The 71426-nt window shown below is 47.6% G+C and overlaps 2 protein-coding genes across 8 annotated transcripts; both read right to left on the bottom strand.

The window, feature by feature from the left end:
* Positions 1 to 17073: 17073 nt before the first annotated feature.
* Positions 17074 to 36169, bottom strand: csrnp2 (cysteine-serine-rich nuclear protein 2). Of its 2 annotated transcripts, none has more exons than XM_015344161.2 (5): positions 35406 to 36169; positions 22000 to 22172; positions 20502 to 20761; positions 19532 to 19828; positions 17074 to 18080 (listed from the first exon to the last, which is right to left on the bottom strand). In XM_015344161.2, exons 1-5 carry the CDS (start codon positions 35495 to 35497, stop codon positions 17163 to 17165), a joined length of 1740 nt encoding a protein of 579 aa, XP_015199647.2. In that variant the 5' UTR covers positions 35498 to 36169; the 3' UTR covers positions 17074 to 17162. The 2 variants fall into 2 exon arrangements, with proteins under 2 accessions (XP_015199647.2, XP_069037047.1); XM_069180946.1 differs by lacking the exon at positions 35406 to 36169 and adding an exon at positions 22295 to 25357 and having other exon boundaries at positions 22000 to 22242.
* A 1864-nt stretch (positions 36170 to 38033) lies between these two features.
* tfcp2 (transcription factor CP2) lies at positions 38034 to 70805 on the bottom strand. 6 transcript variants are annotated; one of them, XM_069180727.1, is made up of 17 exons: positions 70458 to 70804; positions 69580 to 69789; positions 58588 to 58739; positions 57694 to 57770; positions 57327 to 57432; positions 55049 to 55155; positions 53936 to 54088; positions 53353 to 53463; positions 52311 to 52399; positions 51573 to 51621; positions 49724 to 49765; positions 48429 to 48522; positions 47734 to 47824; positions 46976 to 47085; positions 45728 to 45870; positions 43308 to 43359; positions 38034 to 43055 (listed from the first exon to the last, which is right to left on the bottom strand). In XM_069180727.1, the coding sequence occupies exons 1-17, from the start codon at positions 70793 to 70795 to the stop codon at positions 43018 to 43020; spliced, it is 1962 nt and encodes a 653-aa protein (XP_069036828.1). In that variant the 5' UTR covers positions 70796 to 70804; the 3' UTR covers positions 38034 to 43017. The 6 variants fall into 6 exon arrangements, with proteins under 6 accessions (XP_069036828.1, XP_069036906.1, XP_069036930.1 ...); XM_069180805.1 differs by having other exon boundaries at positions 70462 to 70801; XM_069180829.1 differs by having other exon boundaries at positions 70410 to 70458.
* Positions 70806 to 71426: the final 621 nt, after the last annotated feature.

The raw sequence follows: 71426 nt of genomic DNA, 5'->3' as shown, positions 1-71426 counted from the left end.
ACAGCCACTTCTGCAGTCATGTAAAGGATGAAAAATACTCTGTGGCCCTTCACCAATAATTCTGGGATCCACGAAAGGAACAGGTCTGTTAAAGCTCAGGGCAAACAGTGACATTATCAAAATCTGACATCCCTCTGCTTCCAGAGCAGGCCAACACTTGTAGTTCAGGTGGGTAGCTGCGTCAGCATGCGTAGGCTGCAAAGGAACAAGTAATAGGTTTATTCCATGCTGAAAAAAAGAAGAAAGAGAACACAACGTTTCGGCCGTGGAGCCTTCTTCAGGTGTAAGGTCACACCTGAAGAAGGCTCCACGGCCGAAACGTTGTGTTCTCTTTCTTCTTTTTTTCAGCATGGAATAAACCTATTACTTGTTCCTTTGCAGGCCAACACTTGGTCAACCTGCCCAGCTTGGTGATAAAGACATTTGTCACATGACAGCAACACAAACATCTGGTTCCTGTAGACTGGGGCTCCTCAAGCCTCCAGCAAGCTATACAGCTGTCCTCCAATTAACAGCAGGACAGTTAAATTAATAAAGCTGTAATTAGACTTGAGGTATCTGGCTGTAGAGACCCAGCGTCCCGCAGGCTTTACAGGTAATTTAAAAGTCTCCAAGGTTAAAGATCTGGGAAAACAGGTCATTCAGACCAGTTAAATCATTAAACCCTGAAAAACAGTGAAACTGAGAAGATCCCACAATTCACCAGGATCAATAATGAGCAGCACTGCCATAAAGCATTTTTACACAGATGAGAGATTTCATTATTTCAGCCCATTGTGGGTACAGTCTAAAGGGATAGTCTTTTCTGGTATCTTCTACCTGCATCTGATGGGATGAAGGCTCTAGAAGGTGAGGTGTTTTTGAGCTGGCTCACTTCAGGACCATGACTGATGCATATTGGGGTAGGATCAGGTAGTTAACCAGGTAATTATCCAAGCAATCATCCAAGACAAGATGATCCAGACTAGCACTGGGTAGCCCAGGATTTATGATAATTGTGATGGTGGAACACTGGAGTGTTTTGTTTTGCACTTGTCCAATGCTAGTTTCCAGGCATTGCATTCTGCTGGCACTACCAACAACACAGCCTACTGTATCCATCCTTTTTCTGCCACTTTTGAGCATGCATCTCACATTGCATACAGACAACAGTGGGCTTTGGGTGAAGAGACACAGAGTGAAGGAGGCACCTATGTGATGACCAATAGGAATCACAACAGGCTGATGTAATTAGTCAGGTGGGTGCCTGGGCACACAGATCTCGTTTCACGGTTTCCACATGAGAATTCTGTCGCCATCGCTCACCTAGCGCGTCATGGAAGAATGAGGTTGTAGCACTCTGTTTTTCCGAATGTCTGGAGTGTTCTATTGTTTGTCCCGGCTCCCAGTGGGGAGGATGTGAGGGTTCATCTTTTGTTAACCACATGCTTAAAACAAAAGGCAAAAGTGTGGGATCTCCACAGAGCAAAACCATAAAACAGTAACAGCTCTTTTCGGGCAGAAGGGGAAAGGCGCATCTGCTCATCTTTTAGACGAGGCGAAAACAAGAACTTGGGAATGAATCAGTAGTGTGACAGACTCTGTACCTAAATTAAACACTGTTCTAGTCTATGAAGAAGTTATGTTAGCAGAAATGGCATCCTTCACAAATGGTATTTTTTTCCCTAGTAAACTGCATGCGACGTTCATGCACACAAATATTCATTTTATTTATAAAAAACAGATTGACTTATGTTTCTACCTAAGCAGCTGGAATAATTTTTCACCTAAAAAGCCTGCTTGAGAGGAGATGGAGAAACAGTGCTGTTGATTTATCTTGGGAGAGCGGCATTAGTCATAAAAGCTGACAGAACAGGGAACTAACTGAATGTCACGAATTGCAAGGCGGTCTTTCCTATCATCTGCCCTCTGAAAAGGCACTACCAAGACCCTCGGGCTAGGAGTTTGTTTTGGACCGACTTACAGTACCCATTTCTGAGCCAGTGGCCCAGTGGGCACAAAGCCAACCCAACCAGGGTGAACCTGGGCAGTGTCTCCCTCCGTCAGGCTGGCAGACTGGGAGGCCCATTCCAGACCCGCGCAGCGAGAATCTGGCGCTGCTCAGCCTGGCATGCACGTCTTGAGGAAGTCTTCCCCCGGCAGAAGAAGATGCCAGAAGGCTCTGCGGCGTTGGCGATGGAGAAGCGGCTGGCAGCGAAAGTTCCTGAAGGCTGGCAGGCAGATGAGAGAGCGTCACTGGGAGGGCCAGAACAGAGACCGTGCCATCGCTGGGCTCCTGCTCGAAGTCTCAGGGGGAGACCAGGACGTGGGGTCTGAGTGCTGAGGACACCTGTCATCTCAGCCTGTTGCAATTTCTATTGGTCGTCATATACAGTAGGAGCAACCTTCCGAGAGGCTGGGATTTCTCTCTTTAGAAGCCTCAGTATTTAAACTGCTTGAAAGGGAGTCTATGGCTTCGTTAATGCCAGGACCAATCCAAATTGGGGTATTGCATTACTCACCCAATGTCCTTCTGATGCAGTAACATGGGGTTTAATTTTTCAATTATTTTCCCCATTTTCTTCCCCTTCCTCAACAGATACTTAAAATCAAGTTTATAGATCAGTTCAGTTCCCCACTATAACTCCCCTGTTTCCAAGTGTCCAGGACACCAGACTCTGGAACAGTACAGCTAAGCCCTCTGCTTCTTTCAACACTACCTGCAATCAGAGGCACCTCTCTGATCACCCCGCAAATGTGCAGGTGCCCACCCGACCCCACTGTGCTCGACAGATATTCAGAAAGTGCATCCGATTACTTCAACCTCAGAACTGAGCGCAGGTCACTTGAGTGCATTAAGAATGGAGAAGAGGAGGTCCATTACACAAAGAGTGGTGGATGTCTGAAACAAGCTGTCCAGGCATGACGTTGAAGCCAATACCCAGCAATCTATTTCCATGTTCCATAACATGAACCTACATAATATCAAATGTCATTGCTTCCCCCCCAAGTACTCAGTCTGCCTGTAAATCAATTGTGTTTCAGCACAACTCCACGTTATTAATAACCTGCACATCGAACTGCAGGATGACAGACACCAGTCAGGCTCAAAACCAAGACCTTCCTTACCCTGGCCCCAGCCACACCACGCTCTGCTGTGTTGGCTACAGCCGAGCTCTCAGTTACAGAATTCAACCCTAAATTCAAAAGCATTAGACATTTTTTTTAACGGTCAGTTCAGTTAAAAGAACAGCAGCAAGGTTAGCAGTTGAGAGCAGTTACTAGTTTCCAGCTGTGAAATCTTCGCCAGTTTCACAAACGTGCCCTCCTCTTCGGAAACACCAGGTGCCGAAAGAGGGGCGCGCAGTTTACGGGCGCTCAATCGTGCGATCGGTTTCACGGGCAAGAGCTCAGCGGGAATTGCTGCCAGCCGGCAGCGAGAGAGCCAGAGCCGGGGCTTGGGAAGACCTCCAGCTGCTCCCTCTTAAAACTGACGACGAAGGTCAGGGCCGAGGCAGGGCGAGCGCGGCGTGCGCAAGAGAGCGCTTTCCAAAATTAGAGCCAGGCTCGGCGTTTATCTAAACAGAGCTGAATGTGTTTCGCCCTTCGGGGGCTTCTCGAGTTTATAAAGAAAACAGTCGCACATTCCTCTCAAAAACAAGCAACCGGGCTCTGCGGAAAGCGACTCAAGGTCTAACAAGTAACCATTCGGTTATCAGTGACTGGGAAACGCTCATTCGACAGATGCGTTAAAAAAACAGTGCCTAAATGTTTTTAGGCTCGCTGAGCCGCTGAAACTGTCATGCGTCTTTCATTAAACAGATCTAAGCCTGTGAAGGGCCTCCCACGTGTCATCCTCTGAGGAGATTAATGTGCGCCACTGGGGATCCAGCCCATCACAGTCTGGAACAAAACAACACTCTCCCAGTCCTTAACCCCCAAGACCTCCAGTCATTTTTGTTTGAAACCAAGATTCACAATCTGCTCTGAGGCTCAACAAATCACAACAGGGAAGAAGATCACCCCTGCCATGTATGTAGAAAAAAGCAAAAACAAACAAACCAGACAGGTACCAAGGACAAGATGACACACAGAGCAGGAAGGGAAACGTGTAGACAGAAGCACACAATCTTCTGCTTCCAGAAGATGCACAATACATACTGTATGTACACAAATCGCTCACACGACACTCATTCCACACATCTCCTGCCTGCTCACGCAGCTCCAACACCCAGACAACCACAATCCACACAACTAACCACCCTTTCAAACCCAGAGCTCTGCCCCTTCAATTACACACAGACCAGCGGCATCAGACAGGACCATATGAAGACCCTGAGTGGCAGAGACTCTGTAACAACATGGAAGCAGAGTTAAATCAAACACTGGAGTGAGAGAGAGTCAACATCTTACCATTATACCAGCCATCAGGACACAACAAACCATCACACAGTGTTTAGTACAGCTCTTCTAGGGGTAATAATAATTGCTTACACTTATATGGAAGTTTCCTGGACACCACTTAAAGCGCTTTACAGGTAATGGGGACTCCCCTCCACCACCAGTGTGCAGCCCCACCTGGATGATGCTCCAGAACGCTCACCACACATCAGCTATCAGTGGGGAGGAGAGCAGAGTAATGAAGCCAATTCATAGAGGGGGATTATTAGGAGGCCATGATTGGTAAGGCCCAATGGGAAATTTGGACAGGATGCCGGGATTACACCCCTACTCTTTTCGAGAAATACCCTGGGATTTTTAATGACCACAGAGAGTCAGGACCTCGGTTTTACGTCTCATCCGAAGGACGGTGCCTGTTTACAGTATAGTGTCCCCATCACTATACTGGGGCATTAGGACCCACACAGACTGCAGGGTGAGCACCTGCTGGCCCCTCTAACACCTCTTCCAGCAGCAACCTTAGTTTTTCCCAGGAGGTCTCCCATCCAGGTACTTACCAGGCTCACAGCTGCTTGCCTTCAGTGGGCTGCCAGTTCTGAGTTGAAGAGTGATATGGCTGCTGGCCATTAATGAAATTGGGGGTGTGTCCGTCAATTAAATGTGTTCAGTTGGCATCCAAAATGCTTGCTCCAAATGTCTGGGGTGCCAGCAACGTGTTCAGGGGAAATTCCAAACCAGGTGAGTAAAGATGTTGTGCTCGTGCTGTATGGATGTGTTGCATCTGACTTCACTGTTGCACGTGGATTGGGGTTGACCGGTGACCTGCTTTGTCCCCCAGTCCTTCGAACTGATGATGAACCCTGCTGACCTCCACCACTTGTATGCACCCATCAGCCTAGGTGGACAGCCTCAGAACCCGTGACATCACCAGCCATCTAGGAAACTCCTGGCAGGGCAATGGGTCAGTTTTTAAGTTCTGCATTGCTTAAAGTTTTTATATAACCACTTGAGATACCATCCCAACTGGAGTGAATCTGTGGGTACAACCGATTCACTCCATATTCATGGGTACAACAGCAGCTATCCAACCTGGGATTTGAACCCAAGGCTTTAGCTCCTGTATCCAGTTGTTGCCTGTACCTAGCAGTTGTACACTATCACCGAATTGCTATGCCCCTGCAGGAAGACTGTGCAGGACTGCTGGAATGCGGACATTCCAGGCCTGATGATGTGCTAATTATGCCTTCCCAGCCCTGTTTACAGCCCAGTGTTGAAAATAGTGCACTTTCACAAGCGGGGGCGCAGAGTCTGGGAGGTGGTGTTGGTAGGGGCAGAGGAGATTGAGTGTGTGTGTGTGTGGGGGGGTGTTCCTTTGATCTGAATGTAATCTCATTCCCGCGGCTCCTAATTTTCCGATGTGCAGGGGCGATTGTTTCGGGGCGATATGATTCAGTGGTTTCCCTCAGTTCCATTCCCTCGTCTGTCTGGCTTATCAAGCACTTAACGAGTTCCGGGCATTGGAATCACAGCACAATACACAGAAACAGGAAAGGAAAGGGGAGAGGGCAGGGCAGCCTGCTGACAGGGTCTGAGCCACAGCCTAAGAGCGAGCATTAGAAAGCTGTACCCATGCCAGTATCAATTCTACGAAAGGTCCTAGTACCGCTAACCTGTTGTATTTCAAGCAGGTGGCTTGGTTGACCTGCACCGTATGTACCTCGATCTGGGACACCAGACAGCTTTTGTTACTGATGACACACTGGCTCCACACCGCTTGCTAAATAAGTGCATTCTCATGTCATTCATTATCAAAGACAGCAACCTTGCAGAATCAATGAGAAATCGCAATGCACCTATTGAATAAGGTGTTACTCTTTCTAGGCACAATCTGGAAGGTCATAAAAGCTTACAGAGCTGTGCTTGTCTGCTTAGAGATTTAATGTCCTACTTTTTGATTTTGTCCTTGCAGCCAGCCTCCAAGAGAGTTATGACTGTTGGGCGGTGCAATCTGATTCAGTTCCACAGCGACGGGAGTCTGAAGAGATCATGGTATGATCATACCATACAGCTGCAGCGACTCAACCCCACAGCTGCTCCACGACCAAACAGCTGGATTGAGCTGTGTCTGAGCAACAAATAAACAGAGCAGAATATGCATTAATGAAAAAGAATGTCCGTTTGCGTATTTATTTTTGCTTAAAAAAATTAAAGGACACAGAACTGCAATTAACTCATACAGTAGTTCAGTTACTCTGCTGAAATGCTGTCCGCCTCCAGAATGGCTCATATTCTGTAAGCCACGCTGTGGGCAGTAAACCTGCAAGGGAGAGGAGTGAGAACATAGCTAACCTAATGAAAATGCAGCTCAGGGTGGAGAAGCCCTCTGTTTAATGAATAACTGCAGTGTTCTTGGGAAGCCGTGTTGTGAGCAAGCAGAGTTTTCACCACACAGGATGAGCACAAACATTACAGAGCAAGCGGTTAAAAACTGTGTGTGTGTGTGAGGAGCTGCAGATCTGTCTGCTGATGTGTGGAGCCGCTCAGGGAACAGGAAACACAGGAGAACACAGCTGCTGCTGCATCACTGAAATCCCACTGAGTCAAGAAGGATGCGCTCACACACACCGACCTGCATCTGTTTTCCCAAGGAGAGCGCCGGGCGCTGTGGGATTGTGGGTCCAACAAGCTGAGGCTAATGAGGAAGAGGGAGCTCTTAACTGAGTTTTGTTCACAGAGGCCAGGATGGGGGGATCTATGAAAAATCAGAGCAAACCAATGATGTCTGGCCTGAGAACAGGGGGCCCTCATTGTGGATGAGCACAGGTGCTGAGTCACTGGCGGGGGCATTCAAGTACGGTATCAAGTATCGCAGCTCTATTTATATTGAGCTATGGAGTATATTTTATTCAATTTCTGTTCCACGATTATGTATTATTATGTAACCTTATTTTGTAACTTTAATTTTGTGATTTTTACCCCCCTGGTGAGCTCACAGAAAAGACATTTCATTGCCAGCAATTACTGCTGCATGCTGTATTGTTGTGCATTTGACCAATAAAGTTTGTTTGTTTGATTGATTGATTGATTGATACAGCATGTTGATGGGGCTCAATGGTCACTTAGGTATTGACCTTCATGACAGCACCTGAGTGGCCTCCTTCCACATTCAGGTTTCTCTTGTTTCAGCACGGTGTACAGTACATTCACACTGGGCATGCGCCGCAGGACTAAAGACAAAGGAAGCGATACAGCTGTGAAACTTTCTGCTGACTCTGAACAAGAGAGCGACTGGCAGGGAACTGCAGAATAGCTGTGTGTCACTTGAACTGGCAAGTGGCTTTGCTACTTCCAGCTATTCAACATCAGCGCAAATATTATGTTGCCAGGAGATAGCAAGGAAAGACACAGCTGCCATGGAGCATTTTTTTAAAGAAAAATAAAAGAAGGAACGATATATATATAACATTAGACCAAACGTGTAATCGTGCACTCTACAGGAGGGGTGTTAGATCCCGAGACCAGATAGTTAAGCCCAGTTTTTACCGAAGTCGGGGGACACCCCACAGACCTAACGATCAGCGGGGTTGTTGCACGCCTAGGACGAGCTCCCTGGTGTACACAGGAGAAGCCAAGAGAGCCAGCGCTCAGTCTTTTACTGCATTCAAGTGGATTTCACTGCACGGATACTGATACAGGACTGCAGCCTTTATATCTAGAGATGCTCTGCGAAAGCAGTTCAAAACCCATCATCGAACAAACAGCAAAAAAGTTTTCCGTATATTTAGCATCTGGAACAAGTCCGACCCAAGCGCTTTAAAATCTCTCACCTTAGAAGTATAGGGAGACGCAGGTGTTTTAAACCTGATGCCGCCGTCCTACTCCACCAGGCTCCGGCCCAGCTGGGGTGGAAATCAGAGGAGTGAGAGGAGACAAGGCCCAGGGCAGTGGAGGCTGGGAGGGCAGGGTGCCCTGGGGCAGCAGGACAGAGGTGTCGGGCCTCTTTACTGCCAGTGCAGTAGAGTGTGAGAGCCAACTACAACCAGGCTGGGGACACCTGTGCACACACAGCTCTGGCATCGACAGCTACAAAGAAGCTGTACGTAGCTCCGTTCATTAGCTTTTGCCAACATTACTGGCATTTCAAGCATCATTCCACGATTTATCTCAACTGGGAAGAGTAGGAAGCCTGCTGGATTTTCAGCTGGATCTGAAAGTGCTCCACTAAAAATCAAAGCCAAGGCCGTTTGACAGGGTTGACAGTGTTGAGATGAGAATTGTGGACTAGCTTATGCATTTTGTTTTTGGTATTTCACTATAGCTCCAGGCCTACAGATGGGGCTTCTTAACAGAGCCAATAAGAGTTTGTTAAATATATCTGTATATTTATACTTGTTCCGCAGCCCTGTCTGTGAGCCAGCAGCAGCACAGAGAACAAGACAACTGTTTGCGAGTTGCGTCCTCCTTCCGTCATACTCTCCCTCATATTCAGGTGCCCTTGTAGCACTTGCAGATTCAGGATTAGCAGCCAAAGTAACAAAGGAAAGAGGTTTCATGTCTGTACCAAAAAAAGCATAAACCATGTTTCAGTCCGCTGAGGTGCTCAGAATCAGACCCTCTCTTTGACAGCATTCCTGACAGCCCGTTTTCAGAAATTGTGGCGCCTACATTTGAAAAGATCAGTGCACTAAGGCAAAGGAATTCTGCTCTTTAATCTTTAAATATCTTGCAGGTTTCCACATCAGACCCAATGTTCCAGAGGAAGACTGCTCTTGTCGGTACTGTCTCCTCTTGTCCCCTGCTGTCGTAAGCACCTTAATTCCTGTGTAAATATCGCTTGTCTGTTAGGGTTAGTCTTGGTAGAGCGCCCCTCCAAGCAATAACTCACAGCTCCTTTAAAAGCTGCACTGAAAGCCCAGATTCTTGTCCCTTGAGTGCCAGGGTTAATGGAAACTGCTGGCTTCAGGTCAGCAGAGCATAGCCGAAATAAGGCTCCCTCCTTCCCTTAAACTCTGCTAGCTTTTTTTCCATATTTCACAGTTGTGCAACCAAATTAAAACAGGATCTTTGAAAACTGCTGTTTTTATTCAGGCCAGAGTCAAGAATGAAAGGATGGGACACACTGCATGAAGGGTTGTAAGTGTGTTTAACCACTCTTACTACTTCCAAGTTACTAGACTTTCATCACACTTCCCAGGCCTGAAAGCAGCATGTATTCACATAGTGCCCTAAACAGGTATTACTTACCTTGTAAGTCAGGGACACTGAGCAACAGTACTGGAAGGAATGCAGACCAGGTTTAGTTTAGATCAGCATTAGGATATTGGGGAAATTAAACTGTAAATAAATTAAACTGCTCCAATTAAGCCCGTAAGTAGTTCCAATGTGTTGTTAAGAGCTGAGCCGGAATAAAACCCAGCAGAACCAGTGACCCTACAGGACTGGAGGAGGCACCCCTGCTTCCAGTCAAACAGCTGGAAAGACCTTCTTTTTAAATAAGTTTTGAGTGCCCTCTAGTGTTAATGCAACATACTGCAAGACTTTGCCGAGTATTTTATTGTCTGCATCTAAATAACGTACTAACCATCAGTAAGTCCAATAAAAAGGTTTCAAAGGCTAATGTGTCCACATGTGTGAATTTTACACATAATATCTGACCAGAAAATTGAAATTCACTGTATTGCCCTAACCTGATGTTTGACATAATCTAGATCCATCTCCTAAGCGATGTATTAATTACCTGTAAGAATTATTACCAGAACTAATCAAGCCTGCTTGTGTAATGATACAAACAACAATAATAACCTTCACCAGCACTTATTCATTAGTTCTTATTTATCTACTGTATAGTATCATTTACCGTTCTTTATCATATTCCAGACTTTTACTTGTCTAATTAGTCGTCTAACTATTTAATTAAAACCATAATAGTTCATACTTATATGCAGAAATGAAGGTGTTTTATAGGTATTGGCACTCTTATTGAAGTGCATTTTTTCAGTAATCATCTGCAAGTGTCCTTTAGAAAATAAGTTGGTGAACTGTTTAATTGACTACTCAAGTTGGACAGAAACCCAGAAGACATCATTCCTTACAGGACTAGTACATCTCGAACCCTGTCACAGGGTCTCCACCACACAGGTTTCTGATTGTTATACATCTTCTAGTTTGTTAGACACCAGTCTCCCTGGTATGTTGTGGATACGATTTTCTGATGCATTAACTAATATTACATATAGTGAGCCTCTTTTTGAAGTCTGAAATAAACACACACGCACGCTTTGCTTCTGCACAAAATGGCACAATAAATTTCAGAAACCGGCATTTATCTACAAGCTAGGGCATTTGTAGTACCGTATCGAAGCATTAATAGACGAAATGTGAAATAATGAGACAAGTAATCATCGTGTCTTTTTTTTTTTGCTTTGCATTTTTTAATATAAAAAATGTTTTTTTTTCTGTTTTTCATTTCTTCTCAACAGGTGCCAGTGAAGTAAAAGACATTCTCACAGTTTACATAAGAACTGGGCTGTCATCCCAGGTGACCTCATCACAGCCCTGATCTCTGAGCTTCAGTTCAGGAATGCCAGCCTTCTAGGAAATACACCATGCCAAGACAATCACATCTGGGAATATGTAAAACAGGACTCCACAGAGCTCCATTCTGCTGTGCTGCTCTGCACATGGATTTCCATAGCAAAGGAGGACTAAGCTACATTCAGCGCTTAAGATGGGACAAACAATTGTTACCAAGTCTTTGGCCCAGAGATGTTATTTGTGGCAAATATAGGCCCAAAAGTGACCAGTAGGGTGGTGCTGCATTAGGTTTGCACATGAAATATCAAGAATGCTGCATACAAACACAAGAACTCTGCACAGGCGTTCTGAATCTCGTCTGGTGATCAGATCCTGCAAACAGACAGATGATGCAGAACACTGAAGCCAACAGATCCTTGCAGAAGACCCAAGAGGAACCATCAGACTCACCAAGCACCAGGCCAGCCATTCTACCTGCTGACCTGCTTTGGGCTTGTGCACTGCGCTGGCCCAGAGCATTGGGGCCAAAAGCGCTGGCCTGGTGAAAACACTCATGGAAGAAAGCAACTGGAGAGCAGTCAACTACAAATCGTCTTGGGTTTGGCTACAGCTCTCCGACCCCAACGACATCTGAACAAGCCGACTTGCTACGGTCGCCGACCCAGTGCTTGCTCAGTATCTGGGAAGGGATCAGGATTATGTAAGACTCCAATAATTCTCATTCTTGGTAATCATGTTCAGAAATTTGGCATTTTTTAAGACAAACAGGCAATAAAGGGCCCTAAGACCTCTATCATGGAGCCTGCAGCCCAGCTCTTCGGACCCTGGCGTTCATCTCATTCCAAGCCACCACCAGAAATCAGCTCAGAGACCCCCAGTTCAGTCACCAATCAGCCAGCTGAAGGCTTAGACTACAGGTCCCAAAGCAGCAATAAGCAATTTCCTCTGTCCTGCACCCAAAGTAAAAAAAAAGGCAGCACGTATAAACTTCTCAGTGAAACATTAAGACAACTGACAAAATGTTCCGCACAGCCTGATGCTTAGGAAGGCGTGCAATGCAGATTTTGAATGAAAAACTCCCAGTAGTTTCGATACACGAATCCCCCCTTATTCTCAGGTCTGGAAGGGTCCGATTACAGCAGAACCCTGGGGAGCGAGGAGTTCTGTCGCTGCTCTTGACACAACCACCCCCTGCTCTCTCTCGCTCTCACTCTGGAGACCACTCACCGCACCCGAGCAGATTCGAACCCGGGGCACTTGCTCAGACAGCAAGTCAGTTTCGGTGCACAAATTAAAATAGAGCTAAAAAAAACAAGGTGATTGTACTGCATTGAAAAGCAGAGCTGGGCCATACTCCCCCAGGATCTGGCAAGGAGAAAAGGATGTAAAAGAGAGGCTGTGAAGCAGCAAAGCAGCATTTGTTCTTCATTAAACGAAAAACGTATCGCCTTTACCCAGTTCCAATCACTGCACCAGCAGCCCTGGCGGATTTCGTGCAAAAAAAAAAGACATTCATGGTCAATGCATGGGCAATCTCATTGCATCTCCAAAAACAAACAAACAGGCTGCCTCCCACTCACCATCCTTTCACAAGAGAGATCCCTTGCTGCAGAGCCAGGCGGTACCAGCAGGATGCCACCTGCACACATCATCAGGTGTCACTACAATACCTGCACCAGTCCCATCTCTCTGCACTCTTCCTGCAAGTTAGGATTCACAAGGATTCGTACATGAAACTCCAGGCATTACGAGGCTGAGTGGGACACCCTGTAGGGGTGCAAATTGAAAATAAGGAGCAAACAGAGCAATGGGATTTTTGCTTGGCAGCTGTAAAGCCAGTTCACAGGGTTGGGGCACTTCAGAACTCGCCTTGACAAACCGATATGCAGCTGTAGTCTGCATAATCAGATGCCAATTCAATCTTCTCTTTCATTGCCAATTGAATCTTCTCTTTCATATGTTGAGAGGACAGTGCAGTTGAGGAGGCGGAACGTTTGTGATGTGGACAATGGCGCAGGAGGAACAGCTCAAGTCCAGGCAGAACTGGCTCCTTCGCGTTTCCTGAAGGCTGGCACAAGGCAGAGCAGGGCTGCAATGTGGTCACACGCGGCAGCTCAGTGTCCTTCATATGAATCCACTGGGAGTCAGGATTTATAACAGCTTCTGACCTTTTCATCTCAGCACACTTTCCCCTCGATTCTCCTCCCCGCATGCGCTGATCTATAAAGTGAGCCGCGTTTTTCCTTTGCTCATAAATAAGATTGAAAAAAAACAAAACAACATGGGGTGTAAACTCAGACACAGCACCTTTTCGAACAACAATGAAGTCTGTCAGCCCAAACAGGTGTCACTGCCATAACATACACACTAGAGAACACAATGCAGTTCATGTTTTTTCCCATAAATTATTGATACAGTATTAAAAATCATACAATACTTAAAGCAAATATAGTCAACATTGTCATATAGATTTATATATATATATTTTAGCTCTATCAGGATTTTCAGCTGTGTGATCAATGCCTACCAACTTCCCAGGAGTGCGCAGGAGTATCTCAGAGTCCGAGAGCTGCACACTCGGGGGAACAAGCAGATGGAAATTTGAACCAGGCTTGCACATGTTTGTCCTGTCTCCGCCGCCCAGAGAAACAGCTGTGTTTAACCCTTTCCTCTCCCTTAAGGCAGCCTCTTTTTTCACATTTGTCTGGTACGGTTATCAACACTAAGTGTTGTTTTCTAAGACTTTTTTTTTCCCCATCTCCGGGACACCCAAAAGGAATAAATTGCACGGATACTCTGCACAAGCTGAATTTGCTGGTTTAGGACTTTAGAGAGTCCAAGTGTTGAACACCGTCACAGAGGCAGACTCTGGTTTGTTAAACCCCTTCTTGTCCCAAAGAGATAAAACCGGCTTTTGCAAAATTAGGAACAAGCAATGGGAGTGAGAAGTTTTGAAAAATGCAGAAGTACAGAGATATTCTGATCTATATCAGCAATAATTGTGGATTCGGGTTTTCTTCACAAAAGAAACCCCAAGAGGACAAAAAAAATGCTTTGACGTTTAAGAACAGAACCCAGAGGTCAAGGCTTGAGCTAATGAGTGGCTCCTTTAAGGATGCTGAGCTACCCTGAATAGTTTGAAACAGTGTGCCCACAGCACTGGTCTAGCGCCATGCAAAATCAAGGTGTGAAATGGACAACAGCTCCCCCTAGCTGTAACCTCACAAAGGCAGTTTTGCCTCACATCACACAAGCAATAACTGTTAGTCTAGAGCAGGGAGCTGCTTCTGCATGCATAGGCTGCAAAGGAACAAGTAAAGGTTTATTCCATGCTGAAAGGAAAAGAAAAGAGACAACCTACGGCTGGGGAGCCTTCTTAGGCGTTTTCTTAGCCGAAACGTCGTTTCTCTCGTCTCATGGAATAAACGTTCAACTGTTAGTCTAGACCCCGCGATATGGTACATTTGAGTCACAAAGAAAAAAAAAAGAGTATAAACTTGTAACCTCTATAGTCACAAATAAAAGGTTGTAAAACAACCCATTCTGCTGTTTAAAAGTGCTTTCTTAGTGAGGAACCGTCTGTAAGGCAGTGAGGGGAAATTTTAGAAGATCCCCTCCTGCCTATGGCTCTATTTTAGATTAGTGCTGAATTACCGAACCTGTAGTTCGTCACAGGCAATGCCACAGTTCTCCAAACTTCTACACCTACAGACTTCACAATGAATAACGCGCTTCACAGTAAGAGTTTTTAAAAGCTGTCAACACAACAAAGCTACACAAGACCTTTTGATAGGTACATTATTCTGAATATAATGCTGGTCTTGAAATTCAAAACTGGGCATGTCTCCCAGTGGCCATCAACGTATGTCATAAGTAGCATCATTATTCCAGAGTAGTGTGCTCCGCCATAGTTAAACTGGAAACTAGGGATTTTAAGTCATGGCTCGTTCAAGTACGGTAACAGCCGTTTTGCTGTGCTGCAAACTGGGGACATTAACCATGTGACATTAACTTCCTGTTTGCTCCAAAGAGACTCATTATCCCAAAAAGAACTTGCTTAACCTACCCATACCATCAGAGAATGAAGTACAAGTATTGAAGATGAAACGTGTAATGCATCTAATTTTCAATGGGAAATGTTTTCAGTGTCAAGGAGAGGTTTCCTATGAATGTTATAGCTTAGTGTGTAACATCTTTACTATTCTCCTCTAGCTGACAGAAGACCTCCTGGAGAAGTCAGTCCTGCAGTCTTTGTAACGTCAGAAACTCCATCCATTGATCTAGAACAAGAAAGATCTAGACAGTGGCTTGTTTGAGAATCTGTTTTTTTTTCTTCTGAAATTACAACTGAACGGGCATGAGTCATCCCCCTAAGTCAGACACAACTGCTCTAAACCGGTCACATGCTGCACAAACGCGAAGCCGCTGTGCTCAAAAAAAGCTTTCTGGAAGTGATACTGTCTTCTACTGTCGAAATGAACTATCCTGTCGAAGTGGTACTTGATACTGTTGAAATGAACTGTCTTCTAATCACATGTTTATTGGCAAGCCGGTTTTAATTATTTCGTGCTAATTTCAACGGCTTGGTCAAAAAGCTGTTGCGTTGAAGCAAATGGCCTGGGAGGTTTGTACTTCCTCCAATGTGCACTTCAAAGAAGCCAGGGCTCCATCTAGTGATGTAAAATAGAAGAACAAGACCCCTGATTTATTTACGTACCAGGATCATAGGTCCTTCATCCATCCATTTAATTACACTTCTTCCAAGTCAAGCTTGTGGGGGAGCCAGAGCCTATCCCAGCAAGCAATGGGCGCAAGGCAGGGTACACCCTGGACAGGACGCCAGTCCATCACAGGGCGGACATACGCACACACACACTCAAGAAGCCAATGAGCCTACCAGCATGTCTTTGGACTTCGGGAGGAAACTGGAGTACCCAGAGGTAACCCACGCAAACACGGGAAGAACATACAAACTGCACACAGAGAGCACCCTTGGAGTTGAATCCAGGGCCCCAGCGCTGGGAGACAGCAATGCTGACCACCTTGCTGCCCTCGTGCTTCTTGAAAAAAATACTAAATAAAGGAAAGATATATAGTTCTGGAGCAAAAACAAAACAGATTGAAAAACCACTCTAAAACAATGGCTCTTGAGAGGAGTAGGGATGAAAGTTTGCTTGGGGCTTCATCGTGAGTAGGTATTGGGAGGAAGAAACGCTAAAATAAGAACAGGCCGGCGGAATGAGTGGATTCCCGAGCCAGCATGGAATATCAGAAACCTAGCAACGCACACTCAGCCTCTCTGCCGACGACAGGCGCGGAGGCCGCACAAGGCACTGCCTTCTGACGAACTGGCTCTCTCTCCCTGTTTATATTGGGTAGGTCTCTGTATTTCCAGGTCTCCTGGGGGGGAAGGGACAGGCAGTCAACCAGCAAAAACAGCAGCGAAAGGGAGTTTCATCACCCCCCTCTCTGCCCCCAGGGAGACAGTGCAATCAGGAAGACCAGTCAGACAGCTTGCCGGCAGACTTGAAAAAGGCTCACCTACACTATCTAGTTTGCTTTCTCAAGCACATCCAATCACGGCCAAAGACGCTCCAACCGGCAAAGCAGAACAGAAAAAAACAACTCCCGGGGAAACACCTGACCTCCTTTCTGATTTCCATCTTTCTCGATTTTAAGGTGACAAAGCAGGAAGAAGGAGATGCGTGTGTGAGCGAGTGAATGCGTTTCAGGTGGTGGGGTACCGCTTTTTACCGGTCGTAATTTTGGGAAAGAAAAAGGGATGGATCCCACACTCAGTGGCTAGGTCTTGGTCATCGCAGGCCTCCCTGGGAGCCAGGCAGACGCGAAATGGAAAAGAAACAGGGGGAAAGAAAAGTTAATTGCTTTATCAGCGCAAACCCCTGCTGTAGTTCCACTGCCACAATGAGAGAGAAAGAATCCCATTCAGATTCACCTTATGCAGACCACTTCAATAACTCCGCTAATGAGCAGAGATTGCCACTTCCAGCATCCGTTCTCCAATGCCGGAATGAAACGCAGAACCACAAAAACCTGGAATTTGCTTGGTCTATGGAAATGTAACACAAAGTAGAACTTCTCCTCTTCCTCTTTTTTTTTTTTAAATATGCGTCTATCTCCAGATAAAATCCACTCAAATTCATTATATTACTATTATTATTCCATTAAGTATAGGCAACAAGCTTTGTTGTAGGCTATTGTGCAAAATATCCGCAAAAAGTGAGAAACTAAGCGTCCGACTCAAGTGGGGCGCTCTCTCCTTCAAAGGCAAGGTGGGGACCTTCCGAGGGGGACCCCTCGGGGCTCCGCGGGGATCCTTCGAGGTGCCCGCTGGTGTTGGCAGGGCGGTTTTCGGGGACGGGCAGCCCCGGGATCACCGCGGCGGTCTCGTCCGAATCCTGCCCGCGGGCTGCCGCCAGCTCGGCGTCCCCCCCAGTTCCGTCCCCGTCGGTGGTGCGACACTCCTTGTACCCCGTCGTCGTCTCCACCTCTTCCTCCCCGGCGGGGAGGCCCAGAGACTCCGGCTCCACATGGTCTATCTGGTAGTACACCACGGGGGAGTCCTTGAGGAACGCCTGGTGATGCGGATCCACCAGGTTCTCCGTGAAGCACAGAACCGAGGTGCCGGGGGGGAACTCCCCTTGGATGATCACAGGCTCGGTCCCGTCGGCCACCTCCCCCATCCCGGCCTGGGCCGGCATCAGGGGCTCGGGGAGCAGGCACAGGCCCAGGGCACCGCCGTCGGGGTCCGTGACCAGCGCCCCCTGCCCTTCCTCCTGCTCCCGGCGGCGCTCCTGCTCCTCGGCGCTCTGCAGGTGGAGCACAGCGGTCTCGTTCTCCAGGGCCAGGCTGTCCCTCTGGGCTTGGTAGTCCGCGTCGCCCTCCTCGGCCCCAGGCTGCGCCGCCGGCCTGGCGTCCGGGTCGAGGGGCGCGGGGAGGGAGGGCTCCGTCGGGGCTGGGTGGCCGGGGGCGGTGCCCAATCCCGTGCCCTCGTGGGCCCCCACCTGCCTCTTCTTCTCCAGGTCCAGCTTCATGATGGTGTGCAGGTAGTGGGTGCGCACCCGTAGGGGGTTGAACTCGATACGCCCCGCCACGTTCCCGCAGCCGTCCCGCGAGCAGCCGCACGGGAAGGACATCCGGTCCACCTGTCCCGAGGAAAGACAGGGACACGTCACTGATGCGCTGAGGCCGCGGCTTGTCCCTGTACCATGTGTCACGTGTCCCGTGTGTTTATTGTCCTGCACTGCCTGTTGGATGTTGTTGAACTGTGTAGTGTGTGATGGCCGGCTGCGGCTCTCATTATTGACTGTTTTGTAATGCTCTGCGCACAATGGGTGGTGTTGTCTATTGGACTGTGCACGCCTCGAGAAAACAGCGAGAGTGAGAATCCCAGTGCACACGTAGATACGGCAAATAAACTCCTCTCTCTTTCTCCACAGCTCCCAGAAACCCAGGAACCCCCTAAACCACAGCCACGAAACAAATCACCAGGAACTGGGAAAAGCCGGACAGACCGAGTGTTAAAATGTGGTAGGTCTCTATGAATGAAATATCACCAAAGAATCAGATGTCACAACATTGTATTTGTAAAAAGACGGTCAAAATCGGAAGGATATGCAGAGACTCTCTACTGTTACCTGTGTGATCTCTCTTGGTAGCGTGATAGTAACAAAAGATGCAGTAGACAATTAGAAATTGTATAAAAGTAATTTAACACTAATTTCGATTTTGTATACGTCCCTCTCTTTTTGTATTTTGTGTTTCTGTATTTCTTTTTTTAAGTATGTGAAGGAATATTGACAGAACCACAATAAAGTATAAAAAAATAAACACACCCTAAAGGTCAGCAAAGAAAGTCTTGCTTCCAGCCCTATCATTGTTATTGTGTTGTATTGTCATGCTAGAAAATAAATCCTGAGGACAAGGCCAATCAAGTTCTCCCAGCAACCAGCACCCCCATCCCGCCTCCCACTTATCCCCAATTTCCAGACATCGGTCAGGGGTTTGACCACTGGGAACCAGGGTGGTGCCGCAGCTCTGCCAGGCCGGGCGAAGTGAGCTGGAGACCTCATACCATCCCCTTGCGGTACCTCAGGCCTGTTCCTGCGAGCCTGAACTGAGACTCTGCCCACTCAGTCAGCTGCTGAGGGAGCAGGAAACTGGCTGCCCTTTTCAATCCCTGCAGTTATTATAAACTCATAAGCAGTGTTTCCCCCCCTAACAGGGCTGTGGAGGGCCGTGTGAGCCTCTCTGTGGACTTTGGCAGGCAATGCACAAATTATTGCATGTTATTGCATCCAACATTTATCACATAATGCGCAATTATTAGTTAATTATATTATCCAAACATATGATTTTATTGCTGGGATTTTATTGAGAGGCGCAAGGGTCCCGAATTCAGATTAGTGGCCGAGTCACTAAAACTGAGACGGAGAAAAACTAGATGAAAGCGTAGGCGGGTACCCACACAGAGAAACGGGACACAGCACACGGAGGCAGCCAGTGAGACAATCAGGGCGTCTCCAAGACACGTCGCCGAGGCGAAACAGCACCTATCGGTGAGGAGCCCCTTGCTCTCAGTGGGTGCCCCCATTACCTGGCACTTGATGCCTGCCTGGCTGCAGCCGCAGTTCTGGGGGTCACAGTAGAAGCGGCAGTCGCAGCCGCACTCCTCGCGGGAGAGCCGGATGGCACGAAGCTCCGTCTTCTCCTCAGCGTCGATGCGGGCGATGCCCGAGGCCCGCAGCAGGGCGCGGCGGCGCTTGGTGGGCAGCGGCTGCAGGAAGAAGTAGTCGTCCACCTCCACGCCGTCCACGTCGATGTCCTCGTCCGACACGTCATCCAGGGTCAGCGACTCGGCCTCCGCGCACTCCACCGTGCCGTTGCGCGTCAGCTGGGAGGGGGACAGAAAGGGAGGGCATGGTGCTCAGTTCGGCTGGGGATTTTTTATTACCTTTTACTTACCCAGCTTTCTCCTCTACAGCCTCGCTTTCTTTTAGACTTTGAACATGCAGGATAAAAAACTAACTGGATAGAAGAAAAAGTTGAATTGGGCTTCAGCAGCTGGTTACAAGATGAAACCACGGGCACAAACAGTGGAATTTGATGGGACTGCAAGCATCCCATCTGAGATCCAAAATAGCTGAAGGGCAGAGAGGAGGCAGATAGAGACCACAGTGCCCTGGCTGCAGTACGGCTTGAGGAACAAGTCAGGGTTAATCCATGCTGAGCAACAGAAAAAAGAAATGCAATCTTTCGGCTGTTGTGCCTTCTTCAGGTGAAAGGACGATACAATAAAGCTCTTTCTTAAATCCAGATGATCTTCAGCTAACTGACCAGCCAGAGGCCTACAGTAGCTCCCCTGTTCAGTGACTGAAGCTGAAGATCAAAGACCACACTTGGGACAATGTGGTCTGAAAAGCGTTATAAAGAAGCGGACTGTTACGAGTGTCAGAAAGCCAAAGGAAAACGAATGGGAAGAGGCGACAGCTGAGTGTGGGGCTGGGCAGGGAGCTGCGTGTCAAGACTAGAGGGGTCACAGGGAGGGGCCAAGGGCCCCCGCTGACCTTCAGCTTGCGGGCGTTGAGCTTCTCCTGGCGCAGGTGCTGCCGCAGGGCCTGGCGGTGGCTGGTCTCCTGCTCGTGGGCGAACTCCCCCAGCGTGTAGCGGCGGATGGCGCTGTGGTGGCGCGCCATGCCCAGCGAGCTGCCCCCCTGGCTGGGCACGCTGGTGAAGCCCTGTCGCCGGGAGAAGTAGTACACCGTCACGGCGTCGAAGCGCACGCTCTTGCGTCCAGAGGCCTTCTGCCGGCGGAGGATTGATGTGGCTGTGCGGGGGGGGTGAGAGACACAGGTTAGTTTGGGGTTACAAAATGCCAAACACTACCTCTACCACTCCCAGGCGCCCCCCACAAAAAAGAATCATTACTTATATTGTAGTTTCTTTGTTTTTTGACTTCCCGTGGCAGTATTTTGTTCACAGGCATGCACCTTTAGCATTTTTTGCCTCTGCAGTTGAATGTCGGTTTAGAGAACTGATACTGAAGAGCATCGTTTCCATCCCACGGCCATGCAGGTCTGGGCATGACCGCCGTGCCTCTCATCACAGCGGCGCTGCTGGATAATCAGGTCTCGAGACGCAGCCATTCATGAGAGCCTCTCTTGAACCCCAAACACTTCCCAGGCATTACAGGGAATCCAAAAACATACAGAAACTGGGACTCGGGTAAGGACACTGCAATTGTCTCATTGCAAATACCGTTCTGGATGTCAAACGGCAGCCTTGTCTCAAAGAGTTCAAAGTTACAGACATGACTATTTCACAGCGGCGAGCGCTGAAATAAGACAGGAACATAATTTAACTGGATCATCTCTGTAATTTAGTGACACACGTACAGAAGATGTGACTACTCCATCCTTTTTTGTGCCTCTATTCCTTAAGATAAGATTAAACAAAGGCCATAGATAATGTATCTAGATAGTAAGTAAGGTAATTAACCTTTCTAGAGGTATAGAGGAAATTAACTGCATGTGTCGATTCAGAAGAGGAAGCATTTTCCATTGCACAAAGGGTGGCAGGTGTCTGGAGCAAGCTCCCCAGGCATTCTGTTGAAGCTGATTTCCTGGGATCTTTCCCCGGACAATCCCCAGACCATGCAAACAAGCAGATTTTCCTTTCCTTGTTTGAAAAATGTATTTTCGTATCAGGCCAGAGCCGAAGAAGATCACTGATCCAAGACTGACTGTAAAAAAAAAGCACTAAAACATATTCAACAGCCTGGCTTCAGTTTCTCTCCTGAAAGGCCCCGTGCTATCAATCTGTCACTTCACCTTGGGCAGCATGGGGAGCTCTGATCACACAGAGCTTCATTTATACAGTAGATCAATGACCGGTGATCTGGAAAGCATGTTAATTAATTAATGGATTGATCCAGTTAAATCATTCCTGGCTCAGCTGGGGCTAGAAACTGCAGAGGTTTCAGTTTCAGTTTCCCAGGCTGAGGGTGTCAGGGCGAACGAAGGAATATGGGAGGTGGGGTGGTGCTGGAGGTCAGGCACGACTCACGCGTCAGAGTGGAACTGGAGGGAGGGTTGAGGCTGTCGCAGCTGTCGGCGCTGTCGCTGCTCGAGATCTCATCGTCCGAGTCCTTCGGGGTGGAGTAGGGCGAGCCGCTGTCCACCTCCTCGAACCGCCGCTTCAGTCCGAGCCCCGACACAGCCTCCATCAGACCCCGACACCTGCGTACACACAGACACACACACACAGACACACACAGGCTTGACAACAGCCTCCATCAGACCCTGACACCTGTGCACACAAACACACAGGCTTGACAACTGCCTCCATCAGACCCTGATACCTGTGCACACAGACACACACAGGCTTGACAACAGCCTCCATCAGACCCCAACACCTGCGCACACACAGACACACACACACAGACACACACAGGCTTACAACAGCCTCCATCAGACCTTGACACCTGTGCACACAGAAACACACACAGGCTTGACAACAGCCTACATCAGACCCTGATACCTGCGCACACACAGACTTGACAACAGCCTCCATCAGACCCTGATACCTGTGCACACAGACACACACAGGCTTGACAACAGCCTCCATCAGACCCTGATACCTGTGCACACAGACACACACAGGCTTTACAACAGCCTCCATCAGACCCCAACACCTGCGCACACACAGACACACACACACAGACACACACAGGCTTACAACAGCCTCCATCAGACCCTGACACCTGTGCACACAGAAACACACAGGCTTGACAACAGCCTACATCAGACCCTGATACATCTGCACACACAGTCACAGACACGCTCGATAACAACCTCCATCAGACTCTGATACCTGCACGCACACACAAGCTTGACAACAACCTCCATCAGACCCTGAGACCTGTGCACACACACAGACATAAGCTTGATAACGACACCAACCAGCTGCAACTGAAGGTCAATAAACAGTTTCCAATGGGCAGGACATCAAACAGAATAATATCCATCCATTCATTTACTATCAGCTTCTTCCAATTCAGGGTCCTGGGGGAGCCAGAGCCTATCCCAGCAAGCAATGGGTGCAAGGCAGGATACAACATGGATGATACGCCAATCCATCACAGGGCACTAGCATAATGTATTATACTATAAAATTACTCCTAGTAATTCACCTTAAATATTACACCACTGAAATCACTGACTAGTACACTCCAAAGTTCTCTAAAATGCATAATTACCATATTTCAAATGCTCTATGCATTGCTGTGTCACTGTTTTTGGTGGGTTGTATCAGATGACACATTCACACACACTCATATACATGGATGTGTGCTTGCATGACACTCCCAGGACAAACTGGTAGCACGCAGATACACACGGGCTTGATAACAGCCATCAGACCCTGACACCTGTGGGCACACAAACACACACAGCACCCATAAGTAGACAATTACTCCATTAAAAAAGTGGGGCATGTGAATTAATTCTGATATTAGACACAGCATTAGCAACAAGAAGGATCTGACACTTTGTGATTATTGTATGAGCAAAGTTTCAAATGGTTCCATTGGCTGTGCCACCAGACTGGCCACACAGTACACATCACCCCCTTCAAAAACCAGGACCACTCCACTGGACCTCCAGTAGAACCAGTCTCACTCTACACAGTTATCAGGAATTTTCATTCTGGGGGAGGACTCAGGGAAGATCACAGTACTGTACTGTATTTGTGTAAAGCACAATGAACTTTGAGCCCAGCACTCACGGAATATTGGCTAACACATTTTGAATTAAACTGTCCTGAAAAAAAATACGTAAGAATATAACATCCAAACATTTTCCCCAGTGTCGGAAATCCACCTCTTCCTGTCTAAATAAAAAAAAATCCCTCCCCTTAATTTTGGACTGTTGAAATGGAAAATATATACACATATTAATTTGATTTCAATACCCACAGTGTCTTATACTGGAGTTCCTCCATGACTTGCAGATAATGGAGACAAAAAGGCAGTAAAGGGAGTTAATTTCATATAATTTCATAAAAGAAAGAAAAGAAACTGGCCAGGCTGTCTAGGAGGTGGCTCACACTTGACCACTGGCCAGACAGACTATGTTAACAGTGACGCAAAAACGGGACAAATAGCATTAAAGGAAAGGCAGAAAGCTGGCAGGAGATGAAGGCAGAAAAACATTTTCCATGAGATGGAGGGATTTAAGCCTCTTTAATTAAGCAGCAAGCGGCCTTGTGCATAGCTGTTAACAGCTCTCAGGTGTGACTAATATAACACATGGGGTGATTGTTCCAGCCAGCCTGACGAACAGAAGGATCTGGGAAACTATAAGTGATTCCAACACCCCCTTTCTGTCACGCTGAAACACTTTTTCTCTTCTGCTTGCACTTGTGATGCACTGGTTAGCTTTTTTGTGACCCGCACCCACCCGCCCCGATCTCAAATATTTTTTTTTAACCCGAGCCTGCCTGCGGGTGCGAGTCAACCCCTGCATCACTAGCTTGCAGCCTTCCTGAGATCCAGATCTGGGGTCCCCAACCCTGTTCTCAGACACCCCCAGTTCAGTAAGTCTAATAGGTCACCCTAAATCATCAAAAGACTTGTAAGTCATTCATCAGATATGAAATGTATTCATCTTAAAGGAAGTCTGCTATGTGAGACCTGAATTGTGTGAATTGTGTTTCCCATGCTATCTCTGTTACTTAATTTAATAAGTTGCCATTAGAATTGTTTGTAATTAAATAGTTGCACGTCTTTAGCGGATGGTGATTCAATAGTTACCTACATAATTGCTGAATTGAGTCTTTACAGCAGTAGTTCCCAGCCTTGGTCCTGGAGGAAAAGTGCCTTCTGATTTGTATTTTCCTGCTGATCTCTACACCTCCAGTGTTAATTGATGGCTTAATTGATCTGACTGCTTTTTACTTGTTTATTAGATCCGTCCCAAGTGTCAAGAAATACCCAGGACTGTTTCATTGGGTATTCGAGGACACAATTTCCAACAAGTTCAGCGCACAGAGCTGTACACAGTTGGACCAGACAACAGTGTTCCCCCAGAACCAGAGCTGGGACTTCTATTCTACATTAATATTTCCCCATCTGCACACTCTCCACTCCTCAGGTATCAAAGGTACAACTACACAGGGCACCAAGGAATTTCAGGGGCTCACCTCAAAGGGTGTTGGAGGTTTTATGAAACACTCTGCAAAATCTAGTGCTTATAAAATGTGTAATATGCTACGCTCACCAATACAGACCAGGAACCCCTGACTCTTATCCTGAAGGACAAGTTACCTTAAATAACCTGTTACCCAAGAGACTGAACACCTGGAGATTATTGGCACGGAGGGAAAGACTATACATTGTTTCTATGAAGGAACTGTGGAGGCCTGAGGCCCGGAGATTTTCCTCCCGAGGAAAATCTCCGGGCCTCAGGCCTCCACAGTTCCTTCATAGAAACAATCTAACGAACGGGCTGGACAGGGGACAAGGTTTCCAAATGAGAGACTGTTCTGAGTTATCAGCTTTAGCAACCTGGCTGGGCAGCTTGTTCCAGACCCCCACCACCCTCCTCCTGGTCATGTACAGGAAAATGGAGATGACCTCCATGGAAGAAGTGCGAGCTGCGTGTTTATCAGGGTAAACTGCCTCGTGCCATCAGAGTGTCTGAGCTCAGCACACGTATTCATTTGTCTTGTGTGTGTGAGAGAGAGACAGTCTCTTTTGCAGGTCTTCAGCCCCTTAAGGTGACCCACTCAGTTTCATTCTCATTCTCCCACCATCTCTCGCCCTCCGTCTACCGTGAAATTTCTATTAAGATTGTGAAGCTTGCAGGCGTTTCCTTGGAAACCCGGAGGCACAGTTTACATAACCGGCCTTGGAGCGGGGGACTCTTCCCCGACCGAGGCAGCGTGAAAAGCCCAGGCTCTGGGCCGGCGCTCAGCAGCCCCGTTCGCAAACAAGAGCAAGTTTAAAGGGGAGCTGCAACGCTATTTTCAGATTTCAGGGTTAGAGAGAATCGGCACTGCTGAGTGCATTTCAAACTGCGATAAAGGTAAAATGTGCACAGTTATATGTTAAACCTCCAGTTTACATCAAAACGTCCAACAGATCCAACAGATACATTTAATCCAACAGATACATTTCAAGATGCTTTTTGCTGACAGATACTATTTTCTTGCTCACTCTGTATGCAGATTGCGTCGGAACATTTCTGCAGTGAAATACCTGCTGCACAACCTGTGTTTGTTCACTCATGCAGCATGACATTCAGTCATTACAGTGACTCGTGAGCAGGAAGGGCCACTTGCCGTCACAATTCTGAGCTCTCGCTCTCGCCCGTGGTGAGACCAGGGGTTTGCAGCAGCATGGCAACCTACAGCACTTTCACAAAGTGTGCTTAATTTGGAATTCATAAAATATCAACAATTCATTTATTTTGTTAGCAAGATTTAATAACCGGTCTGAGAAATTGGGACTGCAGTTAATAATAATAATAATAATAATAATTGCTTACACTTACATAGCTCTTTTCTGGACACTCCACTCAAAGCGCTTTACAGGTAATGGGGACTCCCCTCCACCACCACCAATGTTCAGCATCCACCTGGATGATGCGACGGCAGCCATAGTGCGCCAGAACACTCACCACACACCAGCTCTCAGTGGGGAGGAGAGCAGAGTAATGTAGCCAATTCATAGATGGGGATTATTAGGAGGCCATGATTGGTAAGGGCCAATGGGAAATTTGGCCAGGACACCGGGGTTACACCCCTACTCTTTTCGAGAAGCGCCCTGGGATTTTTAATGACCACAGGGAGTCAGGACCTCGGTTTTACGCCTCATCCGAAGGACGGCGCCTCCGCGTTAAAAGTTCCCCTTTAAACGCCGAGACACTGGTAATACTGTTCAAGGCTCAGACAGTGCATTAGGAAAAGACTCTTAGTGAATGCTCTGTGTGAGCAGACCCTGCTTTTTTGCAGGTAAGAGAGACATATCTGCTGTTCTACAAACAGACATATAAAGTGGAGCCCACATTACCACAATCATGATGGGTCAGTTTTGTCTCATGAATTCAGTTTAACATAGTCTGTCATATGAATGCCTTCTGCTACACAAAGCCGTATGCTGCTTTTCAAGACTCGGTCACATTTGACAGTGGTCACATTTCCCTGCCCCTCGCACCCAGATCTTTTTTAGCTCGATCCCTTAATGTTTATACGGGATGCCAGAGGGCCTCCGGCGGTGGGGCCACACAAGAGCTTGAAGATCAGACCTGATTAACAGCAGAACTGAAGGTGCAACAATGAATCAAAGACCGTTCCCTTCCCTGTCTGCTCACGATGTGGAATCCAGCCCACAGCCTCGCCCGTGATTTAAGCTGCTGACCAAACTATGACCATGGGAAAGACACGTGCCACACGGTAGCCAGGAAGGCAAATGAACCACACACCAGCTGGAATACATGTGAGAGTGCCAGGGCAGATAGAATTTTGTCACTGGGATAAACTGGAGGGAGGCACAGTGGTGAGCATTGCTGGGTCCAATTCCAGACCTGGGGTGCTGTCTGTGAGGAGTCTGTATGTTCTCCCCGTGTTTGCATGGGTTTCCTCCCGGTGCTCCGATTTCCTCCCACAGTCCAAAGACATGCTGGTAGGCTCATTGGCTTCTGGGAAATCTGGCCCTAGATGACAGTGTGTCTGTCTGCCTTGCAATGGACTGGCGTCCCACCGGGAGAGTATCCTGCCTTGCACTTGCTGCTTGCCAGGAAAGGGTCCGACTCACAGACCCACAGCTCTGCATTGGAGGAAGTGGTTAGAAAATGGATAGATGGATAACCTTGATGTTGCACTGCAATGCTGTGGCACTGGTTCTGCAACTCCAACAGCAGCCGTTTCCCGTGCTTAAGTAGGAGGCTGCCTTGCCTGCCCTCCTTTGACAGCTCCCTCTCAGTTTTCTTTTCTAGCACAGTATATGAGAGCTCATGAAGTCCGCTGGCACATTGTAAAGAACAGTGCATTTGCCTGTATCTGCTCGGACTCTGTCTTCCAAGCTCCTAGCTGGACAAAGACCCTCCAGTAACTTCCTAGAGGCTTTGAGCAGTATGAGTGAGCGGCTGTGCTTCTCCAATAGGCCCTGAACTGAAAAGCAGCAAAGCCATTGGCAATTCCCAGACTGGCCAGTACGCGATACAAAAAACTAAACCGGCAACTTGAACTTTCACCAAAACGATACAGAGAACATAGGGTCCCCCTGTGCTGTTTCCCTTCACTGCTAGGTCTTACTGTCTCCACATACAGGCAGCACCCCAACAAGAGTTCCAGGCAAACAGTGCTCACTTAAAGGTGTCATTGCACTGGGCACTGGCACTGCCCCATCAGAAACCAACCTGCAAAGACTAATTAACCAGGCAGCCAGATGGAACGCTGTAATTATAAAGGAGGGCGAGATATGCAAATGGGGGCTTGGATGAATGTTTAATCAATGCATGCATAATGCAGAGCCATCAGTCAGCCAGGAAGCATCGCTGCAACTCCGGGCAGGCAGAGGAGCTGAGCTCTTCCATTACCACCAACAACACAAACAAAACGTTGGGGTGCGAGCTGGTGTTTCCAGTGTTCTGATGAGCCCTGGTGACCAGTGACTCCTGCCCTCGGCCCCCTGCTGACCCCCAGCCGCCAAGCCGGGGAATCTGTCCCATCAGCCTGACTTTGCCTCCCGACAGCTCCGGATGGCTCTCGCCCAGACACTTCCAGGCCCCATCAAGCACTGGGAAAACCGCTAATGAAGATAATCATGGCAGAGCGGTGGCTCTGTGGCTAAGGACCAGTTCCTGTGTCTGGAAGGTTGCCAGTTTGTATCCCGTGGCTGGCAGAGGAATCCCACTCCATTGGGCCCCTGAGCAAGGCCCTTAACCCCAACTGCTCCAGGGGCGCTGTACGATGGCTGACCCTGCGCTCTGACCCCAAGCTTCTCTCTCCCTGTCTGTGTGTCTCGTGGAGAGCAAGTTGGGGTCTGTGAAAAGACGAATTCCTAATACAAGAAATTGCATATGGCCAATAAAGTGATCTTATCTTATCCTGCAGTAATGACCGGGGGCCCTGCAGACAAAGACGCTGGCCAGTCCATCACTCCATCAGCGGGGGAGCACGACCCCCGCTGTCGCCAGGTGGTCTCACACGAGCGCACCCCGAAGGGAGAGCCTTGGGAACAGTACTCACCTCAGAAGGTCGTACTGTACCTTCCAGGTTTTATGATGAAAGTGCAGGGCCCTGCCCTTTTGAGATTTCTGCTCTCGACTGCAGGTGAAACATAATTTGTTTTCACTCCGGAGCTGGAATGAGCCTCCCCAGTGCTGATCAGAAAAAAAAAATGTGCCCAGCTCGGGTGCTAATAAGGTGACTGTCCCCATTTTAAACACCATGTGCGATTGCCTAACAGTGACCAGAATCCCCACGTATTCGCTTCATTTTCAACTGGCTGAACAGCAGCAGATCTTCAGATTGCTTCATTTTTTGCATTTGACCAAAGAGGTGCAACAGATCCAGTAAACACGCGGTGTTTTAGGTCCCGTTACAGGAATACTTCAAAGACTTCCGATATTAATAGACGCCGCTGCGCTAAGACTGGGATGTAGATGCAATAGTTTAAAGGCAGGAATCAAGAAAGGAGCAGACCTTGCTATGCAGTGCTAAGGGGGTGTGAGCTTTACGGGCTTGTGGAAAGGGGGCAGGACAGGGAGCCCAGGGGTTGAGCAAGGTGGTCTTTTGGCAGCTGAGGGAGGGAGGAAGGAAGTGGGGGCCAGTGGTTATTGCTGAGGAACCACGAAACACCAAATATGGGCAAGGACGTGCGACAGAACTTGCAGGAGGGAATTCGGTGGAACGAAAAGGTAAGCAGCCTTCTAGAGGACATTCAACTATAAGGGAACAAGTAATAGGTTTATTCCATGCTGAAAAAAAGAAGAAAGAAAACACAACGTTTCATCCGCGGAGCCTTCTTCAGGTGTCAAGAAGGCCTGAACACACCTGAAGAAGGCTCCACGGCCAAAACGTTGTGTTTTCTTTCTTCTTTTTTTCAGCATGGAATAAACCTATTACTTCTTCCTCTGCAGCCTACGCATGCTGACGCAGCTACAGTACCTACATGAACTTCATTCAACTATAAGGCTCGGCATGGCCTGGCACCTCAGTAGCTGTCTGAGCTATTATCGCCATACTCCCCACCTCGCAACCTTGGCTCTTCTAATTCTGTTCTCCTAACTGTCCCCCAAGCCCGTCTACACTCTGTGGGTGACAGGACCTTCTCCTGCTGCGCCCCAAAGCTCTGGAACTCTCTCCCCAAGGATAAGGTTAAACTCCTTCAAATCCAGACTCCAAAGCTTCTTCTTTAGAAGAGCCTTTACCTAACTGGTTCTGTTCTTCACCCCTCTGCTCCTGTTTTATTCAGTACCACCATCTACTGTCTCCTCTAACTGTGCATTCTCATCCTGCTTATCTTGTGGGGGTTTTTTTGTTTTTGGTGTTGGTGGAGTCATTCCCTAAAGCCACCTTTAAAGGCGCTATATAAAATTAAAATTCATGATTATTTTAGAGAGGGGAGAGGTGAGAGACCATGAGGGAGGAGGGGGGTGGAGGGGCTGGGGCAGCAGCGTCAGGAGACCGGGCTGGAGGGGTCCCGAGACGAGAGCTGAGAGACGGGTGAGCAGGGCGCAGGGCACAGCGCACAACAAGGTGCGGAGGCAGCGCATTGTGACCTGTTAAAGGGGGAACGGTCACCGAGATCGAGACAAATTATTGATCTGTGCACGCAATCCATAACTCTTGACCCGTTTATAGCTGTGTTTAGCAACGGTCTGTTTGCTTGATGAGCTCTGTGAAACATTCCTACAGTGCTGAACACATTCACTCCAGTCCTGACTGCTCTTCTTCAGCTACAGTGCCTTGCGAAAGTATTCGGCCCCCTTGAACTTTTCAACCTTTTGCCACATTTCAGGCTTCAAACATAAAGATATAAATTTTTTATTTTATGTGAAGAATCACCAACAAGTGGGACACAATTGTGAAGTGGAACGAAATCTATTGGATTTTTGAAACTTTTTTAACTAATAAAAAAATGAAAAGTGGGGCGTGCAAAATTATTCGGCCCCTTTACTTTCAGTGCAGCAAACTCACTCCAGAAGTTCAGCAAGGATCTCTGAATGATCCAATGTTGTCCTAAATGACTGATGGTGATAAATAGAATCCACCTGTGTGTAATCAAGTCTCTGTATAAATGCACCTGCTCTGTGATAGTCTCAAGGTTCTGTTGAAAGCGCAGAGAGCATCATGAAGACCAAGGAACACACCAGGCAGGTCCATAATACTGTGGTGGAGAAGTTTAAAGCCGGATTTGGATACAAAAAGATTTCCCAAGCTTCAAACATCCCAAGGAGCACTGTGCAAGCGATCATCTTGAAATGGAAGGAGTATCAGACCACTGCAAATCTACCAAGTTCTGGCCGTCCCTCTAAACTTTCAGCTCAGACAAGGAGAAGACTGATCAGAGATGCAGCCAAGAGGCCCATGATCACTCTGGATGAACTGCAGAGAACTACAGCTGAGGTGGGAGAGTCTGTCCATAGGACAACAATCAGTCTTACACTGCACAAATCTGGCCTTTATGGAAGAGTGGCAAGAAGAAAGCCATTTCTCAAAGATATCCATAAAAAGTCTCGTCTAAAGTTTGCCACAAGCCACCTGGGAGACACCCCAAACATGTGGAAGAAGGTGCTCTGGTCAGATGAAACCAAAATCGAACTTTTTGGCCACAATGCAAAACGATATGTTTGGCGTAAAAGCAACACAGCTCATCACCCTCAACACACCATCCCCACTGTCAAACATGGTGGTGGCAGCATCATGGTTTGGGCCTGCTTTTCTTCAGCAGGGACAGGGAAGATGGTTAAAATTGAGGGGAAGATGGATGCAGCCAAATACAGGACCATTCTGGATGAAAACCTGTTGGAGTCTGCAAAAGACCTGAAACTGGGACGGAGATTTATCTTCCAACAAGACAATGATCCCAAACATACAGCAAAATCTACAAAGGAATGGTTCACAAATAAACGTATCCAGGTGTTTGAATGGCCAAGTCAAAGTCCAGACCTGAATCCAATCGAGAATCTGTGGAAAGAGCTGAAAACTGCTGTTCACAAACGCTCTCCATCCAACCTCACTGAGCTCGAGCTGTTTTGCAAGAAAGAATGGGCAAGAATTTCAGTCTCTCGATGTGCAAAACTGATAGAGACATACCCCAAGCGACTTACAGCTGTAATGCAGCTGTAATAAAATAACTAATTTTTTATTAGTTAAAAAAGTTTCAAAAATCCAATAGATTTCGTTCCACTTCACAATTGTGTCCCACTTGTTGGTGATTCTTCACATAAAATAAAAAATTTATATCTTTATGTTTGAAGCCTGAAATGTGGCAAAAGGTTGAAAAGTTCAAGGGGGCCGAATACTTTCGCAAGGCACTGTATAGGCTCAACAGGCCTCTTCTTCCTCCTCTGACCTCTTTTTCCAAAAGTAATCACTCCGCTACGGGAGCAGCGATCCTACAAGATGGAAACCAGTCAGAACAACTGCCTTGATGTTTATAGTCGTACATTGTTACTGGTTAAAACACATCTCAAAGGTTGTTATTCAGCAATAGTCTAACCAAAGCGGCCACTACACAACCCTACAGACGACAAGAAGTGGAGTGGGAGGCTGGAGAAAACATTCAGCACCTGGATATCGGAATTCCCCACCGAAGCCTGAATGAAGACTTCACCTGGGAAGTTACAGCCCTGGTGTGGAATTTGTGTGCAATTTGTTTATTGGTTTTTCAGGGAAAAGAAAGAATATCACATGGTACCATATTCAATAATGAACAAATGTGAACGATCACCCTGGCATGAAAGGCTTGGCACCTAAACAAACTGTGTGAATCCAACAATAATGTAAAAGCAGGAATAAATCAGTAGAAAAGGGAAACTAGAGATTTGGACCTAGTGTGGTATTTGAGCACTGCTCCTCTGGAGCCACTGTCCTGCTCGTTGCAGGAGACAGCCTGAAATGGTCGTTGCACGGAGAGCATGAGGTCTGTTATCTTGTACCAATTAATCGAGTCACTGATCCACTGAGGCATCCGGGTCTCAGCAGGAAAGAGAGCCACAGCATACAGCAGCTCTACAGGACCGGAGAAGCTAGCCAGGTTTCCCCAAGAAGAAGCACAGCTGAAGAGACACAAGCTGGCTCACTCAGAATAATAAAAATAATAATAATTCCTGAAATTTATATAGCACTTTTCTGGACACTCCACTCAAAGTGCTTTACAGCTAATATGGGACTCCTCTCCACCACCACCAGTGTGTAGCCCCACCTGGATGATGCTCCAGTACGCTCCCCACACATCAGCTAGCAGTGGGGAGTAGAACAGAGTGATGAAGCCAGTTCAGAGATGGGGATTATTAGGAGGCCACGACTGGTAAAGGCCAATGGGGAATTTGGCCAGGACACCGGGGTTTCACCCCTACTCTTTGGGAAACACCCTGGGATTTTTAATGACCACAGAGAGTCAGGACCTCAGTTTTACATCTCATCCGAAGGAAAACGCCTGTTTGTAGTATAGTGTCCCCGTCACTATACTGGGGCATTAGGACCCACACAGACCACAGGGTGAGCGCTTCCTGCTGGCCCCACTAACACCTCTTCCAGCAGCAACCTTAGTTTTTCCCAGGAGGTCTCCCATCCAGGTACTGACCAGGCTCACAGCTGCTGGGCTCCAGTGGGCTGCCAGCTGTGAGCTGTGAGCTGCAGGGTGATATGGCTGCTGGTTCATCTGGTTCATTGAGGCAAATTCACTTGAGGACAGGATGTGCCAAACCGCTGGAGGGATTCACTGGCAGGACCCCTGCTGTGCTCTTTCCCTGCTGAGGCTGAGGGCCACCCCGACGCAGAGCCCAGTGACACAGTGGCACAGGGAGGACCCTGAGCCTGTCACAGAGGAACATGCGCCTGTCTGGCTTCTGCGAGACAGTCGCTTCCTTGTCTTCTGCGGGCATGCTCCAGCGAGAGGCTCCAGCGCCTGACCCGAGCGGGCACGACCCTGGCCACGAGACGCTGGGCGTCGGACAGCACCTCGGGGAACGGCAGAGCCAGCGATCCACTCCCCTTGGGAATGGTGGGAGAGGAGGGCGGGCATTCTAGACATGGCACACAGGGCGGATCCCAGCACAAGGGGGTAAGAACACGAACCCGACTCCCAGCGCACAGCCGTTGTGAGCCGTTTTACAGGGTACCGAACTCATGTCCAAGCAGACAACAGGCTGTAGCGCGTCACCTGCTCCTGAGCACAAACAGATAGCCCGAGTCTACTCAATATCCCCCTCCTACTGTCTCTGTGCCGCCTGTAGGCCTTGAATAGGCCCAGCCTTCTATGCAGTAGGCATCTCCTTCATGAACGTCATGAACCTGAATGGATCTGAGGAGCTGAAGCCATTTTCACAGACACTTGCGTATGGGCCGCCTCCTTCCATTGGGAAGGTGTGCAGTGAGAGATTAGTGGGAATACCTGTCAGACACAGACACAGAGTGTGTGTGTGTGGGGGGGGGAGCTGGCTTGACTTGGCATTTCCTGTTGCCAGACTGGCACGGACGGTCCTTCCAGGTTCTGGCTTTCCGGCCTGCAGAAGGGCATGGGGCAGGAAAGTCACCCTCCGGGGTGTCCGACCAAGCACAGCACCCCGACCCGCGGGCGCCTGCGCTGTACAACAGACACGGCACCGCTGTTTGGCACTACCTTGTGAGCGGCCTCTCTCTCACACACACACACTTGCTCTTCATGTCTGGAAATGACACCCCGTGGCTCAATATGTCAGAAGCAAACTGCGTGACGTACCGCTGCGACGCATTCGAGCCTAATGGGAGAGTACAGTGACCAACTGCAGCGCGGTCCAGGAGGAGACGGGGACACACACACAGGGCACACACCTGCAGGTCTCGGCAGGTACATCAAGACACTGCAGGCTGGGCCACAGCTCAGGAGCAAACCCAGCACGCTCCTCCTTGAATGCATAACGAAAACCCCATTCAAGTCAGGCTTTACCACCCCCACAGGAAAGGGGGATCACGGTTTTCTCTGCCAGATTTGCAGGACCACGGACAGACTGGAGATCAACAGAGGCGCAGAGATGCACAAAGACTACAAAACGACACGCACCGCACAGAGGTAGGTAGACTGAGATGAGATGCACACAGAGGAATCCAATTGGATGGAGCAGCTGAGCTGCCCGTCTCGGCACCCTAGCTTAGTGCCGCGTTAGGCTGGGAGAGCACAGCCCGTCACAGTACGCCCCGCTCTGCCAGAAAATGTCAGCTTACCCCGCAGCGATCCCCCAGTCCAGCCCGGCGTTTCTTACCGAGTGAGAAACGCCGATCCTCTTCGTGTCTTGCAGGGCGTGGTCTCGTCTTTATTATTATTATAATTATTATTATTGTAGATTATGTACATAGAATTCTTTGCTGCGTTGCTCGTTTTCCCTTCTCCTCCGGCTGATCTGGGAGACGACGGGCTGTCGGCACCCTGGGCGAAGGGCTCAGCCGAAAGACGCTTAGCTTGAGGTACAACGAAAGGAAGAAAAAAAATAGAAATATACAGATAACCGCCTCTTCTGCTGGTGGACTACGGCAACATACGGCAGCGTAAAAATATAAATTCAGTAAAAAAAAGCACGGATTGTTCCGATCCCTATACAAAAGCTCTGTAGTGTATGGTTGAGAATAACATTAATACGAAATGTTTAAAGCGATCAACCAGGGACAGTCGGGATAGAGGAGGACTGTTTTTATTACTTATTTTGGTTCTTTCTGTTTTTTTTTTTAATTTTCATGCAGAGAATGGGGGAGATTGCTTGAAAAAAATATATTTTCCCGATTCCTGTAATATGCGTGTATACACTGGACAATCCTCTTCGCCCGTTGTGTTCGTAGCTGGCTGAGAGACCCGGGGCGGTTTTAGCTCTTTCGTTATTATTTATACGTGTATATATTCTCGGTGAGAAGTCTGTATTCCTCCTTCAAATCCGGTTTTCCTTGTGCGTTACAAAAAATATGTTCCAGATCTAGGCGGACTGCAGCCCCGGTCTCCCTCCAGCTGCCCCGGTTTGTTACAATGTAACAATAGGGTTTGGAATGCTACAGTGTGGCCATATATACCCATTGTGACATCACGAGTACAGTGAACACACACGCGAAGCTGGGGCAGGCGGGAATTGTAGTTTTTGGTGCTCGACGAGAGACAAAAGACCTTTTGTATTTCAGTTTTACTGGATTACCCCCCGTTCTGTGCTTTTCGTTTGAAACCGGAAGGAAACGAGAAATTATTTCAGCACCAGTTAGAGCTGTTAGAGTTTTTGCAGCTCGTTTTGGAGACAGATAAGGCATGCAGGAAAGAAGACGGTTTTCCTTTAGAAAACTGATGGAATACGAAGAATGAACTCAAAGTGTGCTTTTCGCCAAAACGCGTTATCTCAATGCCTTGACATTGCGTTAACTAACGCTGATGTGATTGACTGGACTTTAACCCGTCAATAACCCACTCTTTCCACGGGAAGTGAATCGTTTTATTAAGGAGAGTAACAATGAACGGGTAACGAAAGGAAAGTTAGAAAAGGACTGGCAGATTTCAGAAGGGCATGTAATTCGGGGAAGGAGAAGGGGAAACTACACTACCCAGAATACCCAGCGTGGCCCATGATTCTGCTAGTCTCCTATGAGTCAAATGACTTCCAGCAAAACGTTCGCATTGATCGCTGATAACAGTACGTTGTGAACCTGGGGTACACTCAAGCGAGTTACGTTTCAGGGCCTTTCAAATTCTTGAGCCGAGCAAAGGGGAAGGAAAATTCTTCGGGAAAGGGCTCTTTTATTGTGTGGTGCTCGACGTTGAAACCTCTCATCTTTTAAGAGGGAGGGAGGTAGGGAGGTGGGGTCGCTGTTTAGAACAAAATAAATCCACATCTGGTTTTAAAATCCTCCCTTTCCTCCCTAATGATACAGAAAGGAGAACAGAAGTCTGCATTTATCCAAGCGAGCGCGCCCACAGCCGCTCAGCTGTGGCGGAGGCAGCAGCGTAAACTAGCTTGGTTTGGTTGTCATAGCAACCCCGACTGTTCGTAATTTCCGCACTGGCCCGTGTTGTTTACCTAGTGCGCCGGCCTGGCGAGGTCTCTGTCCAATTACAAGACAAAATTAACTTTAAAATAGATTTTTTTCCCCTCACCAAGCTAACAGCGAACAGCAGCAGCCTAATACCATAAATAACATTAAGGGTTTGCATGGCTTCCGCAGAGAAAAGTCCAGGAACGATTTCCAGGTAAAGACGGCCAGGTTTATTTAGGGATCTGTTTCAGGAAGAATTGAAGGCCAAGCATTCTCCACAAAACGTTTCAGTACTCTTAAAGTCTGATAAAAAAAACACACCCCTTCGTTAAAGTTTTAAGGAGATGAAAACGTGGCAGTGAGACCCAAATACAGTTTTTTCTTCATGAGCAGAATATGACCAGAGGGGTTATTCAACACCATCCAGCATTTCCGCTAAGGCTTGACATATCCAGGACGTCTTCTGGGTGAAGTCTGGAGATCCCCGGGCGACTGAAAACGAAAATGATCCGGTTTCCTGGATAGGTCTTTCACTGCTTCCGGGCCACACCACTTCGATCTCCTCTGAGCCTTGCGGCGTTCACCTACCGGAAGAGAAGGCGGGGGGGCTTTTCTGCTCTTAATTGTATGTATTCTACATAGAAGCAGCTATCTGGGACAGTGCTAAACCACCTGTAAAATCTGTGCCGTTAAAATACTGCACTGCTCGCTGACAAGTCCACCTGGAGAGGAGACTGGGAGTACAGAATTAGACTGAAAGATAAAATAAACTTTAAAATCAAGGGCAGTCGTTTCGTTCCGTCGAGCAAAAGGAACCTTCAGATAATCACACGCTTCAGAAAAGCTGCCACCCTGTAAGTGACATGCAGAAAAACGAGGCTTGCGTCTCAGGATATGGGTTTTATTTCATTCCGTCTCGGGAAGCAATTACACTCCTATATTTCAAAGACGGACATTCTGTATCAAACTGAGCAAAATTGTTAACGGAATTACTGGACACAAAAACAAAAAGTTGCAGCACCCTCTCACCTCTCTTAAAAAACAAACAAAACAAAAGACATTAACCGATACAGAAAATATGAACATTTAATTAAATGCACAAAAACTAAAAAAAAAAGGACCAGAATGCAAACAATGAGAGCCAGTTCATTATCTCAAATGTTAAAAGTTTCTAGCATTAACATCAGTTGTATTTTTATTACATGAAATAACACGCTTATCGTGACAAAACAATACAGCACTGGAGGCCGCCCTCATCTTACACATGGGGCTAAAATCTTTCTTGTTTGCTTAATACTCCCGTTTAAAGAACGGAAAAGATCCAAACATCATATTTTAATGTGTTCGCGGCTCTTGTGTCTTGACGACCAGAGTCATGATCTCAAAGACATTGAAACCTGTCCCCGTTTTCCATTCTATCTGTAGAGAGTGCCAATGAATTGAGCGGCTTGCTGTAAAAAAACGTCAGCACTCCGGTTTGGTATGGATTTCCACAAGCACATGAGAATCTAGACCTCGAGTCGCAGAGGTCCAGTGCCTTCCCTGGATTTCAGTCCTCATTACCTCATTATTTCTCCGTTTCTATCAGTCAGTTCTAGCACAAAGCTAAAATAGCTCCTTACGGTTGTGTTTCTGCATAGGAAAAATATTTTTTTTTAATGGATGCTGAGTAATTAAACATTATAAGACACACATTCAGCAAATAGCTGCTCGAGGCCCCTACCTCCCGATCACTCCATTGCATTCGTCTTTATACCGATTTTAATGCAACAACAAAGGAGTGTCTTGTTGCAACAACCCGCAAAGATGCAAACTGGGCGGGTCGCAGGTACAGTGGGCCTGCTCTGGAGTAAGAGATCTAAGTCAGGCACGCTGTGCTTGGCACAACCCCAGGAATACAAAACCATATGGAAGGAAACTCCCACTTGGGGCAGCACTGGCTGGGATGAAGCCAGATTTCCGTTGTACAAACATTTGTGCTGCAAAAAGCCCACTACTCAGTTTGACTGCAGAATGTGCCTTTACGCTATATGAATTTAGATCACTAAATGCCTAGAGTCATGCCCCTGCCTTAACTGCTCACTGATCTCCATTGTTGGCACATTATTTCCTGTAACTAGTCGCTCCCTGCAGCAGTGGTCCAATATGTTGTGTATTTGAAGGTGGATATCCAGCAAAATGAAAGTGACTTCTCCCTGCAAGGGAACCACGCTTCACTGCAGTTCAGGCCCATCAAGAATTTACAGAAGAAAACAATAAGCATACCCTGATCCCATAGAACCATGATCCAGCATTTTTTATAGGTCCTCCTTAAAACAACTGATGATGACTTAAGACTTGGATCCAATACAAGTCTTGGATCAATTTAGCCAAGTCATTTCCTGCACTTTTGAGCCAGGAGTAGCCAGAGTATTGTAGTGTTTCCCACATTCCAAAATGATCTCTTTAACTGAACACGGTTGCATGTTGGAAATGTTGGCTTTGCTGCTTTCTAAATTGCCTTTCGTTTAATTTGCGACCAGCATTTACGTCAATTGAAAACAAATTCTCTTCCGTGGAGTGTACCCACTTATACAGCCAGGCTTCTTACAGACACAAAGCAAAGCACCCTGGCTCAAGAGTACAAAGGCGGTGTCCTCGCACAGAATTCAAACCCGTAACCTAGGAGTCCAGAGCTCTGAATGCAAGTCCACCCTGCTGCTTCGTGAATTACCAAGGCCTGGACAGCTGTAACAAGTGGCTCGATGTGTGCTACAGTGCACCGAGTATCTTTTAGGCCATAGGCAGCCAACGTCTGTCCTAGGGCACTCCCGTGTCTCCTGTCTTTTATACCAGAGGTCCCTGAAGAGGCACTGTTGGGACCCACCAGTCTATGCAAGGTTGGAACCTCTAGACCCTTATTATCTGAACACATCTTTATCTCATGAGCTGTGCATTCTCCAAAGTAAAAAAACAGATGCCAAGCTGGGTTTGTGAAGCTCCTGTCTCACTGAACACAGATTTTAGTGGGGATGAATCGCGTCAACAAGCAAAGGTTCTTTCTTCGGCACATGAAGAAGCAAAACAGACCCATTGCCATTATTTGAATTTATCTGGGAAATCCCTCTATATATTTAACAATAAATGCAAACACGGTCGTTTCAATAGCAGTGATTTACATTATCGTTGAACTTTTAAACAGCAAGCAAATTTTTTAAAAAAGCTTTGTATACACCTGATCACACCTGAATATTTTTTTCCAGATCAAAAACACTCAGGCAACTTGATAGTCTCACGATACAGATTCTGTTTCTGTAGCAGATGAGACTCCAGATAGTCTGAGAATTAAAACCTTTACTGTCAGATTAAAAAAAAAACAGAAACCACCTTGTGTGCCTCGTTTTCTATGTCCTCGGTGGTGCTCCTGAGCCAGACAGCAGCTGCAGGGTTGCCACTCCAGATGCAGTCTTGAGGGAAACAAGTCGATGATCATACTGCGCATTTTCATCTATGCAGTGTCTCTCAAAAAAGCAGAGGATCTTCAGGGCACTGCACAATTTACACACCACAGGTTTACTGCCTTATCTCAAAAGCGCCAGGGTTTGGGAGGTCTAAGCTCTGGGGATTCACTTGTTCATTCTTCTTGCATTGGCTGTACTAGACAGCAATATCAACATCAGTGCACTGGGGGTGCAGTTAAACATAAGAACTTTGCCTAAATCCTTTGATGCAGGATTTCTTAAAACAATTCCCCCCCCCTCTCTCCTGGAAGTGTTAAATCCCTCACTGCTAAGGCTGATGACCCCTGAATCAAATTTTTGAAGCATGACTATATCATGGAGAATACTTATAAAATCAATGGTATATTATCACTATGCACTATTTGTTGCGCTGAAGTGAAGTTCTGGAAGCCTTGCAATTCTCAAGGGGGTGCAAATTCACCCTTGCCGCTGCTGTAATAACATCCTGTCCAAGCATGATACAAACTCTAAAAAGCTACACTTGGCACGTAACTCAACTCAGAACCACCATAACAGGTTTGCAAAGGGTCCATATGTATTCAATAAAAAGAGTCTATATTGGGAACAGTCTTTCATACCAAGTGTAGATAACGCTTGGAATAACCAACCCCGTAATGTCAACCTATCCAGTCCACTGGAATTCCTCCAAGACTCATAACGAAGCTTCTTCAGGATAACATGGAAGGCGTGCCAAGCATGCCAAGAAGGGCTGAATGCCCTGTTCTGATTCCATTACTGGGATGAGAGTCTGTTCCAGGGGAGATGGGGAAAAAATGAGACTTGCAATGTGGACAGAAAGGGAGCTCTGAGGCTGTTCACCCTGTTCTAGACTGTCAAATGGTTCTAGATCTTAAAGAACATGAACAGGATGTTCAGGGGTCTAGATCACTCTGAGTACTAAGCAGAAACAAAGATCACTGGCTCAAGAGATCTTTCTTTTGATAGATCTGGAATAAATATCTAGCTCTGTAAATAAACTCTCCTTTCCATTTTAATAAATGCAATGCTTAGTGAAATATGCAAAGAAACGGTAACCTAGCTGCTGCAATTAGCACCATTTGCTTCTGTTAGCGTCTTAATTATAAGAATATGAACCTTTTAAAGTTCGTATTCGCCGATAACCAGGGCAGTGCTGCTTATGAGGAGCAGGTCCTGTGGTAGACCAGCACAGTGTTTGTGCTCGGATCCCAGAGAGCCAGAAGAGAGGCGTGGCTGATCCAGTAGAGTCTCCTGACTCCGCCTCTGTAACATCCGCAGTTTCACCTACAGCACTCAGAATAATAAACTTCACAGCGTGTGCTCACGGATTCTCACCATCATCATCATCGGCTTCCCAGCACACAGAGGGAGGTGTTCTGTCCTATAGAGAACTGTCCGAGAGCACCGCAAGGCCCTCAACGCGCCCCTCAGTTCTGCTGCCCAGCCTAGTAAGACATCTCTTGTTGGCACAAAAAATAGTTTAAAGACTTGTTGCCGGTCTTCAGCATGCTGCACTATAAAAACACATTTGCACATGATACAGGGCTCTTAGGATTTCCTAGTTTCTGTTGTTACACAAAGGTCGCATACCCCATTCTTCGTAGAAAATTCACTGCAAGCATGCACACGAGGACAGCAATAAAGGCCTCCAAAGGGAACAACAGCCATCACATGGACCCACTACATGATCGTCAAGAAGTGGCGTTTTCATTTGCCTAACAAACGACAACAAAGCTCAACTCCCCAGCGCGCGTGGGTGTCTGTCACGCTGGGTGTGGACGAGAATCTTCAGTGGGAAAAGGTGACCTTTCTTCCAGGCCACTTCCCCAATGCCCAACCACACACATTTTTTTTTTTTAACTGAGCCAATACAACTCCCCCCAGACACAGGCCGGGGCTTAAACTTAGCGACGGAGCCAGGCAGCACTGACTGCACTGGCTCAGACCAGCAGGCCTCAGGCCGGTGACCCAGGAAGAGGCCCTGGGGGAAAAAAACATGTTGGATGTTCTGTCCTTTGGGACTGTGGGCACTGGTACATCAACCTCAGCGACGGGCCCACTGGAGAGAGGAGGGAAAACGAGACGAAGAGAGGCGCAGACTGGCTTCCCAGAAGGGCAGTCCATAGCGTCTGGGACGGGGAGAGTGACGAGCGATCCCCTCTGAGTCACAGGTTAAAGAAAAATCATCTAACAAAAAAAAAAATCGTCAAGGCTCCTTCACTCTGGGCTCCCTCCCCACACCCCCCGGCAGGTCAAAGCCGTGCTGGGCAAGGCAGGGTGCAGGGGTTTCTGTACAAAAAGGGGCGACGTCCCAAGCTGGACTCTCTGGGATGGATGAAGGGTCTTATAGCATCCAGCACCCCCAAACCTTTCGGAGGAGGGTCTCTGGCCTTCATTTCAAGATGATGTGGTATCCGTCATTTGATTCAGCTGTGGGGAAACAAGAACCGTGAAGTACTTGTACGGGCTTTAGTCATGTCAAAGGAATTCTTATATATTAGTCCTAGTACATTTTTATACAGTAGATCTCCCGTGTTTTACTTATGGATTACTTTACTTAAATTGGCTACTAGAATCACCTAAGGAAATGGAACTGGAGGCGGTTTTGTAAACGGACAGATGGATGTACATTCAGAGACCAGACCGAAACAAAACATTTCCACGCAGAGGACTTTCTCTCACCTTTCATTGTGTCCAGAACAAAGCAAGACTCGTCTGGGAAATTCTGTATCATCTGTAATAAAAAGAAGGTAGAACACAAAATTGAAGCTCACGAGTTACCAACATGAAAGGACAGGCGGGGCTTCATCAATGTCCTTTACTAACGCCACTGTCTCCGTGTGTTGCCCTTGGACTGGCTTCAGACCCCGCCCAGCAGGTGGCGCCTAAGAAACGATGGGCCACGCTGATTTCAGGAACCAACTCAGTTTGTGTTGCAGCACGTGGGAGGGGGGTATGAGAGTTTCTAATTGCCCCACTCCTGACACTGGCCAGTTCTTTTTCTAGCTGCTTAATCCTGGTGCTGACAGGCTGAGCAGAGCAGTCCAGATGCCCCTTTCCCCAGCAGCAGTCCCCAGCAGCTCCCAAGCCAGCCGAGATGTTTCGCATCTGGAGGCCACATCTTACATTCAAGCTGTTTTAAGGATTAGGGATCCTTGCATTTCATTCCAAAGAGTTTCACACCAGCGGCATGCAGGATCCACTTTGCTCACCACCACTATTCAAACCCCCCACTTGGGGTGCACAGTCTCTGCTGTGTGATGGGGCTGCTGGCGCAGAGCAGCTGCTGTTCTGTCAGTGGATTGGAGGAGAAGCTTTAGGGAGGCCAGACTGTACATGTCCTAAATGGAAATCAGGAAATTCACCCTCTTGTTCTTCTCAGAAGCACCAGGGGATCTATAATGACCAAGCAGTCAGGACCCTTGAATCAACCTCTCATCCTGGAGCAACTAAAGCAACTAAAGAGCGCCATCTACTGTTCCAGCCCCATCCCTGTACTAACCAGCTTTGTTCAGCTCCCGAGATCAGGCGACAAGGTGGTCAAGTCCACAGGTATAATTGTCTGGCTAAAACCCCTCCACTCTCTACAAGCTCAGGCCAAGAAGAAGGGCATGTAGACAATTCCTGCACCTAACTCCCAAGTGTGACGCAAAATATCACTGAAAAAGCTGTAAGAGTGTTGAAAAAAAAAAGTTGCCATACAGAAGAATATGGCCAAAATTCAGCCTCCACTTTCAGTTCCATAAATGTACATTCTTTCAGAGGCACTGCATTACTTTGAGCACTAGATCACACTCTTCACTGAGCATTCCAGCATTCTCTGAATAGGAGTCTGACTCATCAGGACGTGTGACCAGCGTGCCACCTGTGACTCAGGCATCCATCTTGTTTCCCATCTACTAAAACAAATTTGGATCGAAGGGAGGAACAAGTACAAACCCCTCAAACAAAAAGCACAAAAGACCAGGGCTACGAAAAAGACAAAGAAAAGACTTTGTCCAATATAGAAATGCGGTAGAACAAGCAGTACATCAAGGATATGCAATTCAGATTGTCAGGAGGAGAGGGTGAACATTTTGGGTTATGTTTTGGAAAATATATTTTGAAGACAAGTAGTATAAATGATCGATCACAAAAGGAGAGATTTTACAACCTCATCTCGTTAGGATCTCCTTCCTCTTCTCTTCCAGCTGCTTGACAAGGACTTCCATTTGACTAATCAATTGCTTCAGAAGGCTTTCCTATTGCACTGATTTCTTCATTACGGTCGTCAGGTTTAAATCAAACGTAGATTGAAGAAGACTCACGTACAGGTTCCTTTCAGGATTTTGAACACATGATCTCAAGTCCCCAGGGAACTTAGCCACACTCCCACATCTCTTTGTGTGAAGTGTCTCCTGGCCTCGGTTTCAAATGGACTTCCACGTCGCGTCCACTTACCCATCAGGTTGACAAAGTGCAAGTGAAACACAAATCACACAAATCCTCTTGCTGGCATTTTCGCTCGGGCTCTGTCAATTGGAGTTTTCCCCCCCGAGAGTCCTGCTAGTTTTACTAAGCTTTGTTACAATCAGTTTTCCTTGCTTTGCCTTGTCAGCGTACTGGGACCCGACCAGTGCTTTATCTCCTGACTGTGATCCCAGATCACCCCTTGGCTTTGACCCCAGCTCTGAACTTGGACTGCACCTCTCTTAGTCTCCCAGACACCTCAATGTGCACCACTACAGTGCCTCCCCGGCTCCGACCCTCTCCTGCTGTGGATTTAGACCCAGGGCTGTGTCTCCCCGCGTGCACGGCTCCTGGGCTCGGCCGTCCGCAAGCAGCCCGCCCCTCGTCCCCAGAGCGCATGTTCCCTGTTCCCTCCAGCCTCAGTAACGTGCAGCCCTGGAAACTCCCCAAGTGCTGTCTGCAGGCTCCCCATCCCGGCTGCATTTTCCGCCAGCTCGCCTGGGCTGCGCTCCCACTTCCGTAGCGAGACATCACACATAGATAATAAAGCTTAAGCAATTAACCTGGTGATTAGTGCAAGGAAGGGGGTCAAGCAGACCTCCCAGTATCAGAACCCTTGGCTTGCACTTCCGTTTGGGCAGCGCCACTCTTACCTCATCGCTGACCAGGACATGGATGCCCGTGGGACCCTGTTTGTAGATCTGGCTGATCTGCCGCGGGGAGATACTGAAGAGCTGGGCGATCTTCTCCGTCAGCTCCGCGGCTGTCAGGTCCTCCAGGTAGATGGCGTGGTACACTAGAGCACGGACACAGCTGGTATGAGAGCTGCAGCTGGCTCCCTAGGGGAAAAAACGCCACACGGGCAGGGCCTGGAGCTTGTGTGTGGCCCTTTCAGCCCTTTATGGCTGGAGTTGTTTTTGTCCATGAATTACTTTCTCTTAGCGCTTTATTTAGGGGTGCCAGAGCCTAACCCAGCAAGCAAGAGGCGCAAGGCAGGACGCACAGGACACCAGTCCATTGCACGGCAGACACACTATCACACCAGGGCCCATCTTCTCAGAAGCCCATTAACCTACCAGCAGGATTTTGGACTGTGGGAGGAAACCAGAGCACCTTGGGGAAACATACAAGCAAACAGCACCCCAGGAATTGAAACTGGGGTCCCAGATCTGTGAAGAGGAAAAGGTAAGAACTGTGCTACAGTGCGGCCCTAATTGTTTCTGGGTAAAGAAAAAACCCACCTGAGAAGTGCCCATCTATTGCAGATCACAATTCACTTCTAGCTGAAACTTTGGCCAGTGTGCATTTCAATTCTGCAGTCTACCATTACTGCTCCCTGAAAATATTCCCTTCCTCTTCTTACAAGCCCAGATTCAGAGCTGACAGGACCGTAAAGGGTTAACAGATTTCAACTCAACCTAGTTTCTTTACGAGTAAATAAAACAGGACTCGTTAGCTTTAGTAAAGATAGACAATTATCACTCTGCTGCTTTTTCTATAACAGTGATGAGATCTCAAAAAGTACCAGAACAATCCTTCCCCTCCTTCCACTATATCCATGAGATTAAGAGTTACTTATTGGGTAAGGGAGGGAATTCAGATTGAACAGAGCAAAAAATGAGACTGATAATGATTCTTTAAAGACAAGATAAGCATCTAAAATATGTCACAAAGCACAGGACACTGTAAACAGAGTTCCAAGGAATGGGTGAACTGCAGAGGGCACACTACTGTCCAGCAGAGGGCAGACCTGAGCAAGTGGCCAACCATGCTCACGGAGAAGTAAAACCGTGCCTGTTGAAGTAATGCACTAAGTGCAATGAACAGTGCGCTAGGACCACTTGCACTGCGAACACTGCAAGACTGCAGTTAGGTGTGTGGGAAAGCCCCCCTGAGCTCACCAAAGAAGGTCTGGTTGGCCGCATCTCCATTCTCATGCTTCTGCTGCTGTTGCTCCCGAATCTGCTGAGACTCCTGGCACACGTACACCGTCAACCTGGGCCTCACCACCCTGAACACAGGGAGAAACACACACACACACCATGAGCCTGGGCCTCAGCACCCTGAACACGGAGAAACACACACACACACCATGAGCCTGGGCCTCAGCACCCTGAACACGGAGAAACACACACACCATGAGCCTGGGCCTCAGCACCCTGAACACGGAGAGAAACACACTCACACACCGTGAGCCTGGGCCTCAGCACCCTGAACATAGAGAGAAACACACTCACACTGTGAGGCTGGGCCTCAGCACCCTGAACACAGAGAGAAACACACTCACACTGTGAGGCTGGGCCTCAGCACCCTGAACACAGAGAATCACACACACACCGTGTGCCTGGGCCTCAGCACCCTGAACACAGAGAAACACACACGCACACCGTGAGCCTGGGCCTCAGCACCCTGAACACAGAGAGAAACACACACACACACCATGAGCCTGGGCCTCAGCACCCTGAACACAGAGAGAAACACACACACACTGTGAGGCTGGGCCTCAGCACCCCAAACACAGAGAATCACACCCACACCCTGTGCCTGGGCCTCAGCACCCTGAACACAGAGAAACACCCTGAATGCAGCCCCACTGTTTCTTCAGCAGCGTGCCTGGATGGACAGCACGGGGGCCAGGCTGGGAAAGAGCGACACTCACCGGCCTTTCAGCGCATTGAAGAGCCGGATGCCGTCAGCTGGGCCGCAGATCTGAATGACATCGTCCCTCGTCAGCTTCAGCAGGTCTGCTCCTGGCACACAGAGAACACATGGCACAGTTGGCAACCTCAGAAGCAGAGCTACTTTCAAACTACCCACAGAACAAAACCAACATAGCAAGAGGTTCTTCAATGAGCCTAATTACGATGCCTTCTCCAAGGTGGAGATCTCGCCGACAAGCTCATTAACACCCAAAACCACTCCTAGAAAGCCTGCTGTTTCCTCTCTTTGTGTGCTTTTTTTATTCTTCGTATAAAGTGTTTGAGAAGCCACTTTTAAAGGAGCTATCTAAAATAAAGTTTATTATTATAGAAAAATAAGTACCATCTGTGCCTTGAGACCACATCCATGAAACGAGCACCTGTGCATCAACTACACCACTTTGCAAAGGTCAGTTAAGCAATTAGTTTGCTTAAGCACAGGGGAAAAAAAAAGGGTCTTCTCTCATTTTTTTTGTCTTCACACCCCAGGATTAAAAAACTAATTTTCCTCCCGATTAAACACAAAAAAAGGACAAAAGATAAACGCGCACAGCCAACCACCTCGTTGGGGGGGGGGAACGGCTCATCAGGTAACGTGAGAAAGGTCTGTTCTGGGGCCTGTCGGTTTTTAAGGTTCCCGCCCCCCCCGTCTCACCTGAGAAGTTGGTGAAGAGCCGGCAGAAAGGGGAGAAGCGGTTCCTGTGGAGCCACTGCTGCGCCTCCTGCGGGGTCGCCGTGGGCAACAGGTTCTGCGGGGTTCCGGAGGAGACGGTCAGTCCCGAGGCCTACGGGCCCGCACGGCACACTGCCCGGTACGGACAGGGCCCGTAGCCAAGCCCCCTCCAGACACAACGAGTGAAGCCTTCGCCCTCCCGGTCACCAAAGAGTTTGAGAATATTGTAACATTTGAGAGGCAGAAAACCCCTAAAATTAGCAGCCCTTTTCCTGTGATATCTTAGAGGGGACAAAGGGAAATAAGCCAAAGAGGGGATTTATCGCTAAGACTCTTACGTTTCCAGCATTTTCTTCCTGCCAGGCTCTCTGCCTTTAACACTGTAAGAAGCCACTGATATCGCCCAGTACAGGAGAGAAGCATTACAACATTACAACGCATAGTTCAAGCATCCCTTTCTTGTAACAAACGCAAGAACCACACAGACATCCTGAGCTATGAGCTATAGACGGAACTGAATAATAAAACCTGAAAAACTTCACAATTTCACTGGCAGCTGTGGGAAATGGGAAACTGCTCGGCACTGGCTTAAGAGGCTTTATTTCCACGGATGGTTAATTTCACTGATGGCAAAACGCAAAGCTCACTCACACTGCAACACCCTCAGCTTGACTGCAGTTACCAGCTTCCTTCTGAGGTCTGACTTACAAACTCAGTCTGTATTTGTTAGAAAACAGTATGCAGTAGATCACGTATTACTTGCCAATCAATATCATACTTTACTAAGTGTAATATTACAATTTACATTAAACAAGCTGAAGCCATGTACTGTACAGCACAATTTCTGCAGTACACTACCTTCAATACATATCTGTTCTATTCGTGTTTTTACCTACAGTATATGTGCTATGTACTCCATGCTTCATTTATAATGTTTTTTTTAAGTAAACACTAAAAAGCATATACACAACAGCCAAAAACACAATCTTATAAAAGCGTGTAAAAATAAGCTACTATGAAAATTTTGTTACAATTAGCCAGCATGATCTACTTTATCTATATAAACATATAAATAAAAATGAAGATCCTTGATTATCATAGCCTGTCATATCATAGCCTCCATAAGGATGCATATGTGCTTGCTAAGCGAAATCACATTTCGGAAACCAAAAATCTGGGAACCCAGGTCACCTCACCCCCCCCCCCCCCATCTCCCTCCCCAAGGGGTGAACTAATTAAGTCAAAACAGTAAGCAGTAAAAAGAAAGTCATATGTACCTGGGAGGTTTCACAGTCTCTTCTAAGTAGATGGCAGGATAACTGTAAGGCAGAATGTCTCTCAATTTTATCATCACCTCACTGTTCCCGACTCACTCCTAAACTGCCCTCCACCACCCCCACCCCACAATTCCAGCCCTTCCACATTTTCTCACAGGACACACGGGACAGCCAGGGGAAACCACAGACAGGAGGGGAAGGCCACCAGGAACAGAGCGCCAGGCATGACGTCTGAATCACGTCCACGCTTTTTTGTGACCATTCTGGTGCGTCACTCCTTTCAGGAGCTGCTTGTCTACTTCTTGACTATGTCAGCTTACTCAAGCAGGACGGTGCTCCCAGAAACACTGCCCAACTTAATTTAGATCTGTATAAGCAACGGATCTGATCTTGAAACACTGAAGCTAAGCGATTCTGCCCCCTTCTTCCTCAAAAAGGACCCAATTCAAAGAGCTGAAGAATCAACAGATTTGACTGCAAAAATTCTACCACAGCTCTAAAAACATTTAGTGTAGATCCATTCAGAACACAAATGGATATTCTATGAACTCTGTATTGCAGGTTCCAGTTTTCCCCACATAACGGTAAAAACTCACTCAACCCACTTTATTTAATTAAAAATGCCTAATCCCCACTTTTTTGCCAGCAGACCCGATTTGGGACAGGTAGTTTTGTGTTTTTCATAGCTACAAACCCAACAACCGCACAGAGGAGAGAGTGAGGAAGTGCAGAAGACTGCCTAGACTCAAGAGTCATCTTTTATTCCCAAGACTATTAACCTGCTCTATTTGGACAACTGATTGTATTTTACTTTATTTATATATTTATTTTCTTTCTCATCATAGATGTGTGTCTCTTGTTTGTTAATCATGTTGTGATAAATGTACTGTGCAATGTGTTACATCTTTACCTGCCTGCAAAGCACATTTCCCATCTGGGACAATAAAGTAAGTAAGGCTGTCAGTGATGGCCATAACACAGTGACCAGTGTCACGTTCAGCTCATCAGACGAAGAAGCCTACAGTGCAGTGGTCCGAAGAGCCACCAGATAAGTGATCAAAATTGAGTTTCCTGGATAAACAAAGCCATTGGCTGTGTTCTAGTCCTTCCCCTTCTGGGGCATGGAGAACAATGCTTTTTCACATTTGTAACAGATACTTGGAAGAAGAAAAGCTAGTGAAATGTTGCCGCACTATGTAAAATTCCAATAACCCCTCTGAACAAGCTCAGATTTAAAGGAATAGAAAAAGTTTGCAAAAATTTGGAGTATTATCTCTATCGATCATTTCCCCCCCTGACAACTACCATCCGCAGAAACACTAATCCCTGAATCAAGGCATTAATATTAATGGAACAGCTAAGGCTCTCACAGTTCGGATGAGAACTTGCCAATATCAAGAGGTCAAAGCACAGCTGGGACCAGGCGTTCTGCATCAATCCCATTACTGCCCACTAACGCAAAACATCTGGGCACAACCCAATGGCAGAGCTGAACTGGGCAAAGCAGTCAGGTGGGGTTGTGCAATGTTTAGCTGTTGCCACCCTGATAAAGAGTTTTCTGCGGTAAGAACAGAGTAAAGTAGGGAAAGGTTGTGGTAGAGCATAAGGAGGTAATGTCATACAAAGCCATACAAACCAAAATCACAGCAAGACAGTTATAAAGTATTGATAAGGAAAAAACTCCAAGGAAACCATGCAGATGTGTTAGACAAACTTTCAGAATGGCTTAAATGCTGCACTACCGGTATTCTAGCTAAAACCGCAGACACACCAAGCCTAGGGATCAGCTGCTGTCCCAGCAGATCACACTCTGAACTGGGAGGAAAAAAAAAAACGGGGAAATACTTACATCTGCCACCTGCACCACTGGCTCCGGCTGGTGATTCGGGGAGCCGTTGCTGGAAGCAGAGAAAAAAAAATCAGGCTCGTTTTCCGCAACAAACACGCCCCTCAGAGAAACAAGACCAACACCTGGCCTACCCCAGCTTGCAAACGCACCGGAATGCCCACCCTTCGCAGAGCTGCGTGCAAAGCTGTGCGTGGTCACTGAAATGCTGATTCTTTATAACCCCGACCTCAAAATAGCATTGCACTGCTTTACATTGAGCACACAGCTATATGTCAAGGGTGTGTGAGGCATTAAAAAAGCAAAACAGTAATGCCATTTATTTAAAATGTATAAAGAACTTTCTGTAGTGTGTAATGCCCATAGTTAGAATGGCCACCTGGTGGCCCTGGTCCTGTGACCTCTCTGAAAGCTGCAGTCATTCCACCGGTCTTGAATTGTTTTAAAGAACAGCTGCCATCTGTGCTGGCTGTGTGTGTGTGTGTGTGTCCTTTTCCTCGGCCGCTTCAAAAGTGATCCACAGGGGTGCTGTTCGCAGGCACTCAAAACGCACCGGCCGTGCTTTCCCGATTCTGGCGGTGTTCCGAGACGCCGGTGAGCAAATGCAACTGAACACCAAACGCAGATCAGATTCGGGGTGCAGGGAGGCGTTCGCACTTAACCGGTTAAGGCACGACCGCGGGCCGGGGAGGGGGTCGGGGTCGGGCCTGGGCCAGCCGCGCTGTTGTCCGACAGGCTTACCCCTCCGACGCGGTGAAGCTGTTGTGCGTGCTGTTGAAGCCCGGAGACGGGGAATTGTTCACGTAGGAAATCTCTGGCCACGGAGAACACTGTGGGAGGAGACGGGCGATTCGGGTTAAACCTCCAAAAGCCACAGACGGAGACGAGAAACCGCACTGGAACAACCTGAATGAGAACTTAAAAACCCCACTTTAAGTGACCACGTGGCATCACCTACATGTCATGGGAGCTTAAGAGTGACCCGAAGAAGTCAAGTGAAGTATTTATTGCCGCCATTGTTCACTTGTTTGTGTATATGACCAGGCAATGATGCACGGTAAAGAGTTAAAGCTGGTTGACTTCATAATGGCACGGCTTTGTGGCATAATTATTAGACAGCATGATAAATATTATGCTACTTGTCTGGTCTTACTGAAACTAGGGCTGCTTGTCAGCTGCTAGAATTGTTTTGGCAGCGGTGTAGGCAGGGCTCACTTCTGCAAGCTGGGGGTCACCAAGAAGCAACCACAATGCATTTCCGCAATCAAATATGCTCATATTTGGACTCACTGTTGGCAACAGTGGGGGCAAACAACACAAGTTTCTCTTTAACAATACAGCCCTGCAAACAAACACTTAAAACTTCCTATGTCTGTTCCGATACTATTTTCTTTTGTTATCAAGCAATCACAGAATACAGGATACTTCGATAGCCACTTCTATGCAAGCATACACATTCCTGAAGAGCCATGTGCTAATACACACCACTCAGACTGTCATTCTACTTCATGAAATGCAACATCTGTATTGAGAGTTGCAGTCAAAAGCCAAGGGGACCCAAGTCTCAGGAGGACCTCCCACTCTAGGGATGGGCTAGCGTAGTGGGTAAGGTTCTGGACTCGTGACTGAGGGGTAAGGGGTTCGAGCCCCCCAGAAGTGTGCGTTACCACACTTGGCGCCAGTCCACCCAGCCGTGTAAGTGAGCCACAGAGTTGAGCCATTGGGGCTCAGATCTGAAAATCCCCCCACCCTCCTCCCGAAATTCTCACGAAACCTCGCAGACCTCAGTCAGGATGGTGGTCTCGTAGGACGGCTGGTATTTCTCCTTCTCCTGCGGCGTTCTCTTCTCCATCTTCTCCCGATCCGTCTTCTGCTTCCTGTCCGCCCCTTTGGGCTGCGCGGATCAAGAAAACAAAACGAGGAACCACTGTGGAAAATGTTCAAACCCACGTGGACACATGGCGGATCAGGGACAAGTCGCCCCCAGCACGAACTCCGCCGGCTTAACCTGATCGGAACTTGCAGACCCTCAGAACACATGACACAAGCAGTGGAAGAACCCCCCACCATGCTGAACACGCTGCAGCCCAGCGCCCGGGCAGGAGAGCCTCAGGGGATTTTTATGAGCCTGGACTCAACACTGCTGCATGTGATATGCAACTACCCAAAGAGCTCAATGCTTAAAAAAGGCAGTTGGTTTAGAGAAAGTTGGCCCAGAATTTGACAAATCTGTTCACTAAAGACACAGTGCCACAAACAGAAACCCCAATAAACCAGCTGCCCCCTCCCCGCCATAGTGCCCTTTCCTGAGGTGCATAAGGCACTCCTGGGGATCAATGCCAGGCTGGCGCCCCCTCAGCACTCACCTTGAAGACCTTGATCTGGCAGCTGGCAGAGTGCAGGTGCTCGGTGTACTCCCCGTTCTCGTTCTCCTTGAAGGTGTCGATCTGGATCCGGAAGGGCACCCCCTTCTCCCCCCCGTGTTTCCGCATGGTGAACTCCGTGCTGATGCAGTGCACCTAGACCGAAGCAGAACGTACGAATGGTCGCCAATTATCATTCTAATAACTACAACAACAACACAGCTGGGAGAGGCAGCATAGGACTGTGCATGATCACATAGGTGAAAGTACTCAAGCAACACTTTGTACCATGCACTGGAGCTGCCTGACCCCCAATTTCATTTAGCATTCTTAATCCTAAATCTCAGCTCTCCAGGACCTAGAGGTAGCATCACGACGCTGGAGGAACTCATGCTCTTGGCAAACATCCTGTATTGTGCAAATCCCCCAGCCATTTCCACAGGCTCATACAGTGTCAGGGTCTAACTGGACATTAAACTTCTGATTTATTTCAAGTTCATTTACAGCAATTCCATTGTCTGAACCTTTGTTTTGGAGTAAAAAAAAACGAAGAAGTACTCATATACTGTTGACCACTATTCACTTCGAGTTCTTTGAGCAATGAACTCTGGCCGGCGTGCACTTTGATTCGATTCTGCAGTCTGGTGTCACTTCTCACTGAAAAATCTTCTCTTCTTCCTCTATGAAGCCCCGACTCACGACTTTATAGATTATTTCTACTGGCGGGAATACACCATAAAGGGATCAGTGAAGACTGGTTGAAGCTGGCCTAGTAGGCTCGAAGCAGTTTTCTGACCAGCGATCTCTAGATTCTGATGTGTGAATTAGTTAAATGAATTTCTCCAAAAGGTTTTTGTATCAAAGGGCATCAACACAATCTCAGCATGGCTGATTTATTGGTACCTTGCAGAAATACTACCCTTTCAGGTTCCAGCTGTTGCTACATTAACTTGTGTACTTCGGTAAAGTGCTCTCAGGCCGATTGTTGCAAAGGTTGTTTTAGCAAATTAAAAAAAATAATATTTGATTCCTTCTGCAAAATGTGGAGAAACTAACATTCTGAGAGAAATGGGGAAAAACTTAGCTATGCTACAATGTTTCTGCAATTCTGGATACCTGGATGAACACAGAGGTCCTCTTGGAAGGATCCCACAGGAACTCCACAGTGTTGAGCTGAGTAGGGTTTGCTCTGGGGTCGATCATGCCCACGGACATTGGGATATCTGCAGGAGAAGAGAGCTGCAGAATTAAGGCCAGGTTCAGCTGCCATGTTTCATTCCAATTCCCTTGTGCTAACCCTCCTCCTTGGAAGGCCATGATTCAGCCTTTCCAATATCTTTAAATTCCCAAAATCAATTAAGTCACTAATTAGGCGATTTAGAACACTTGAAGACACTGCAGGCCTCCAGGCCCTGGGCAGTGCGCCCCTGCAGGACAGGAGGACACGCCCTGACTCTCCTCCCTCCAGTTCAGGGAGTGAATGCAGTGGCTCTTTTTGCCACTGGTGACTAGACGGCACCAGGGCTGTCAACTACCGGGGCCCTGGAACAGAGGAATGCACTGCAAGCATGCAGGAGCGCAGCAAAGCCACTAGGTGGCAGCCTCACGGACTGGCAAGTGGGGCCTGCTCACACCACCCCTCCAGGACAGCTCGGACAGCTGATCCCCCCCACCCACCATGCTGAGATCCCCATGTTGGATCTCCTCAACCGTCTGACAATGACCAAGCCCAGATTCTATCTGGCAGTTTCTGCACTAAAGGGCTCATCCTGAGCTACCAGCAGAAGCCATGCAGGAACCCCTACACCAGATTCAGTGTTACCCCAGATTCAATACTGCAAACGGACAGCTGGATTCGATATAGCTCATAACCCTTTCTCCTGTCATCGCGGTCTTGGACAGTAAGACAAGAACAAAGGATGTTACTCCGCCCGAAACTTTCAACACCTGCAGCTCCTGATTCACGCCAACAACAGATCCTGAAACACTTACAAGCTTCTTTCCTTCTTCTGAGCCCATCAGTACAGAGATGCGTGAAAATAAAACAAATTGAAAATTACTGTTTTTCTGCTTCATCTGTACAATTAGTATATTTTGACCCAGCAAATCATAATACACAAGACAGATTAAACTGCTCTGGAGTAAGAAACTAGTTTCCCTGCCCAATTAAAAACTCATTTATGCTATTTTAAAATTTCCAAGCAATCCAAGCAAATTCCTTGGAACCGATCCAAGCAAATTCCTTTTTTTCATACATTTGGCTGAGAGGTTACACATTGTTTGTGGTAATATTTTGAAACAGCTTTCTCCTAATGGAAAATAATTCTAATGTGGTTGCTATGCAACAGTAACTTTGATTCGCAGAGAATTTCCACATGCCTTGCCTTCAAAACCACACAGTATTACATCACTTCCTGCTTGAACATGACCAGAGCCAAGTACTCTCTTGATGTAGGTTTATTTACTTTTGTACTGGCTGGAAAAAGGGGCCAACAGCTACATCACTTTCGTAACACAAAAGGTTGTGGAAATTTGGAAATAACCTATACACCCATGTTTCTTTCAAGAGCAGCTGAATAAATTCCCCAAAACAACTAACCTAAATGGCTTTCTCTCATTTCTAAACTCTTATGTAGCTACCAGGCCTGCATAAAATAGACAAGCAAGCACAAATATTCGCTGTCCTTAGCAAATGCAAACTAATCATCTGCCTCACTCACATGCCCGAGTTATTTTTACTCTGAAACACACTTAAGATGCTCTTGTTTCTTTTTTTAGCAGCTCAGTCAAGTTCTGAATGTTCTGACCAAGGAAGCCTTGTGCATTTCAGTTATTTGCCAAAGTTAATGAACCCCAGTAAAACTCTTATCTTACCAGGTTTTGACTGTACTTGACAATAACTGTCACTACTGGTGTGCTTTCTGGTAGTGCTGCCATAGTAACAAAGCACACAGCAGTGACATTACACTATTAATTTGCATAGTAAATGCATGTGTAAGGTGCTGAAAACTCAAACCAAGAAAACATGGGTAAAAACATGACGTACCCCAGAGTAAAACAAATCAAATGAACACACTAATGCCAATTAGTTCCAGCCTCATCAGCAACTGCACCCCTCACCCGACTACTCATAGTGAGTCTCACTTGCTAGCAGGTCTCCCCTTCTCTCTAAAGCCTCACAACACCTTGCAAACACACCCACTGACTCCGATCTCCACCTTCCATGATAATGCCTCCTCACCCGCTTCACCCCCAAGACAAAGCCCCACCCATCAACCCGCCTCCTCCAACAGGCAGGCCCCACCCACTAGGACTAACCACGCCCTGCCCAGTGTAGCCCCGCCCCTTCAGTCATGCAGAGCACCGGCCCCGCCCCTCCACACCGAGCGCTCACCCAGGTCGAGGATGCGGTCTCCCGGCCGGTTCCAGCGCCAGCCCTCCAGCTGCTGGTGCTCGGTGTACTGCAAGCGCCGGTCGTGAAACACCACGCGGATGATGCTCTGCCGGGAAGGAGGGTCAGGGAGGAGAACACAGAGAGCTGGGAACATGCTTCCAGGCCTGCCTTCTGGAGCAACGCAGCACTTGGCAAGTTAAGGCTTAAGTGGAAAGCGACCGGCTGTGTATAAGCATCATTTACAGTACGCCTTTCTGGCTAATTAAAGCTCATGTGTATTCATGTCCAAACAAGGAAGCAGATTATAAAACTTTCAATCGCCAGTATCCTTCACAAGCACAGTAAAAACTGCATTAAAACAACTTACCTTCACCAGCTTCCCTGTAATTTCCGGCAATTCTCCCATCTTCCGGTTGTCTAGCATTCGGATTTCATAGGATTGCCCTTAAACACGAGGAAGGGAATAAGTAGCCGTATTTGGCTTCAAGTAGGGGTCTACCAACACCAAGCGTTGACAACGGCTGCCCACCAAGATCTCCTTAAACCTCCTTAATTGTATTGGAGGGTTACAATAGGTTTCAATTAATCCTCCATTAAACTAGCTGAACCCTGTTTCTCAAACCTTTCACTGTTGAGGACTATGCAGTCGCTACACGCAACACCAGCCACTGCAGATCCATCTTTTTTTTTTTTCCTCCTCCTAATCACTTTGGAAAGCAACTGGCACAGGTGGGAAACAAAAGAAACCAGACTTGGTCACCTTTAGCAGCAGCTCATTCTCTCCCACCTCCAAGCTGAGGAGCTCGTCGCCTGTGTCACAGGCTTCACGCACTGAGCCAGTCAGTGAAATGACATCATCCTCCCCTAACACAGAATACAATCTCTCCTGTTCTTGCTTCATGACTGTTGAGGAACCCCATTTCCATCAGACGTGCAAATTAAAGGACTGCCTTTCTTAGGGCATAACAGGCAGCTCGTTCCTGGACAGCTCAGGTTTATTTAGTTAGTTCTGAGTTTGTCTGGAAAGTGTAGGCGTCACAGGGCTCAAGCACCGAGTTACAGAAGTGACATCACCCCCCCCCTCTGAGAAGGTAAGACTCTCCAGCGGCAGAAGACCTGGCTTTTCAGTGTGGGGGAGTTACAGTATCTGCTGTCTAGGGAGAAGAGCCGTGTGTGTCCAGAGCCTGTGAGCGACCGGGATCGGACCCCGGCCAGGGACAGGGAGAGCTGCGCTCGTCCCTCACGCCCACAGTGGCCTCACCTTGGTTGAGGTAGGTGAGCGTCTCGTCGTGCAGCTTGACGGCGGGCGAGGTGGCGGCGCACAGCACGTACTGGAAGGGCAGGATCTTGTTCTCATTGTCGGGGGGGAGGTTGGACTCCTCCTGCTTGAAGATGGGGAGGGCGAGGACGTCGCTGTGGGAGAAAGAGAGGAAGGACGGGCCCGTTGAGAGATCCGTGTCGGAAGAGCCCAGCATGGAGAGAGGGTGCTGTTGTGGCGCCGAGATTAATCCCAGGAGTGAATAATGCTCTGTGCTAAAAAAGCTTATTTCAGCGTTGGCGCTGACAGTACTCAAGCAGGGTCCTGTTTGCTGGCATGCCTGCTGCTTTCTGAGCTTGTTTTGAAATGTTTCCTAGCGTCGATGGTTAAAAATCAAGTCTCCTCTTGACTATCCTTGACTATGAGTAGAGCCCATCTCTGAAAAAGCCACCCTAACACAACAAAACATTCCTATATCTCATTTCACAGTTTCGAATGCAAAACACACTGCTCTTCCAAAACTAATTCATGGAACAGCATTGTGCACAATTGTGATATGACGCTTCGGCCTGATTATTCAGGGTCAGTCTGACAACACATGGGTCTACGAGGAACCACATGGTCAGTGTCCAGCGAAGCCACACGTCGCACTGTAACGGCACATGACCTCTTTGACAATGGGCCATTCGCTTATCCTTGCACAAATGCGGAGGCACCTGTTCAAATGAGAAAAAAGGTCACATTTACCTGGATAACACCGAAACCTGCCAAATCTGCCCATCTCTACCAAAAAGGTGCGATCAAGGAGAAAAAGAAGCAGCAGGTCTAGATTTGCTAAAAAACAAAACCATAAAAATGACCCCGAAGTACAAGACAATCAAGACTGTTCAGAGTCCTTAATACAACAAAGCTCAACATGGCTGAACTCGAGCAGCCCATCACAGAAATGCACCAACACCTCCAAGCTAATCATTAGATGCCGACACAGATCCTGAAACCATCCGCTTACAGTGGATGAACAGTGAAGCTGGTGCCCCTGAACAGACACCCGTCAGTTCTTTGTCAGAGAAAAAAAAGGGTGCCTCCCCCCCCCCCCCCCCAAGGTGGCCCAAAGTCATAAAAACGTCTGCTTTTCATAACCCAGCTCCCGGAGGTGGCAAAGTAAAACAGGAGGGCTACTGAGACACACTGGCTGAAGAGGCCTCTGAAGGCACAGGTACCGGGGCTGCCCTGGGATGATGGGGATTGCCAGGGGTTGCCGAGCGCCCCGCCCCCCCCGAAGCCAGGGCTCCTCCCAGGTAACAAGCCAGCAGCCCCAGCAATCAGCAGGTCGGTAACTCAGCAGCAGCTGCAGGGGGGAGGGGGAGCTGGGGAGCGGGAGGCAGTCCGTTTCTTCCCATCTCTCCGTTTCCCTGGAGACGGCTCGCTTCTCCGAGGCAGGCAGGCAGGCACGGCGGAGACAGCCGCGCTCTCGCCAAGCTGGGGCCAGGTCGGCCACCGAGGGCAGGTGACCGCGGGCGCAGGCCGGAGAAGGAAACATGAGCGGCTACCGATCACGCTACCGATTTCGCGGGCTTGAAGCCATCCCACCCGTTCGGCGCTGCGGCCGGCGGGCATGCCAACGCCCTGCAGGCACAACGTCCATCGGCATTTGTCTTTCCCAAAGAGCGGGCTCTGCGAAACCGCTTCCCGAGCTCACGGGTTTCTGAGCGCTCGGATTCAGCAAACTCTCCGGACTGTGAACCGTCCTTCCAATAAACCTAGAGCAAGAAAACTAAACGACGGAAGGCAGAGTGCTGTATCAATGGTGAAAACTCATTGCCTGACTTGGAAGCCTTAAGGTTTCAGCTGATGCATCTAAAACCAGTCATGTGTAACAGGAGCAATATGGCCGTCAATGACGATCATTCCTCATTGCTATCCTGGCCGTTTAGGGTTGATCCATGAGAAACGGACTAATTCACCACGGTGCCATTTTGCCTGATCGTCACTTTATATACAGTACAGGCACCTCAAAGAGCTGTGACAAGATGGATCACAGAGCTGTCAGGTCACCACAGAGCAATGCGACAGTAGGGAGAGGGCAGCAGGCCCTCTACGGTCAGCTCTTGGTGTTAAACAATCTTACAGACAAGCTCTGGAAGACAGTAATCCCCCCCCAACATATTGATTTCCCTGGAAAACAAAGTACTAGCCTCAAGCACGTCTGCAAGACAGGACTCCCCAGTCCTGATCTTGGTGAACCCAGTGCATGCTGTTTTTTCTATCCAGCCAAAGCTCTTACTATACCAGTCACAGATCATAAGATCCTTCTAAACTTTTCTTAAATTAGTTCAACAAAGAGCTTAGTTAAGTAACCGAGTGCTGATCTGCGATGAATCCCTGCAGGAACTAAGGGGACCAGGACCAGGACTGGCAAACATTGCTCCAGGAACAGAGATCCAGCATTCCTGGACTCCTGATTGCTCTTTGACCTAGGGGATCAGATTCAGTTCCCAGGAAAGGCAGAGGGTCAGAGTTCGAAGATCTAAGGGAGGCAAGAAGCACAGGGAACAGGAGCTTGAGGAGCTCAGATTAGAAGCAGGTTAAAAGGAAAATCCGTAAGAAGACAGATTTGCAATCAGATAACATCCCAGCTAGGACTAGAAACCTTGACGCTTGCATTCTTAAACAGCAGCCACGAGCTTCCAGTCTCTTTCTGTACCCATTTCAAGGTTCCTCTGTTGACACATGAATCATTGCAAGGCTCAGATCCTTCTGCCATCACCCTAACACCTGTCCTTGCCCTGAGGGGTGACTCAGGGCTCAGGATCACTTTTAACAGTACAACTGTAAAATTCAAGGTGGCATCTCAAGGAGCTGTCTAATGGGACTCTGTCCCAGATTCCACCTCAACCTCTGTTTGCATTTGATTTTATATCAACTCTAGGCAGTGCTTTTAAAGGGCAGCTCTTGGCTGCAAGGCACTATATAAATCAGCACTGTACCGTAGTATTGTACCATGACACCAAAAGCTTGCAGCATTCAACCTTTCCTCTTTGGCATAAACTCGTCCTTAGAATTACAGTCATTTCTTTCAATTTGCCCAAAAAAATGAGGACTGAAGCAAGCTTGTTCTTTCCCAAACATCTAATACAGGACAAAAGTAAAAACTGCTTGAAACTGCATTGCAGTTCTCGGCATTTACATTTGTACAGTGCTCAAGAGAGCATTATTTCCCAGGCAGGGGGTAGCCGGGACACAAGAGTGACAGACGAGTCGGATTATTGAATGTTGTGCAGTTCACGGCAGAAAAGAAAAGCAAATGAGATTATTTTTTTTGTAATAGCGGCAACATTCTAGCCAGAGTGGAGACCAGCTCATCACTGGGCGCGCGCACAGAGATCATTCAGAGACAGCAGTGCAGCTAGCATGTCTCTGGGCTGTGAGAGAGGACACTACAGCAGCCAGAATGACATAGACATGCGGAGGGATACGAAGGAGACCACGGCTAGAGTTTTGCTCAGGACCCCAGAGAGCTGTGAGACCAGGACACCATGTTGTGGTGCCGTCTATGACGACATTACAAAACACAGGAGGCCATCTAGGTCAGCTGGCCTGTTGGGCAATTAGGAGCTAATTGATCAGAAGATCTCATCCCTCCAAAGGATCCACAGTATCGACTTCAACTACATGGTTTTGTAGCTTGTTCTCTACTCCCACAACGCTATAATTATAGCCGACTATAAAGAAATGCCCAACAACCAGAGGGTGAAGATTTGCTAAATCGGGATCTAGTGATGATAAAATGAGTGCAAGTTCTCTTTAAAAGGGAGGTATGCATCTTGAGAACGATCAGTGAATCCGTCAGCAGACTTTGAGAAGACAGATGAGGGCTTGGGACAGATCAGACCTGCCAGTCAGCTTTCCCGTTTACAATATAGAAGATGCTTATCTACAGGAAAGCAGGGCTTGAAAATGCCTGCAGGTACAAAGGTGAATTGAGGCCAATGTAAATGAAATGTTATGAAACTCAGCACAGGCAGCACAAGGATTTGACTACACAGGGCAGCTCATTCATCCCTACGTTTGAGCGTGGGCAGAACAGACGGCTCAGCCGTTTTCTTTTCAGTTGCCTACAGGTTCCTGGAATTCCAAATGTTTTATGAACTCGGAACTCCAGGTTTCCGGATGCCGATTCCCGCCTCAATGCTAGCCAGCCAGCTTATACAGCGGCAGCGATTCTTGTGGCATCAGTAAATACAAGGACAGTTGGAAAACAAAAAAAAAACAAATCAATATTAACATCCTATCATGGCGAGGACAAAAGTCTCCACTCTCTCACCTTCAACACAATCAATGAAAAGTTAAGAAGTTTGGACCACGACAGTGAAATTTCAGTGCAGCTGCGCTGTTCTTTTAAAACACAAACCAAGCAGCAATTTTCATTCTGGACAACCTAAGACACTTTATAACTTTCCAATCAGACCTGTATTTACAGAGCCACAGTAATGAAAACATTTACTGCTGCCACTTAACTCTCCCCCTTTCCAAACAGCATGGTAAATTAGGAAAATGCTGTAGGAACATAGCCCTTCATGTGGGAGAATGAGCTGATTTACTGCTGCAGGCTCATAAGAGGCTCTGCTTATTCGTTTCGCATTGCGCTGGATGTTTTTAGGGTCTCCGTCCAAGAATCTGACTTGTACCAAGGAGCTGCCCAGGGGAGGGCGCCTGCGGTTTTAAATCAGAACACAACCCGCCACTCCAGTAATGCCGGGAGCTCAGTGGCCCGACCCCTGCTTATGTTAGACCCAGTAAATCTCTGCCAAGTTTCCACTGGGCAAGACGGAACGCCAGCCCTCTCAGCAGAAACACCCTGAAATCCGAGCCCCCTGGAGTCGGCGTCAGAAGGAAGGCCCGACCCCTTCCCGACAACAGGCATGCAGAAGAACTCCCACAATGCCTTGGGAACCGAGCATCGCCCATGTCTGTGGATGCACATTCACACCTACAGAGCAGCACTTTGTGGTTTAAATTCTCATCATTTAGGCAACCAAGACTGAAGCAATACTAACACCAGCACTGAATTAACTCTTTTCCAGTGTCAGTCTTAGCCTCTTCCTGAAAACAGTCATACACTTACAGTGCATCTGGAACAAACATTTTAAACAAGTGTGCTTTTATAAAACTTGGGACCTTTCAAATCATTAGGCCATGAATCCTTTACATGTTACAACTGTAGAAAAATATTTAACTTTTTAGCCTTTTGATGTGGAAAAATTAGTGGAAAAACAAAAACACAATTCTAGGCAGGGGGTGGAGTGCTGCGAGTACCAAGTACCGAGTACCTACTGTAGAAATGCTATGTTCGTGGTGACAATGTATATACAGCCATGCAGAAGTGGCACTGAAACTGTCTGCAGCTATTTAAAAAAACGCCTTTTTGGGGGGTCATTCTGAAACTAGAAACCAGGAGAGCAGTGCTTGGAGACCAGCTGTTTCGTGTTGAATTAAAAAGTACACTTGTCTCCTCAAAACATCGTGGTCGTCATCATGGGCGCGCATTAATCTGAAGAGGAAGACAACTGAAATGTTTCGGAGGCTGCTGGAACGCTGGGACAGCTGAACGCTGGGACTTCGTCAGCATTACTCTTGCTTGCCCCCTTCAGAGCCTATTACAGACGCCACAGGTCCTATTACAGATGTGGAGCTCCAAGGCCTCGTGCAGGAAGGACCTTTGTGACCATTGCAAGACAATGTGTGAAACACAATATGTTCAAGCCACTTGAACCCGCCGTTTTGGTTTTAGGAGATTTCTGCACAATTTCATGGCACGATCTGTTTTGCGTTTGTGAAATATTACTGAAACACAAGTGAAATACTGTTATGCATCACATAATCCCATTGCATACGCTGTTTCATTGCAAACAATGTTGGGGGGAAAAAATGCTACAGCGCCCAGATGTCAGCAATTTGTAAAAAGGATAAATATTTTTTGCTGCGCACACTTTTTAGGTTAATCCATTATGTCCACATGTGTACATGGACAGTCGCTGAATCAACACTGGCACACCAACCAGAGAGCACAAGTGGAAAATGGGGAGAAATGCACTTAAAACTGAGAACAAGAGGGACTTCTTTACTCGGAGTTCTGGGAGCAGAGAACCAACTACCCAGCCAAGCTGCTGAACTTGATACCCTGGCTTCATTCCAGCAAGGGCTGGAAGAGATCCTCAGACCAGTTAACTACTAACAACCAAGCAGGCTAAACAGGCTACATGCTTTTCCCTTATGTTCTCAATTCCATGGTGTTGAGCGCTTACTCTTTACATTTCCAGTTCATCACAGATCCCCCAACGTAACAGCACAGAACTCCAGCTTGGCACTGAAATTTAACTATATTAAAGATGCACAAACGTTGCCTTCTGCCTACTGGACCACACCTGCAGCTTGCAACACCTGAAATGGCTTCACCTCCCAAGGAGAAAGTCCCCAGTCTTTCCTAGTTCTCTTTATATCGCCAACAACCGACACCCCAAGGACCATGGAGAAAGGCCCAGCTGCATCATTTCAACCACGACCTGCTTCTGAAAAGGCTCACCAGGTGTAAAAGCCTTTTGAAACACTAAAGAAACGGGTATCCTACTGGATTTTCCGGATCCCGAGGACAGGGACTGGGAACTCCAGGATTCTACAGGGGATCTCCCCCACACACAAGTATGGACACGCAACAGTTCTGTAGGCACAAGGGAAGCTAATCTCTTCCCAGTGTCTGCTCAGGATACGCACACTGGGTCCTAGTCCTGAAGGGCTCCCAGGTCTCACTTGCCTGACCTGCAGTTCTGCAAGGTGAGAACACCAGGCAAGGCGCCTTCTCACGTCACTCCCCCTCCCCACCGCACAGCTTCCAGGAGTGGCACCATGGAGACCGGCCCCAACACACGCGCTTCACCCCCTCCTCATCCACATGCTGATGAGCTCACGCATTCATGGAAGCGGCACTGCAGCGGCACCAGGGCAGGTGGACACCTGCTCAGTGCTGGCCGGTTAGCCAGAGCCCTATAATCACACCCTCGTTCCACAGAGCGAGCCCTGGCGCAACGGCCCTGTTAGACATGCATGCACTCTGCCCAGGCATCCCTCAGATTATGATCCACAAGCATCGATTAAGACGCATAACGGGAAAGAGCCAACACACTTCAAGGTCTACCAGTGAAGCAGCCAAGAGAAATTCACAGAACCATATGGCAGCAGACACACACAGCAGCACTGCAACTGGACCCAGGTGTGCGCTCACACAAGACCCTCAGGATGACTGCAAGAGGTGCTTCACATCTAATGTATTTTTAGGATGGCATGGTGGTGAACACCACTGCCTCCCAGCTCCTGGGTTCAGGGCCTGATTCTGGGCTGGTGAGCCTTCTGTGTGGAGTTTGCATGTTCTTGGATGGGCTTCCCATCCAGGGTGTACTCTTACCTTGGACCCTGTGCTTTTCCCCAAACTGCCACAACCCCTACAAGGATTAAGTGGCTTTCTAATTATTCCTGGACGAAGATATTTATGTTCTGGCTGTTTCTGAAACCTGAAATAACCGTGTTAACGTCGGCGGCTTAGGCTGGAGGTGTCCCATTGTATCTGGGAATGTTTTGGGAGCGGTGGTCCGGCGTGCCTTCACAGGAGAACCCCGACACGAGCTCCCCGGAGTAAGAGAACTTGGTCTACGGTAACGTGCATCGGCCATCACGCGGCACTGCCTGCCCCCGTCCAGGACACGCCCATGCAGGACAGTGGACGCACTGGGAAGGAACCTGCTCCACTCTCGAGTGAAGCTCATGTGTCTGGAAAAACGCATCACACATGCCTAACAAACCACACTTTCACTGTACTACGCCACCTCGTCTGCAAAGGGGGGGCGGGGTGGGGCAAGGCAGCCTATCTCCAGATCGGTAACGTCCCGGGTCGCCTTCCCAGGGAAGAAAAAAGAGGAAAAGCCGGAGGTTGGCAGCGCAAACGCCTTACACCACGTAACGCCTTTTTGAAACACAAGCCATTTTACAAAGGGCTCCGAGCTTTCTATTCTCCACACAGCTGGGATTTCAGAATGACACCATAATCCCTTCCTGTGACATGTGGAAACAAGCAGAGGCTCAGATCTAGGAATCCTGAAGCAAAGGAAATAAAGGAGACATTTAAATAAGAGACATGCTGCTTTCTGGATTACAGGAACAAACCCTGCTATCTGGTGATAGTTAGCAGAAGAGAACAAGAACGTACAGTAGTCTACAAACAAGCTCAAACCACTTTTATATTATACTTTAAAAGTCAAAATTACAGAAGGGAAAAGCTTAAATACTGATACCCACACCCCAGCCCTAACATGTGCTCCATTACTCCCGTAATGCATATTATAGACAAAAATAAAAGAAGCCTTACTTTCCAGCCTTCCACCCGATGGTCTCGATAAGTATTTTAAGCAAATATCTCAAACTAGGATAAGAATATCTCAATAACTAAACAAGGATCAACATGCAAGTGTGTTTTGCTCCCCAATAACTTATATTCCTTCCAGAATGTAGGTGCAACATTACTGCAGATGTGCTCGTACACCGACACTCGCTGTGCAGAATAGGAATAAATCACATCTGATGTATTTCAACCAAACCTACTGCTAGTCTTCACAGTTTTTAACCCTAAAGTGCTTTTAACCATGCACCACGCTAGGGCAGGTGGCTGTGTCAGCGTGCAGGCTTCAAAGGGAATGAGCTTAAGGTTTTATTGTTTGAGCTTGATTGCCCCTAGCCTGCGTGCAGTGCTCTGGGACAGTCAGTGTTCAGGTTCTACAACAGTCTAACATGGCAAAACAGCATGCCCTCACCCCAGTATGCCACCCATCGTACACACTGTCACACAGTAGTTTTCTTTTAGTGTTTCTAAGTGCAGGTAGTATGTAAGTCGAAATAGACAGGAAAAGCATCTTTCAGCATTTAGTAGACTACTATACTGAAAAGTGTTACAGTGTGGAATATTAGCTTATGCCAAGCGACCTTATTAAGTGAAGTCAGGTAAATGTTGTTTGATGAATGCACACGAGATCGTAATGTTAAAATCGAGTCACCAACTCTTCAATTGTTTTTATGCATTTAGCATTAAATCCCACACACAAAAAAATAAGTTTAATAACCCAATTGTGCAACTGAAAGTTATGCACCGTCACCTTTTGACTGCACACTACTTTAAAAACACACTCTAGGTCTCTGTGAAAATGAAATCTAACGGGTTCACACATGGGGTGGTGGAGTGGCACGGAGGCACAGTGCTCAGCATTGCTGTGTCACAGCGCTGGGGCCCTGGGTTCAATTCCAGACCTGCGGTGCTATCTGTGTGGTGTTTGAGTCCAAAGACATAATGGCAGGTTAACTGGCTTCTGGCAAAAACGGCCCTAGTGTGAGTCTGTGCCCTGCAATGGACTGGCATCCCATCCAGGGTGTACCCTGCCTTGCGCCCGCTGCTTGTCGGGTTAGGCTCCAGTGCCCATGTGACCCAGAATTAAATAAAGCAGTTAGAAAATGGATGTGTGGCTAGATGGATATTATTTATCACTCAGTGGAAACACTATTTAAAAAGGTGGAATGGGTTCAGAAATGTACCTCAAAGTTTTAAACAGTCCTCTGACACCTAAAAAGACAGCTCTTGAATTCACACCTGTCCAACACTACCTCGTAACCTGATCTCTTCAGATCTCGGATGTAAATCACATGCAGCCTGGTCAATACTGGGAGAGGAGTCCTTAAGGAAGACCAGGCTGCTACTGTTAGTGGTGCTGGTGGAACAGCAGGGGGCGCTCTTCCTCCTGGACCAGAATCTGCAAACCAAAGCCCCAGTATACTGGGGACACTGTGCTGCAGAAGGCGCTGTCCTTGGATGAGCTGTTATACAGAGGTCCTAGTGACTAGGTCATTAAAGATCCCATGACACTGGAACTTTTTGGAAAAGTAGGGTTGTCAACCCCAGTGCCCTGTCTAAACTGCACTATTGCACAACCGGGCCAGTCTAAATTTCCCATTGATTCAATTGGTGATGCTTATTGTCACTCCAACATCAGATCTATTCTATGGCTGGCCTGCTGTTCAGTGGAGGACAAGAGGGAACATCTTCTATACGTGAAGCAATTTGGGATCCCATAGGATGAAAAGTGCCTTAGAAATACATTGATCAAAGACGGTATTCCAATCAAGGTCAGTAAAGCACTACAAACTAAACTACAGCTTAGACTTGTTCCAGAAATAAACCTTAAGCGTCTTTCTCAGCATGCACCTTGTGTCAAATGTTGTACAGTCACTGCTGTGTTGTTTTACTGATACAACAAACTATCCCTTATGGGCTCTTTTGCCAACAGCTGCCATGACCAGTTGCCAAGCTGATACACTGTCGGCCTATTTCACTTTCAAAAGCGTTCATACGAGTTCAAGACTCTAACAGAATGTTATTCTAGACATCTACTGCACACAGACAGGGCACAGTTCCAGTAAACAAAGATACCATTCCTCCTTGGAAATTAAGACGAATGCCATCACATGGCAGCTCCGATCCATGTCGGATTTCTGCACTGACCAAGCCCGGCAAAGCAGCTCGGTCCGCCCAATATCTGCAACCCACGCTTCAGGTGAAACAGCGAGCACGCAACACCCGCCATCCACAGAAAGAAACCGCTAAAATTGCTCTGACTATTTTTTTAAATCGTACTTAAGACCTTGATCGTCTGAAGACTAGTCTCTGAAACTTCAAAGACTTTACAATTACATGGATTACGTCGCCTCTGCCTTTTTTTGTAAACTTCCGAATTCTCCAATTTCCAGGAAACAAGGGACAGAGACCTCCCGCTAACACAACGCACAGTCTGACACAATCACTCCCCCCACCCACGCATCAATTTTCTGGGGTGACCTCATACAAATGACCTATTAAAAACGCACAAAAAGATTCCCGTGGGAGGAAATCCCTGGGCTCCGTACCTCATACTGTAAGCCCCGGCTCCGAGCTCTTGTCCGATCCCGGAAAGGCTGGCATCGAAATCCTGGACCAGACCGGACTCGATCACCTCGTCCGCCAGCGGCAGTTTCAGAGCCCACGCCATGGCAAGCACCGGCGGGGCTGGGGGTCCAGCTGGGCTCGAAACGGACACACGGTTCTGGGGTTCCGAATCCAAAACACTCGCAGGGAATCTAGACAAGACACCGGCAGATGTTTTACTCAAACGGAAACTGAGAAGCCCGCAATCGACGCACAGTTCATGCACAACAATACCAATGCAATCTGGTCACTACACTGCTCTATGCTAGTTACGGAAGCGCATTTTAAAAATATACAATTTAATCCTGCGTTAATCACCGCTACGTTTTGCAAAGCCTGGTGTTGCCGAGTTATGTAATAAATCCAAAACAAATTAACCCGTTATTTTCTAATAACTACAACTAGCAGGTAGCTTTGCCGATGTTTCAAAAGTCGACGAGGTTTAACAAAATAAGACCACCCCCAACCCCTCCAATAAAATAAGCCGGATACATTACATTTAATATCTCCCCGTTTCGTTGGAAATCGCGTCCTTGGGGTGTTTTTTTTCCCCCCAAGACAGGTTGCAAAAAAAAAAAGTTTAGCTGCACCGCATTCTTGTCCCCACCTTGAGAAGAAATGGGTTTGAAAGAAAAATATAAAGAGCGGGTTTTAAAGACTGAAGGGTTCGACCGTGATAGAGAGAGGGGGGGAAAAAACCCCTCAGCTAACGCGGTTTAAAAATAAATGCGCTGTTAAAAGAAAGCTGCGAACCATGTCAGCGTTTGTTTACCCGCTAACACTCCAGCCCGCAGTTCGTCAACATGGTGGAAGTACGTACCTACCTGCATCGTTTGACCCCGCGGCCTCCGCCACGCCCACATCCTTGAAAAGCGGCCCTCCTGCACCAATCAGCAAAGACCTTCCTGGAATCTCCGGAGGTTCTAGGCCAATCATAATACCCGATTCCCCCTTAGAGGGGCGGGTCCTGCCGACCGGAGAGAGAAGTGGACATCGGTGGTGTTTTTCGCAAAATGGGTGGGAAGGAACCCTCTCCCCTCCATCACTACCATCGTTACAGTACCACAAAAAAAATGGAAGGGGGGGGGATTGCTTTTTAAAGGCACAGGATACTTTGTTGAGTGTTTCTCCGTATACCCCATTCCGCCTCTGACACATCTGTTCATGCAGGGTCCTTTAAATAAATTGGCGGTTTATTAAATATCAAATATCTACAGGTTTGCCGTCCTGAAACGATGCGTTTGTTGCGTCCGCACTTGCACTGTGTTTAATCACCTTAGATGCAACTGGCCTCATCTTCCTTTGAGTACGTCAGACGTGACTCTTTATTTCCAAATAGGGGTAATTTCCCCCCCTAACGTTTGAACTCTGTAGACAGGCTGTGATCGCCGAGGACAACATTTTATCTTCAAGATTTCAGGGAAGAAAGCATGATATATATATATAAGTTCGGCTTTATTTTTTCCATGTTTAACACGGGAAAAAAATAGTTGTTATACATTTTCTTATCACTGTCATGTGCTGAGATGCATCTCAAATCTACTACCCGATTACCCTTCTTAACCTCTCCTTGGAAAATCAGATTTGAATCAATCTTTATTCGTAGTGTCTTAATTCCATAGAAAGGGTCTTAGTACAGGCGACCTCTAACTCTCGCCCTTCCAGGGTTAATTCAGGTGAGTTTTGCAACGTTAAATAAACAAGACTATCAGTATTATAATGTAACCACTATTACAGTGCATTTTCAGTACTAGGTAGTTAAATTATGCAGTATGTGCTGAGTGTCCCC

This window comes from Lepisosteus oculatus, chromosome 1 (assembly GCF_040954835.1).
Source record: "Lepisosteus oculatus isolate fLepOcu1 chromosome 1, fLepOcu1.hap2, whole genome shotgun sequence".
In the NCBI taxonomy this organism is placed as follows: Eukaryota; Metazoa; Chordata; class Actinopteri; order Semionotiformes; family Lepisosteidae; genus Lepisosteus; species Lepisosteus oculatus.
This window is presented reverse-complemented; position numbering and strand designations above follow the sequence as displayed.

Bases quoted from the DNA above. Each gene is read 5' to 3' on its own strand.
- csrnp2 (XM_015344161.2), bottom strand. From the start codon at position 35,497: ATGTACATAATCTACAATAATAATAATTATAATAATAATAAAGACGAG. The intron at 22,173-35,405 runs GTAAGAAACGCC...GTGTGTACGCAG, and splicing joins GGATCGGCGTTTCTCACTCG to GTGTCGGGGTCTGATGGAGG. The intron at 20,762-21,999 runs GTGAGTCGTGCC...CCCCCCGCACAG, and splicing joins CTCCAGTTCCACTCTGACGC to CCACATCAATCCTCCGCCGG.
- tfcp2 (XM_069180727.1), bottom strand. From the start codon at position 70,795: ATGTGTCAGAGGCGGAATGGGGTATACGGAGAAACACTCAACAAAGTA. The intron at 48,523-49,723 runs GTACATATGACT...GGAACCCCGCAG, and splicing joins GAGACTGTGAAACCTCCCAG to AACCTGTTGCCCACGGCGAC. The intron at 47,825-48,428 runs GTGAGACGGGGG...TCTGTGTGCCAG, and splicing joins GCTCTTCACCAACTTCTCAG to GAGCAGACCTGCTGAAGCTG.